We start from the raw sequence: 67,184 nt of genomic DNA, 5'->3' as shown, positions 1-67,184 counted from the left end.
TTGGGCCCATCATAAACTCCATTTCTCTGCCCCTAACTCAATTCCCCTTTCACTCACTGTTTTGGACATTGCAATTGCCATTCCAGTTGTCCTCAAGTTGACGCTTCCATCTCAAGGATTTGATTTTAAGAACACAGTAAATTTCCTCCCGGCTCACAAGGAACGAAATAAAATACTAAAATTTATCCTTCCCTTTGAGTCTCTCCCAATGGATTTGGCCTGGTAAAGGTGGTGTTGCAGCTCTCTCTGTGTAGATCTTAGATTAAAATTGCAAGTTTGGTGCCAGTTCCATTATTGGCTTATTTAATGTGAATACCACTGGCTTAGGGCAGATAGCTTTGCTGCCTGCAATTCATAGTTGCGGTCAGCAGAAATCGAATGGGTAGCTCACAGCTTCAACTGGATATGTCTCATCAAAATTATCATGGGATCCTGCATTCTTTCGGACTGACCTCTTGCATTGCATAGAACTGTCATGGTGCAGCAGGAATTTCTTCAGTTCATCATGTCTAGGAACACAGGATCAGAGGTAGTCCATCCAGTCCATTGAGCATGCTCTGCCATTCAACATGATAATGACGGATCAAATGTATCAATGCATTCCCATTACCCTGAATGTCACTTATAGTCAGAAATCTATCAATTTCTAATCAAACATAGTTAAAGACTGAACCTCCACAGACACCTGTAGAAGAGAATTTCAAAGATTCTCAAACTCTTGAATGAAAATACTTCTTCTCACTGTGGACCCAAGAAACAGGCTATTTATTTTTAAATTGTGCCCCCAATTCTAAATTGCCCCCACCAGGGAAACATCTTAACTGCATCTATCCTGTCCTTCATTCAAGTATTTTGTAACATTCAATGAGATCTATTCGCATTCTTCAAAACTCGAGAGAAAACAGACTCAAGTTTGCCAACCTCTCTTCATAGGTCAGTGCTGCCAGTCCAGGAGCAAGCCTGGTGACCCATTGTGATGCTCCCTCTGTGGTAATAATGTCTCTTCTGATATAAGGAATGTGAAAAATGCACACAGCACTTCATGTTCAGCTAAATCGCTCTCCTATACAATTGAAGCAAGATTTTATTGCTGTACTCAAAACCTGTTGTGATAAAGAGTAATGTTTTATTGGCCCTACTAATAGCTTGCTGCATTTTATTTTATTGATCCAGGGAAAACAGGCATTACTGGCTGGGCCAGCATTTATTGCCCATTCCTAACTGCCCCTGAAAAAGAGGTGGTGATGATGTAACTCGGCCTTCAGTGACTTAGTAACAAGGAGACCTAGGCCATTTTGTACATCTATATTTTCCAACCCCTTACCATTTAACAATACTCTGCACATCTGTTCCTCGTACCAAAGTGGATAACTTCACATCTTTCTAACATTATCGTATATCTGCTCATTCACTAAGTCTGTCCAAATCCTCCTGATACATGTTACATCTTGCTCATAACATATATTTCCACTTAACATATATTTCCACTTAACATTAGATCATCTATCAATTTGGAAATTTTACATTTGGACTCAACCTCCAAGTTATTGATATCAGCCAGGGCCAAGTTCTGATTCATGCAATTCACTACTAGTCACAACATGAAAATGCAAGGATTTTTACTCCACTTTGTTTTCTGTTCCCACAACGCTAGTTTCCACAACCTCTTGTCCCTGCGTCCTACTGGGAGGCCACACCATTAGTTTCCTGAGGTCTAAGATGGGAAATTCCCTCCCTGAACATTTGTATCCCTGCTCTTATCCTCTCTTTTATAACAATGCATAAAATCTAATTCTTTGTCAAAGTGTTTTGTCCTAATACTGTTCTGTGTGACTTGGTCAGTGAAATGTTGTCATTTTTGTGAAGTCCTCTGGGATGTTTTACAATCTCACACAGGCACCATAATAAACCAATGGTAATAAGCTTACAGCTGAAGAGGGATCTCGGCCCAAAACGTCAGTTTTCCTGCTCCTCTGATGCTGCTTGGCTTGCTGCGTTCATCCAACTCTACACCTTGTTATCTCACATTCTCCAGTATCGGCAGTTCCTACTATCTCTGTAATAAACTTAACTTTTTTTAATACCATCCCTAAATAAGAAAGGTCGTACAAACCATTTTTCATGAAAACCCTTTCAGTTACTTATCCTCTTATGGTAATACTGGGTTACTTTGAGTAAAAAAAATCAAGCAAGCCCCTCTTAGATAATAAAGTGTGAAGCTGGATGAACACAGCAGGCCAAGCAGCATCTCAGGATCACAAAAGCTGATGTTTCGGGCCTAGACCCTTCATCAGAGCCTCTGTTGAAGGGCCTAGGCCCGAAACGTCAGCTTTTGTGCTCCTGAGATGCTGCTTGGCCTGCTGTGTTCATCCAGCTCCATACTTTATTATTTTGGATTCTCCAGCATCTGCAGTTCCCATTATCTCTGAAGCAAGCCACTCTTCTATGTTCTGAATATATCATAGGATGAAATTTTAACCCTAACTAAGATGGGAAATATTGTACTGAATTAAGCTTTTTTGATCATTCTTGAATTTATTTGTTTAAATTATCATTGATCCTAGGCTGGTATTAGCAAATCTTAGCTGTATAAATAAACTTGTTCATTATAATCCAAAGTAACCTACCCAATGGAATTGTGAAGCTCTGTTGCTGGTACTCATCTGCAACCTCCTGCATTTATTTCCTTGAATAATAAATTCTTTGCTCTCTGTTGTTCATTTTTCAGCAATTGGTACACATTGGTTATTAAATATTATGCACTTTCTACTTCTAAATAAATATGAAATACGCACCATATACATTGGTCTTCTCTTTACTGAAGGTGTTTATCTGTGTTGCATAAAACAGTGGGGCCCCTAACCCTTCTGCGAGTTAATAGGCCAGAAATGCGTGATAGTTGGCAGGTTATTCATCTGTAAGTACATTACAGTGGAGACTGGCCCAATGCTCACCCAATAGTCAAAAGTACAACAAAATACAACTCAAAGGCATTGGCTTGTTCAGGAAAGGAGAACCACAAGACATTTCAAGAAGGCATATAAATGTGAAAGTTGCAAAGAATTGTATAGTAACATATTGTGAGGATGGGAAAACATAATCAAATGAAAGATTCTAAGAGTGATTTTGAGTACCACATCTCATTTGAATTTGGCAGGTGAGCTATAAGTACAAAACATGCTTCTAGATGTAGCTTATTGTCCTTCAGAGGAGGATTATGAACTTGATGGGGCACCTAGTGGGGAACAGAGAGAGGTGATGGAGCCTGGTACCGAGAAGCACAGTACCAAATTATTCCTGCAATTTTGGGATGCTGGAAACAGATTGAATATATTTTCTGCTTGTTTCCTAATCAGAACATGTACAATCTTCTTGTAAGACTGGAGCATGTAATTATAAAAAGGCATTGATATTTAAATAGGTAACAGGTCTGTAATGGAAGATTTTCAATGCCATTAAGATGAAGTCATCTAATTTGGAGCAGAATACAACAGATGAGTTCAGAATGACACAAATGATTAGTGACCACCTTACATCAGTGCATTTATATCTCACTTAGTGTCTTTGTCTTATTTCTATGCAGCTTCCAATTCTCATCTCTCATCAAGACAAAGGTGTCAATTCTTGACATGAAAGTCAGTCTCATTGCCTGTCAGCAGCAGCTGCTTGTTTGCTTCTCCAGGTCTCATCCAACTCTGTCCCTGCATGTTCTAGGCACACAGTCCCCTTCTATCCTTCATTCATGCAAGTCAGCATTGCCAAACCACCAGTCTCACGATACCACTAAGCCTGTTTTCAGGCCAGTCCATACACCATTTCAGCACTTTAGGACTTCATTTTAGAGTTCTGGGACCTATGACTTGCTTCTGTTAGGTCTTCGTGCACAGGAACAAACAGATAGGGATTAAAAAATAGAGGAATAGATACTACTTTCTGTGGCAAAGACAGAAAGTCCTGATAATAGATGTCTATCTGATGCCAATGTGCAGGATACCTCTTCAGAGCTGGAGAGGAATATGGAATGGGAAGGGCAGGATTGTTCTCTGTGGACATAACAAGCAGATTGATAAAAAGAATCTGGTAAATGTAATGATAATAAGATGTGAGGCTGGATGAACACAGCAGGTTTAGCAGCATCTCAGGAACACAAAAGCTGACGTTTCGGGCCTAGACTGAAGGGTCTAGGCCCAAAACGTCAGCTTTTGTGCTCCTGAGATGCTGCTGGGCCTGCTGTGTTCATCCAGCCTCACATTTTATTATCTTGGATTCTCCAGCATCTGCAGTTTCCATTATCACTGGTAGATGTAATGAGTTTGATTTCCAGAAGGCATTTAACAAAGTGCCAAGTAAAAAGATTTTTTTTCAAGGTCAGAGCTCATAGCAGTAAGACTGATGTGTTAGTAGTGTTTGCGATTTGGTTAACACACAGAAGACAGAATCGGGAGTAATGGGTCTTTTCTACAGATAGGTTGAACGGCTGGCAAAAACTTGGCAGACGGGGTTTAACATAGGTATATTGAACATAGAGCAGTATAGCACAGTACAGGCCCTTTGGCCCGCGATGTTGTGCTGTCCTATTATCCTGCTAAGATCAATCTAGCCTGCATACTCTACATTTTACTATCCTCCATGTGCCTATCCAAGAGCCACTTAAAAGCCCCTAAAGTATCTGACTCCACTACCACTGCTGGCAGCACATTCCACACGCCTCTCTCTGTGTAAAGAACCTACCTCTGACATCTCCCCTATGCCTTCCTCCAATCACCTTAAAATTATGTCCCCTCATGATAGTCATTTCCACTCTGGAAAAAAGTCTCCGACTCTCCACTCTATCTATGCCTCTCATCATCTTGTTCACCTCTATCAAGTCACCTGTCATCCTTCTTCACTCCAATGAAAAAGCCCTAGCTTCCTCAATCTTTCCTCATAAAACCTGTCCTCCAGCCCAGACAGCAGCCGGGTAAATCTCCTCTGCACCCTCTCTAAAGCTTCCACATCTTTCCCATAATGAGGTGAACAGGACTGAACACAATATTCCAAGTGTAGTCTTACCAGAGTTTTATAGAGCTGCAGCATAACCTCACAGCTCTTAAATTCAACTCCCCTCCTAATGAAAGCCAACACACCATACGCCTTCTTTACAACCCTATCAACTTGGATAGCAACTTTGATGGATCTATAAACGTGGACCCCAAGATCCCTCTGTTTTTCCACACTGCCGAGAATCCTGCCATTAACCCTGTATTCTACATTCAAATTTAACCTTCCAAGATGAATCATTGAACACTTTTCTGGGTTGAATTCCATTTGCCACTTCTTTGCCCAGTTCTGCATCCTGTCAATGTCCCGTAGCAACCTACAACAGCCCTCCACACTGTCCACAACTCCACCAACCTTCGTGTCATTGGCAAACTTACTAACCCACCCTTCTACTTCCTCATCCAAGTCATTTATAAGTGTGACTTAGGTAAGTGTGAAGTCATGTACTTTGATGGGAAGAATCAAAAGCTCTATTATTTAGTGGAGAGAAACTTCTACAGATGCACCATTGAAAGCATACTGAATGATGACCTGATATGGCAACTGCTCTGCCCAGGACCATAAATTTTATGCACAGCCGAGACCATCACAAAAGCCAACCTTCCATCCATGGACAGCTCGCTGCTATGGAAAGGCAGCCAACGTCATCAAAGACCCATTGCACCCTGGTAATGAACTCCTACAACGTCTTCTGGCAGGCAGAAGATACAGAAGCCTGAACTCTCACGCAAGCAGTTTCAGGAACAGCTTCTTTCCAGCTGTTATCAGACTGTTGAATGGACTGTAGCCTCAAATAATGTAACGTGTATGCTTCTAAGTTTTTTTTGATCTGTACACCTTTGTTTGCTATGATCTGCCTGTAGCACTCACAAAAAAAGCTTTTCACTATATTTCAGGACACATTAATAAAATTATTCAAATCAGTTAAAACTACAAGAAAATGCAGCACTAAGGGAGCTGGGTGTTTTTATGTACGAAGGACATAAAATTGGCATATTGGTCCAGCATGTAATTAAGAAGGTAAATTGACTTTTGACCTCTCTTGCTAGAGGTCGGAGTTTAAGGATAGGGAAGTCTTTTTACAACCATACACGATGTTGGTGATGACACACGTGAAGTATTACGTCGTCATATTTAGAAAGGAGATTCTGGCATTGAAAGCAGCTCAAAAAAAAGAATTGGCGGATTCCTGGGAAGAAGGGGTTGACTTATCAAGAAAGGCTGAAGAGATTAGTCCTTTAATCGTTGGAGTTTAGCAGAATGGGGTGTGATCTTATTGAAAAATACATGGATCTGAAGAGACTTGACAGGGTGGGCATTGAGGAGATGTTTGCAGTCGTGGGAAAGTTTCAAACTAAGGAATCGTTTCAAAACAAGAGGAAGCTCATTTAAAATAAGATGCAAAGTGATTTCTTCTCCTAGGGGGTAGTGAATGTTGAAAATTCTGTCCTGCAGATCAAGTGCGACAAATCCAAAGATTAAAAGGTGAGTCAGGTGCGGTACTGTGGAGACATGTTTGGGCAGTAATGTTCACAGGGCTTATTGGAGGATACTCCATGGAGTTTTTTGGAAAATTAGGAAGCTCCAGTCTTCAAAGTTGTAAAACCTCATTAAGCTGCAAGTGAACACATAGGGCTGATTCTTACTTTTATTAGCTGTGTGGGTTTTTTTGGAAATTTTTTTTTGCCACATGTCCTAGTGAGTTTTTTGATCATTTCTTATCAAATGTGACTCTTTAACTACTGACCCCTCCTTAATGGCGCCCTGTTCATCTGTCACCTTGTGCCATTTCCAGGAGAACACACAGGAACTAGCTAGAATTGACCAGCATCAGTGTCATCTTTAAAAGGCTATTGTGTACCCCAACATGTCAAGTACTGCCAGTTCAGAGCTGCCCTTCATAGTTCCTGACATTTGCACTGGATATGGTGGACAAAAAAAAACTCGGTACCCCATTTTGACGGCATGTGTCCAAAGGTGCTGAAGGATTGGGTTGTGCAGAGACAGGACTTCCTCTTCTCCCAGGGATCAGCAGAGGAGGCTATGATACCAGACCATGCTACCTTATGTGAGGTACCATTCAGGTCAGTGCTATATCAGCCACTGTGAATATGAAAAGTAGTGTAGAAAGAAAGTCAATGACCTCTGCACTCTGCTCGCATAACAAACAACATCACTCAATCTCACTGTAAGGCAAACTAGCCCATAACGATACTGAATTTGCTCAGGGCTCACTACAAGTATACAGGTACATATCTGGAAGCCATGGCAAGAACCACCCTTATCCAAATAAGTTGTAAAATGTCCATTTCCAGTTGCAATAATCTTTTTAACATAGAAACATAGAAGAGCAGGAGTGCTATATTTAGTCACTTCTTGAATACATTCAATGTTTTGTCATCAACTACTTCCTGTGGTCATGTTTCACAGGCTCACCATTCTTTGGGTGAAGAAATGTCTCCTCATCTCCATCCTAAATTGTCTACCTCAAATCCTCACACTGTGAACACTGGCTCTGAACACACCCACCATCAGGAATATCTTTCCTGCATCCCTGCATTTACCCTGTCCAGTGCTGTTAGAATTCTACATGTCTGTATAAGATCACCTTCATTCCTTTGAACTCCAGTGAAAACATTCCCATCTTAGTCAATCTCTCCTCATACGTCAGCCTTGCCTTTCCCAGAATCAGCCTGGTAAACCTTCGCTGCACTTCCTCGAGAGCAAGGGCATCCTTCCTCAGGAAAGGAGACCAAAACTGCGCACAAAATTTGAGGTGGGGCCTCACCAAGGTCCTGTATAACTGCAACAATATGTCCCTGCTCCTGTACTCAAAACCTCTCGCATTGAAGACCAACATACCATTTGCATTCTTTACCACCTGCTGCATCTGCATACCTACCTTCAGCGACTGGTCACAAGGACACCCAGGTCCTGCTGCACACTCCCTCTCCCAATTTACAGCCATTCAGGTAGTAATCTGCCTTCTTGTTTTTGCTTCCAAAGTGAACAGCCTTTATCCAAATTACATACTGCATCTACCATTGATTTGCCCATTCACCCAACCTGTTGAAATCACACTGAAGGATCTTTGCATCCTTGTCACAGTTCACACTCCCACCCAACTTGGTATCATTTGCAAACTTGGAGATGCTACATTTTGCTCCCTCATTCAAATCATCAATAAATATTGTGAATTACTGGGGTCCCAGTACTGATTCCTGTGGCACCCCACTAGTTACTGCCTGCCAATTTGAAAAGGACCCATTAATTCCTACTCTTTGTTTCCTTTCTGCCAACCTGTTTCCTTTCCATCTCAAAATACTTCTCCCAATCACATGTACTTCAGTTTTGCATGTCCTTGATAGCTACGCTAACACAGAAGCATATATACTGTTCTGCCACCCCATTGTCACTGGTCAGGTCACATCTACAGCAATTTTCATAGGAATAGAAGTTTTTTTTGTCCATAAGCTTTCTACTGACCTTACTGTATACCATGGAAAGGCCAATGTAGGTTAGAATTTGTAGGATTCAGTCATAAGGAACATTTCTTTTTATTTCATGTGATACGCGTATTGCTGGTTAGGCTGGCATTTATTGTTCATCCCTACTTGTCTTTGAGAAGGTCGTGATGAGCTGTCTTCTCAAACCATAGCAGTTGATTTGGTATAGATATACCCTCAAACCCATTAGGAAGGGAATTCCAACCAAGACTGGCCCAGTGATAGTGAAGAACAGTGATATCTTTCAAAGTCAGGATGGTGAGTGGCTTAGAGGTGAAACCTGCAGGTGGTTTTATTTCCATCTATCTGCTGCCTTTATCCCACTGGATGAAAGTGGTTGTGGGTATGGAAGGTGCTGTTAAAGCACCCTGGGTGAATTTCTACAATACATCATGTAAATGGTACACACTGCTGCTACTGAACAAGGGCAGAGGTTGACAGAGTGGAAGCTTGAGGATTTTGTGACAGTCAAGCAGGCTGCTTTGTCCTGGCATCAAGTTTCTTAAGTGTTGTTGGAGATTTAGTCATTGATGCAAGTGGGGAGTATTCCATCCCACTCCTGACTTATGCCTTGCAGATGGTGGACAGGCTTTGGGAAATGAGTTACTCACTTCGGGTTTTCGAGTCCCTGACTTAGTCTTTTAGCAACCATGTATATAAGGCTAGTCCAGTCAGTTTCTGGTAAATGGTCACTCCCATGATGTGCATAATGAGACAATTCAGTGATGATGATGATGATGATGATGATGCATGGTGATGATTGGATTTCCTTTTGTTGGAGATGGTCATTGCCTAGTATTTTTGGGGTGTAAATATTGCTTGTGACTTATCAACCAAGACTTGGTTACTATACAGGTTTTGCTGCATTTACAAATTGATTGCTTCACTGTCTGAGCAGATTCAAATGGTGCTGAGCTTCATGCAATCATCAATGAACATTGCAACTTTTGACCTTATGATGAAGGGTAGGTCACTGATGAAGTAGCTAACGATGATGGGCCTAGCACACTACGCCGAGGAAATCCTACAGAAATGTCCTGGAGCTGAGATGACTGACCTCCAGCAACCACAATCATCTTCCTTTGTGTCAGTAATGAATCCAACCAGAGGAGAATGTTCCCTCTGATTCCAATTCACTCCAGTTTTGCTAGGGCTTCAATCAAATTCGGCCTTGATGTCAAGAGGTATCACTCTCACCCGACCTCTGGAATTGAGCTCTTTTGTCCATGTTTGAACCAAGGCTGTAATGAGGTCAGGAGCTGAGCTACACTGGCGGAATGCAAACTGAGCATATCTGAACAGGTTATTGCTGAGCTGGTGCTGTTTGATGGCATTGTTGATGACAACTTCCATCATTTTATTGATGAGAATAATTGTTGGGGAAATAATTGAGCAGGTTGGAATTTCCTGCTTTTATGGTACAAGATATACCTGGGCAGTGTTCCACATTGTCAGGTAGATGTCAGTGTTGTAACTGTATTGGGACAGCTTGGCTAGGGGAGCAGCATGTTCTGGAGCACAAGTTGTCAGTACTATTACCAGAATGTTGTCAGGGCCTATAGCCTTTGCAGTAACAATGTCTATAAACATTTCGTGATAGCATGTGGAGTGAAACAAACTGGTTGAAGACTGGCATTTATGATGGTGGTGGCGACTGGAGGAGGCTGAGATGAATCATCCACTCAGCACTTCTTACTAAAGATTGATGGAAATGTTGCAGCCTGATCGTTTGCACTGATTAGCTAGGTTCCCCATCATTGAGGATGGAGATTTTTGTGGTGATTCCTATTCCTGTTAACTGTTTACGAGTCCATCACCATTCTTGACTGGATGTGGCAAGAATGCAAAGCTTAGATTTAATCTATTCTTTGTGAATTGCTGAACCTGTCGATCAATTGCTGTTTCTGCTGTTTTGCACATAAGTAGTTCCGTTTTATGACTTCACCAGTTTCATACTTCATGTTTTGGTATGCTTGGTGCTGCTGAGACATACCCTTCTGCAATTTTCATTGAATCAGGGTTAATCCGCTGCCTTGATGCCAATGGCAGATTCGAGGATATGCCAGGCCATGAGGCTGCAGATTGTCTTGGAATAGGTAATATATTTTGCATTCATCGATAGAGTAGTTAACAAGTGCCACAGGCAATCAACAAGGATTGAAATCTTGACCAGTTCTGCTTCTGAAAAGGTGGAAGTATGAGTGCATATACAAAAGTATATGTTGATCAGTTGATCCAACGATGGGGGTGTGTTACGGTGTTACAAGCACAAGGTGGTGCTATTATGTAGGAAGATATTGGGCAGAATGAGTTGAACGCAACGCTTAAGTGAAATGGGTTCTGCTTGTGGGAGTCAGTGATGTCATTGCATTGAAAATGTTTCAAATCTGAACTTGGAACCATTAGTAATCTAAAATATTGAAAAAGTAACATTGATGGTCCGCGGGGACAAGTTGGACCAAAGAGTCTGTTTCCGCTCTGTTTGATGCTATGCCTATGACTAATAGGCTTTGAAATTGTAAAATCCACTAATGAAATAAAACACCAAACTATAGAGGATTAGTCAGAATTAAACTGAAATATTTTTGCTCAAGTTGACCGCCACCACCATCAACTTGTACAGCGCTATGACCAATTCGGAAGTGTGCATTGATTCTTGAGTTCCACTACTCCACAGATTGTTGCAAAATTAATGACTTAATCTTAGCACTGTAAGCCCCTTTGTAGTGTCTGATGGAGTCAAATCACCAGATAACACCAATTAGGTTCTGTAACTAACTATCCATTAAAATATGTATGCTCTAGCACAGCTAAACATAACTATGAACTATCAGCATTTATAATTCTAACCCCTCCATTTTAAACCAACTACTCAGGCAGACAGTGACAAACAAAAAATCATTGACGTTATGAGTGGAGGAACTAAGTATCGTGGAAAACACAGTTCAGTAGCACCAGTCTACAGGACTGCAGACCTACATCAATAATGGGAGTTATCATTGCATGCATCAGCAACATCTATCACTGCACTCACAGTTCAGGTGTCGAGGGGATTAGTTCTGTACCTCAGAGTACTGTGTTGAAATCTTGCAGGAACCATGTTGGTTTTGGCTAGTATCTGTCACTTAAAGTCAGTGACAATATTATCTGCTTCACTGAGATCTCACTGAGCAATTTGCAAGGGCCAGTGACAGGGTGGACATTGTCTGTGACCAGCATTTGAACCTAACACTGTCATATTGTCAGTATTTCACATGCTCGGTGACATGGCTACAAATAAAGAGCGGCTGCATGATTGATGCCTTTGCCCCGTCATGGTCTTGCTATTCAGCAGAAGTGGATGGAGGCCATTTACTTCCCCCCCCTCAAACTGGCACTGGCTCTGCCCACATTGGGCATGAATTGAGGAATTTTTTTGGCCGTAGGTCACTTCCAGAAAACAGCAGGTGATGACAATGGATAAGCTGGTGGTGAAAATCCTCAACATCAAGGCCTACTCTCTAGACTGGAGTCAGGCACCCTTCCCGTCGTCCATCCGTGACCCATGACCATGGTCAAGCACCTGGGCGTGTGCAGATTCAACCCTTGACCAATAGTACAGTGTTCCACGGACTTACAGTAGCATAGCCACCAACACCCAGCCCCCTCATCCCACCCTATATGATTTGAATCCCGGTCATTTTGTTGAAAACCTTAGAGTTCATTTTCTGTGCAGGAAGCTGCAGCAAGCTGAAGGTGTGAACTGGGTATACCACAGTGTCATACAGTAGGATGTCCAGTGCCTGACTAGCATAACAATCAATCTAACTGCAAAAGTGCAAGACAATACAACAGTACAGTGAGCCTTTAGGCCATGGCTGAAGCACCAATGTGCTAAAAGTCAAAGTATGGCAAGGCAACGCAGGACTGCTGTGAGCTGGGGTCAAAGAGAGTGAAAATTGTGAGCTGTAGATTGGTCCTGTCCATGAGTGCAAGGTATCTTTGCAGCAGCATTACAAGGCTTGTTGCCAATGCTCCACGAAATGCAGCATTAAAATGCACGGTGTCCCATAAATGGGCCTGGAGTGGAGCCATGAGGGCTGGCAGGAGTTGCATGCCAGTGGCTATAGGTGTGTGCGTGAAACCAGTGCCCATGAAGTTGTTACCAGCTATCTAAACTGGTGGTCCAGAGAAATAAGTGGTGAGCTGGAGACACCAGGTACTTGCTTGCAATTTTCAGGTCGGGAATTGTCATCACCTGGTTTCCACGCAACAGGTGGTAGGTTAAGGTGTAGAAGATTTGGGTAAGAATGTTAGAAAACAATAATCCATGTTAATAGGCATCACTGGCCAGTGCACCCCACTGCTGTGCTTGGACCTCCCTGACCGATGATTCCCCTGATTGCCAGTGCTAGGCCTGACTGACAGCTGAACATTCTCTGGGGTAGATCCCTTGGCCATGAGTGTCTAAATGGGCAACCAACATGAAGAAGCCCCTGGATGTTGTGCAAACTGTGTCCATGTTTGACAGCAATGGGGACCCCCTGACAAACATAGGCCCCCTTCTCCCCTCCCCCAAATCAACTGTAGACTAACTTCTCCCCTCGCAGTTTCCAATATGGAGACTTGGTTGAAAAAAACTTGCATCAGAGATAATGGGAACTGCAGATGCTGGAGAATCCAAGATAACAAAGTATGAAGCTGGCTGAACACAGCAGGCAAAGCAGCATCTCAGGAGCACAAAAGCTGATGTTTTGGGCCTCGACCCATCATCAGAGAGGGGGATGGGGAGAGGGTTCTGGAATAAATAGGGAGAGAGGGGGAGGCGGACCGAAGATGGAGAGAAAAGAAGATAGGTGGAGAGGAGAGTATAGGTGGGGAGGTAGGGAGGGGATAGGTCTGTCCAGGGAAGACAGACACGTCAAGGAGGTGGGATGAGGTTAGTAGGTAGGAAATGGAGGTGCGGCTTGAGGTGGGAGGAAGGGATGGGTGAGAAGAAGAACAGGTTAGGGAAGCAGAGACAGGCTGGGCTGGTTTTGGGATGCGGTGGGGGAAGGGGAGATTTTGAAGCTTGTGAAGTCCATATTGATACCATTGGGCTGCAGGGTTCCCAAGCAGAATATGAGTTGCTGTTCCTGCAACCTTTGGGTGGCATCATTGTGGCACTGTAGGAGGCCCATGATGGACATGTTGTCTAAAGAATGGGAGGGGGAGTTGAAATGGTTCGCGACTGGGAGGTGCAGTTGTTTATTGCAAACCGAGCGGAGGTGTTCTGCAAAGCGGTCCCCAAGCCTCCGCTTGGTTTCCCCAATGTAGAGAAAGCCACACCGGGTACAATAGATACAGTATACCACATTGGCAGATGGGCAGGTGAACATCTGCTTAATATGGAAAGTCATCTTGGGGCCTGGGATGGGGGTGAGGGAGGAGGTGTGGGGGCAAGTGTAGCATTTCCTGCGGTTGCAGGGGGAGGTGCCAGGTGTGGTGGGGTTGGAGGGCAGTGTGGAGCGAACAAGGAAGTCACGGAGAGAGAGGTCTCTCCGGAAGGCAGACAAGGGTGGGGACGGAAAAATGTCTTGGGTGGTGGGGTCGGATTGTAGATGGCGGAAGTGTTGGAGGATGATGCGTTGTATCTGGAGGTTGGTGGGGTGGTGTGTGAGAACAAGGAGGTTCCTCTTGGGGCGGTTGTGGCGGGGTCGGGGTGTGGGGGATGTGTTGCGGGAAATGTTGGAGACGCGGTCAAAGGCGTTCTCGACCACTGTGTGGGGAAAGTTGCGGTTCCTGAAGAACTTGGACATCTGGGATGTGCAGCAGTGGAATGCCTCATCGTGGGAGCAGATGTGGTGGAGGCGGATGAATTGGGAATAGGGGATGGAATTTTTGCAGGAGGGTGGGTGGGAGGAGGTGTATTCTAGGTAGCTATGGGAGTCGGTGGGCTTGAAATGGACATCAGTTTCTAGCTGGTTACCTGAGATGGAGACTGAGAGGTCCAGGAAGGTGAGGGATGTGTTGGAGATGGTCCAGGTGAACTTGAGTTTGGGGTGGAAGGTGTTGGTGAAGTGGATGAACTGTTCGAGCTCCTCTGGGGAGCAAGAGGCAGCGCCGATACAGTCATCGATGTAACAGAGGGAGAGGTGGGGTTTGGGGCCTGTGTAGGTTCGGAAGAGGAACTGTTCCACGTAACCTACAAAGAGGCAGGCATAGCTTGGGCCCATGCAGGCACACATGGCCACCCCCTTTGTCTGGGAAAAAACAAAAGAGAAGTTGTTGAGGGTGAGGACGAGTTCAGCTAGGCGGATGAGGGTGTCGGTGGAGGGGACTGGTCGGGCCTGCGGGACAGGAAGAAGCGGAAGGCCTTGAGGCCATCTGCATGAGGAATACAGGTGTATAGGGAGGCCTGCGGGTCAGAAAGAAGCAGAGGGCCTTGAAGATGGCCTCAATGATGCCACCTGAAGGTTGCAGGAACAGCGACTCATATTCCGCTTGGGAACCCTGCAGCCCAATGGTATCAATATGGACTTCACAAGCTTCAAAATCTCCCCTTCCCGCACCGCATCCCAAAACCAGCAAAGAACTACATACTATAATTGTCGGCTCTTGCTGTTGCTGTCACAGCCCCATCTAGTCTTCTCGTCCCCTTCCCTTCTGTAAGTGCTATATGTCAGAATTCTTCCTTTAACATACTGAACTACAGCAGGTTACAGCCCTTTCCTACTACTCAGATCTGCCTGCCTATCATAGCCCTTCTCTTCCACTCAGAACTACGTAACATGTTCCTCTGTTTCCTCTTCCCCTCCAGCCCAGAACTGAGCTATTTACGTCAATCTTTTTTGTAGAATACCTTCTTGTTTAAATACATCTGTTTCAATTACTGGTAAAACGAACAAAATTCAATCAAAATGCTTTGTCATCGAAAATGCGCACTATATTTTGATGTAATTTTTCTTCTAGATATTTCAGGTAAGGATATTTGATTTTAGTACATTTTTAACTTTATGTATTCAGTTCTATGGGAATATTCTTAACTTTTGCAAATTATCAGCACATGGTACTGTTCAGTTGACCATTATACCAGCAGCCGATTTTCCTTTATATTGTAACCTGATGGACTGCCACTCTGACATCCATGGCTGAAAGCATTCATCAAAATATTAAATTATTCTTTATATATTATGTTTAAAAAATTCTGTTCTCATATCTTATGTCACACCTCCAGCATAGATGAGACTTGAATCCAGACCTTCTAGCCCTGAACCAGGGAAAATTCTTCCTAATACATTTAACTTGTAAATAAAATCTGGAAATTAGTGTTAATTTAATGAATTGTAAATTAGGTGTGCTGATTTTCTATTGTATTTGCTGCTGCTGCAAATATTGATAACATTTAGTCAAACATTTACTTTGTATCTTTTGATGTTATTGAATACTTTGTGGTATATTACATGTTGTGAGCGCACGTTCAAAAGCTAAAACTGCCAATATTCACAAAGATGTGCATGGGAAAATGACGCAGTTAATTATATCTTCCGGACATAAATTCTTTCACATTCAATATTTCATTCAAAATTTTAAATTATTTACTTCTATGAGATTATTACAATTGCAATTTTTACTTTTGGACCTAAATATCACTGATTCCTGATGAAAATATCACTGATGCAACAGTTTTGCCAACTTGTACTGCTTGGAACCAAGTCAATGCACTGTGGCAAGTCTAATGATATAATATCTGATCAAATGTAAGGAGACTTAACAGGATCCTAGCTACTTTTAATAATTCATCCTAAACGGATTAAACTGTTATAGCACCAGGTAATTTTCTCAATCAGTTGCAGGTAACCATTTAAGCTAACATCCTTAGTTCTGGCTGGGCAAGCAGTGTGAACTTGCCAGGGCTTTGAGCTCTCAGACTCTGAGATTTGGCTGGTCAAACTTGAACAGTAATTAATTCTGTGCACATGGTAGTTCTTTACGCCTTGCATCTGTCATTCTCTACAACAGCCTCTTGTACAGGTTATGTACCAATAAGTCTGCACTCATCTAAGGCTAACTGATATTCTTGAGTATTTTGGGTTAGACTCTCAAACTTGATGATGGGTTTACTTGCATGTCGGAGACCTGGTTGACTGAAAACAAATGAATTCATCTAAACAGTTTTATCCTTGAATCTACAGGTTTGTTTCTTGCAGAAAACAAGGATAAACCAATAGAAGTTTATGGAGAAATTGGGAAGTCGATATTTTTACATGTTAATTATCAAAACTCTAAAAATGACGAAATTAAATGGATGAAAGGAAATATAATAATTGCACGATACAAAGGTCAAATTTCTAAATCCTATGCGGCTCATAAAGATGGGTTAAAAGTTTATGCAAACGGAACTTTGACATTTAAAATCACGGATAGCTCAGAAGAAGGAACATATGAATATGAAATATACAATGGAGATGGAATACTGACAGATCGTAACAGCATTAAACTGCATTTACTTGGTGAGTGTGCTTCTTTTAATTAGAATGTAGCCTAAAGTTTTGAGTCAAATTTAGTGGGTAAAGATATGGAATTCTAAATCCTTTGAATAAAGAATCCACTTCAGATACTTAGAGTATTGTAAATTTCAGGAAATATTCTCTGAGTCATGATTAACATTTAGCAGTACTCTACAGAAGCTACAAATTCCTCTGAATTACGAAATATCATCTGTAACATGAGCTTGTCTACATGTTCTTGCACATAGAGTGCATGTTGTTAATTTTTTGCACTTTGCATCGTTTCACACTGTGGGCAGGAAGAGCGCAAAATAACTGCATTGGCACCATCTGAACATCGCCTGAATTAGTGGAATTGCAAATTGATGTGATATATAAATTTCACTGCCATTGTAATGTGAAAGCAATTTAAACGCAATTTTAACATAGAGTGCAAGTATCCTACTGATCTGGCATTGTCACACTTTGTTGCAATTCTGCTGTATGTTAGCACGGTTCTGGTAAGGGTAGGAACTTTGCACTCGCCACAGTGTGTTTGGTTGAGACATCCTGGAAAGGACTGTGAGTCGATACTTAATAGTAATAGGAGATGAACTTTATTGATTATAACAGAATTAATACTATAATAAAGATTATGCTACAAACTAACGATTAATACTATAAATCTGACAATTAACACTGTAAATCTAAACCAGTATCTTGTACTTTAAATTAACTTGGAATGATCAAACATCACTACGCTAGACCTTGACCTTGATCCAAGTGGTGATGGTTGTCTTGGTCTTCTGCTGTCGGTGGTCCCAGAGGTGGTTCTTACAGTGGTTTCTCGAGTTACCATTCCCAAGGGTGCTGTTGTAGTGATTCTTATCTTTGGTAGCTTCCACACCCCTTTGGGAGGACCTTCGATTCCCACCAATGGATCTATCAGGAATCGATCCCCCTGATTGACTGGACCCAATCAGGCAGTGCCATGCAGATGATGGGGTGGTCTTTGGTTCTCCTTTTCTGAAAGCGTCAGGGACACATACTTTGAGCAGGCTTCCCAGATAAGAGTGTGAGGTGTCCCTTTGTTTGAAAAATAGCTCAATGTTTCCTATTGTCCTGGTAAAAAGGCATAAGCAATTGTGTATTGTACTGTCTGCAGCTGCAGCTTGTTTGTCTGGGTCTGCAGCTTGTTCATTTCAGCGTCTTTTATCCGGATATTTTGGCCAGTGCTTGGCTCAATTTCCCAGCATGCTTCATTATCCAGTTCTGCCATTTTGAATGCCTCGTCTGGCTACAGCACAGCTATAGGTTTGAAAGAATATCACCCTTATACATGTGCTAGATTGGTCTTGCAACTGTTTTAGGACTGTTGTTATGTTTGTCCAGCAGATACTATCTGCTTATGACACTGTACTCAGGTGCTTTTGCTATTTTGGTTGGTGATGCCCCAGAGCTGAAACATTCCTGTTCAGTATGACAAGCAAAAAAAAGAGTCTATGCATAATTTGATCACAAAGTATGATGCAGATCTTTGTGATGTTTGTCATCACAATAAATCATAGGAAATTAAATCCTAAATAAGTACGCATTTGCTAGCTTCAAGGCGAAAAAGAATTAATTTTTTTTAAATGCTTGTCTCTTTAGAATGGGTTTGCACAAATTACAAGCAATTTAGAGTAATTACTGTAAACCAGGAATTAAATTCAAAGCAGTTGTCCCATAATGTACAACATAACTGGAAATCATGTAACTCCAATATCAGTCTAGGACACCTAATCTTAATCCATAAGGTAGTCTTTTCTACATTACGTTAGAGCACTGCTGCCTCACAGTGCCAGGGACCCTGATTCGATTCTAGTCTCGGGCGACTGTCTGTGTGGAGTTTTCACATTCTCCCCGTGTCTGTGTGGGTTTCCTCAGTGTGTTTCGGTTTCCTCCCACAGTCCAAAGATGTGCATGTTAGGTGGATTAGTCGTGCTAAATCGCCCGTAGTGCTCAGGGAGGTGTAGATTAGGTGGGTTATGGTGGGTCTGGGTGGGATGCTCTGAGGTTCAGTGTGGACTTGTTGGACCGAAGGGCCTGTTTCCACACTGTAAGGATTCTATGATTCTACGAAAATCTATGTGGTTTTTTTATTAGAACGTTTTTTCAGCAAATTTGACAAAGCTATTTCTTTCAATTTGCTGTAATTGAATAGGCATTTTTTGGATAATTAAAATAGCTAAATTTGAATTTATTTACGTTACCTCAAAAAAATACACACATGTTCAATCATTCTAGATATGACAATAATGGAGAAGTTGTGAATACTTTCAAAGATTTAAGTACATCATTCCCTCATTAGCAGCATTTCCAGAATGGTCAATAGAGTGTACAGCTTGCTTTTTTATAATTTTATATTAACTGACTTTGTCACTAGATTTTCTTCAAAGTTGTTTATTCCCCAAACGGTTCCTCAAATACTGGAGACTCGTGCTAGCTTTTTTATTTGGCAGATTTCATGTCACTGTGCAAATCTATTTGCCAAGATTGAAGAAATAAAGATGGGAGGAAATTTTCATGTTCCCTCCCACCCATGACACACCATCTTGTAGGCTATGGGTTGTTTAACAGGGAAACACAGCTGCGTTATTCTTTTCTAGTGCAACTAAAAAAAAGTACTGGGAATGCATACGACAAACCAAACTGTGAAAATCAACATTTGAAGGAAAATGATAACTGTCACTTGTTCCAGCAAAATGTCATTTTTGAAATTAAGCTTGGTCATTGTTCATCATTGGGATGTGAAATGGAGATACCTTGGATGCTTCCATTTTTTTTCAGATTTCACACAGTCTAAAACTGTAATTTATATGCAACATGGGTTTTTAAATTTCTGCCATATTTTATTCATTTGTTAACATATAAATCACAGAAGTATGCGCTACAGAGTTACAATTGTCCTAAAAATCCTCAATAAGTGATGAGAAGCAATTGACAAGGAATATATAGAGCTAAATCAGAAGAATCCATTCATGTTATTAGCTAGAATCAGAAAACTAAAGTAGTTAAACATAACAAAAATTAGTAGTGTGAAAGTAAGTTACTTCCTTAAGCTTATCCTCTGTTACTTGATCTTCTATGTCTTACATTCTGCAGTATAGGGTGTAGTTTATTTCCAGTGTTCCTTTTATATGAATTGATCACTGAGTACTGTTTAACTTCTTATTGTGGATAGGAGATGTAAAAATTTATTTGTCCACTAGTTCTTTTAAATTTTGCCTTTGCCTCACCAGATTATTAATAGTATAGTGTAAACTTTGAAACTTCATTACGAAAACCAATTAAAGTGTCAAATTTTCACTTCCAGCTGTAATAATACCTTGATTTTGAGGATGTTTTCCTTTACATTTTAGTTAGTTATTGCTTCTTCTTTTTGGAAGTTTTCTGATGTCACTGAAATATCGATGACAATATATTAGGAAGTTGGGGAGGGGGGAGGTTGACAAGACATATGTATCCTTGTACACCAGTAGATGAAAGTAAATGGGCAGGTGCAGAAGGCGATGAAAAGGCAAATGGAATGTTGTCCTTCGTGGTGAGAGAATTCATGTATAGGAGCAAAGATATCTTGCTGCAATTATATCGGGCCTTGGTGAGACCACACGTGGCGTTTTATGTGCAGTTTTGCTTGTTTCATCTGAGGAAGGATGATCTGGCTGTGGAGGAAATGCAACAAAGATTTACTAGACTGATTCCTGGGATGGCAGGACTGATGAAGGAAAACAAATTGGATGTTTAGGATTATGTTCATTGGACTTTAAATGAATAACAGGGATCTCATAGAAACCTCAGAAATTCTAATAGGATTAGGCAGGTCAAAAGTAGGAAGGTGTTCCCAATGACCAAGGAATCCAGAACCTAGGGTTACAGTTTAAAGATATGGGGTAGGCCATTTAGGACTGAGAGAAGGGGAAATGTCTTCACCCAGTCAGCTGTGTGTCTGTGAAATTCTCTGCCAAAGGAAGCACTTGAGGGCAAAACATTGAATGCTTTCAAGAATAAATTAGATATAGATCTTAGGGCTAAATGGATCAAACAGAATGGGGAAGAAATAGCAACAGGGTACTGAGTTGGAATGATCATCCATGATCTATCCATATGGAATGGCAGAGCAGAATTAAAGGACTGATGGCATACTACTGCTCCTATTTTCTATCTTCTATGATCCTTTCAAAGTAGCTTTAAGTAGAACAATACATGTCACTAAATATGATATTCGGACGGTGTATTGATTTGTTAACAAATACTTTTGAATGACTTCATGTTAGATTATAGAGAAATTCTGAGTGTGTAGCTTAAAACCTCCAAAATGTTCACTGTCCAATCAACTATAGATTTCAATCCTGTCTTCAAACTAACACTTCAAAACATTGACAAATACAATACAATTATTTTAGTTGTGAAATGATAAAATAAGTCAAGGTCATTCTTAGTTTCAGTTAAGGCACAAATGAAGAAAAATTATACTGGGAGCTTTCTGACAATATGTAGTTTCTATACATACAAGTGCATAATAGAATTTATTGTGCATGCAATGATGACTAGATTAAAGTTTATGATAAGATGTATGGCTATGTAGTTCAAATCAGTAAGACAATTACTAAGAATTATTATTACTTACAAAGACTAATCACAAGAAATATACAACAATACTTAAAATTACAAAGAAATTACTACAGGGAAACACACTTTTCAGTTCAATTAGTTTATTCTCCTAACAGACTCTAGACCCAATCTCATGCTCCCACATTGTTCCCATATCCCTTCATGCCCCGTTCTATATGCCTCTTACTAAATTTATTCTTAAGCATAAGTAACATGGTGTCTGCCCTGCCACTTCCATGAATCCCTTATTGGAAAGTTCTTCCAAACCCCACTGCTCTTATTAATCCTTCACCATTCTTCAATGCAGTTCTGACTGTAGGAGAGTAGAAAATCCTCTTGAATAAGTCCACAATAATTCACTGTGTATTTCAAAGGCCCATTGAAGACTTCATCGCTATTTCCTGATGCACAAGCACATGTATAATATCAATAGAATGTGGTATCTTGTGAGAAGAAACTTAACTCACAGTTATTAACGGAAAAGGAAACACATGAAGATTTCACATTTTTAGATGACAACTTTAATAATGACAAAAGTCAAAATCAGACAAATACGAATAACAAAACTATACTTTGTAAGCTTTATACTTTAAACTAACATTCTGAGCAGGACTCTTCCCTTTCTACTTTTAATTTCAACCGAGTATCTATTTTTGGCGATAGTTTTATGAGTAGTCATTCAATTCTCCTGGAATAAAACCAAAGTGTGTCATAATTTCTGGGAATTCACTTTGATTCTCTTATGTTTCAGCGCTATCTTCTGAGGTAAGGGGCATCCTCAGGATTCTATCTTTGGCATCTAGCCAGACTGTCCAGCCTTACTTCAGTAGCTCAGTGGTTAGCACTGCTGCTTCACAGAGCCAGGGGCACGGGTTCAATTCATCCTCGGGCAACTATCTGTGCAGAGTTAGCACATTTTCCCCGTGTCTGTGTGGGTTTCCTTCAGGTCCTCCAGTTTCCTCCCACAGTCCAAAGATGTGCAGGCTAGTTGGATTGGCCATGCTGAATTGCCCGCAGTGCTCAGGGATGCATAGATTAGGTGGGTTGTGGGGGATGGGTCCGGGTGGGATACTCTGAGTGTCAGTATGGACTTGTTGGGCTGAAGGGCCTGTTTCCACACTTAGGGATTCTATGAACTATTCAGTAGCTCATGGATGTGTATTTAAAGATGAGAAGTACTGGAGAAACTCAACAGATCCTGCAGTCTCATCCCTCTCGGTTCTGAAGAAGAGTCATATCAAACTCAAAATGTTAATTCCATTTCTCTGCCCTCAGTTGCTGCCAGACCTGTTGAATTTCTCCAACACTTTCTATTTTAATACCAGATTTCCAGCATTTGCAGTATTTAGCTTTTACATGAACTTGGACTACCCTTGGTCTGAGACTTGACATGGTATGTATCCCTGTGCAATGACTCCAGACAAGAAATAACTATGAACACTGAGATCTTCTGTGCTCCTTGTTCCAGCTACTAGCAGATGCTCTCTCTCCCCGCCTGTATCAAACTGCCCCACGTTGAGGCTGCCCTGTTATAGATGATCCCCGGCTAATATGTCACATGGCATGAAACCAGAGCTGTATTAAAAACAAAGGGAACCTATTATCCCCCCCACCATTCCTCAGCCCTGTAGTAAATTACGACATGACACACGGCCAGTTTCCAAATATAAAAATTAGCTGTAAGTACAAACTTTCTTTGAACTGTGGGACTTACATGAATAATAAGCCCTTTTCTCCTCAAGAGTTAGTAAATAAGATCCCATTATTTAACATTTAATATCTCATACCAGGGCTTTACTCACATAATGTGGAGCTCTCTTTGATCTGTAATTTCCCCAGGCCTGTGTGCCACTGTCTCAGGCCAGACATTCTTTAATTTATCATGCATGTAAAAATTATAATTTCCAACCTATAAGTAATCATATAACATACACACTTACAACAGCATCCAACATGGTCTTTCTTATTTCTTCCTAGTTATTTAGTTTCCACACTGTAGGGAATCTAATCTAATCTAATCTTATTCCCTCCAAATTAACCTTGCCAATCTCCTATCTGTTAGGTTCACCCTATTCCCTCTACATTCAGTGTTCTATCATCAGAACACAAGTAAATCATACAGTCCCTCAAACATGTTCCAAAATTCAATATGATCATATATATTCTGGAGATTTGATCTAGCTGCATAGTTCTTTAATTATTAGCCCAAACTAATGGGACACCAACAGATCAATGAAACTGCCCTTCACCAAATTCTTCTTCTGGAAAAATCTATTCATGTGCAAACAAAGCCTTGAAAAGAATGACATTATTGTGATCAATCATATAGCTACCATGTCTATCTAATTAATATATCCTCCACTCTTTCTCGCCACAGCTTCTGCATGAAGTGATTTGGATCTTTTTGTAAACTTCTCTCACTCTCCCGCTTCTAAATGCACTGGCTTTCCACCCACCAAGTACTTTCCCTTTCATGGAAACTCGTCACCCATAGTATGGCCAATTTCTGAACTGCACCATCTCTAGGGGCTGCTATTCTCCTGTGGTCTTGATCATGGACAAGAACAATTCTTTGCATGTGTTATCACACATATTCCCTTTTCAGTTTCTCCCCTCATCCATCCACATCTGAAAGTGAAAAATTATTCTCCACGTAACTTACAACTGGTGCTTCAAACTCCTCAATTTTGTGCCCGATTTTTAATAATGTTTCCGCATAGTTAGCAATTTGATTGACTTTTTTTGATGTCCTTACCTCAGCAGAACCTTTACATACTCCCACATGATGGTATTTACTTCAACCTCCCCAGACTCTAATCTATGCTTACTTTCAAAGCTACCACTCCTCATACCCTTTCCAAGATGATCATATCCACGAGGCACACTTCCTGCTCTCTATGGCAATTCTTATTAAACTGTGAACCACCCAGTTTCATTTTCTTGACCCTATTTTAAGGAACATTGTCTCCTCCCTTTGAAATAAGTAATAGTGCCTTGCTTCATCAAAAATAACCTTGCTCCTTCTGCTTTTGGAAACTACTGTTTCACTTTGCAACCTTACTTTCCTCCAAAGGATTCATGAATGTGTTGTCACCTCAATAATCTATGCCTATTTGTCACACTACTCAGCTTTCAGATTCTGTCACAACCCCCAGATCATCCTTAAGAAGGAATTGGCTGGTGACTGTAACTATGATGCATTTTTTCCCTTCATCAGCCTCTTCCTATTTACAGGCTTTCACAGTGTCAACCATAAAATCCTCTCCTTTACTCTGTTTACAGACCAATGTTGAAGAAGTTACAACATTGTGCCCCCAGTTAAATATTTGGAAGACTGAAAGCATTGTTCTCAAACCCTCTGACTAATCTTTGCAATAGATTTTAATTTGACTGATCATCTCAGGTTGATCCAGACCATTTGTAGCATTAGCATGATCATAGAATCCCTACAAGGTGGAAGCAGGCCATTCAGCCCATCGATTTCACACTGACCCCTCCAAAGAGCATCCCACCTAGACCTACTCCCTATGCTATCCCTGTAACCCTACATCATGACATCGCACTCAGCCATTGCATTCTCTCATCCTGTCACGTGTATAATTTTTAAATCAAATGGCTGCAATAATAAGCTCCATCTTAACAGCCCAGAATTTTTGTTCTTAAATTTTTCCAAAAATTTAATGGTTTATGATCAGTATATACAATTATCTCAGACAAATTACTGGCAATATAAATGTTGAAATGTTGCAACACCAAGCTCAAGATCTCCTTCTCAATCGTGAAATATTTATGTTGACGTTATTCAATTTTCTGGAAAAAAATACCCAACAGGTCTTTTTAACTTCTCGTTGTCTTCTTATAAGAGTACAGCTCCGATACCTGCATCATTCATATTGATAGCCAGCTTGAATGGTTTGCGAGTTAGATGTAGCTAACACTGTGATAGTAGTTAACACAGTTTTCAGGATGTCAAATGCCTTCTGAAATTCCTCCGCCCACTAAAACTTTCTGCACTTCTTCAGTGAATCAGTCAGTAGAGCAACCACACTGCTATAATTTGGTACAAACTTCCGAAAAAAGTCCCACTCAATCCTGGAAATTGAAGCACTTTCCTCTTCCTCGATGGTGTGGGAAACTCTCCAGTAGCCTTTGTTTTCATATTGCATGGGGCAAAATTTCCATGTCCAATAATATGGCCCAAGAATGTGACTTGGGCTTTTGCAAACTCGCTCTTAGCCAAGTTTATCACCAGGCTCGACTCCTGATGTTGACCAACTAATTCTGCCAGATGCTCCAAATGTTCCTTCCAAGTAATCCCAAAATAACTTTATTGCCTAATGTTTGAAATGTGGTTGACATGTTTTTCATACCAAATGGTATGACTTTGAGCTGATATAGTCCATTCAGTGTTACTAAAGCTGAAATTTCCTTCACTTTTTCGGATAAATGGACCTGGCAGTATCCTCTGAGTAAGTTGGACATTGAAGTATTAGTTGCTTATCCCTTCTTCTCAATGCAGTCTTCCAAACATGAAATAGGACATGGAAGATTTTGTAAATGCATTGACTTTGTAATAGTCCACAAATAATCGTTGGTTACCATCTGGTTTTGGCACCATTATGACAGGTGAATTCATGACAGTCACTACAACTCATTTTGCCTTTGGTCATGCCTTTAATCTCTTTTTGTACCTGTGTCAACTTTAGAATGTTAAGTCTATAAGGATGTTGCTTAATTGGAACAACATTTCCTATATTTACATCATGTATAATTAGATTAGTTCTTCCCAGCTTAAACCCGCATATATCCCCTCATGATTGTAATAATTCTTTCACACCATTGTGATTTTCCTCTGGAAAGTAACTTAATAATGTATCCCAGTTTTTGAGAACTTCTTCATTGTCCAATTTAGTTTGAGGAATGTCCAATTCAGAAACATCTGAACTTGGTTCTTCACTTTGTGTTGTAACCACCAACGAATTCTCCTTTTGCTTTCCTTCCCTATCAAAATATCTCTTGAGTATATTCACATGACACACTCTATGAGATTCCTTTCTATCTAGCATTCTTGTTAAATAGTTCACCTCACTCAATTTCCTTTCAATTTGTAATGGACCACTAAAGCTTGCCTTATAAGGTTCACTTACCACTGGAAGTAACACTTAAGACTTGAACCTCTCTAGTGAAATTGTAAGTTTTATTTTCTTGTCTGCATCCTCTTTCATCACATGTTGTGCTACTTTCAAATGCAGTCTAGCAAACTCATTGACTCTATTTAATCTTTCCCCAAAATTTGACGTATAGTCTGAATATATTGTCTCTGAAGTGACTCATCAATTTTTCCTTAATTAATTTCCTCTTACCTTATGTCCAAAAACTAACTCAAATAGAGTGAATTTAGTAAATTCACTAGGTGCATCCCTAATTGTAAATCGTACAAATGGAATTCCTTTATTCCAACCCTCTGAACAGTCTTGACAATAAACCCTCAACATGATCTTTAAAGTTTGATGCCACTGTTTCAATGTTCCCTGCGATTCTGGATGATACACAATGGATTTAAATTGTTTTATTCCTAAGATATTCATATTTTCCTTGAATCGTTTTGATGTAAAATTTGACCTTTGATCTGATTGTATTTCTTTGGGTAGTCCATGTCTAGTAAAATCATTTGGCTAACTCTTCTACAATATTTTCTCAATCATTTGATCAACATAGTTTCTGATACTTGAACTTCAAATTCCCTATCTTTATTCTTTGAATTCTCCTTCTGCTTCAACCCGTGGCTTTGTTATCATACAGTCAGGAAAATTCCCAGATACACTTCCTGTAACAGTTCAATTGCTTGATTTTTCTGGCAATACTCCTTCTGAATTAAGTATCTCCTCATATTCACCATCAAAGGTCGACTTGCTCCAGTATCTCTTAAAATTTTAATTTCTTTATCTGCTCCTCCTGACATATGTGAGTAAACCTTATTCTTGCAAGTAAATTCTTTAAGGAGATCTGGCACTTTCTCCTCAACCAACCCCTAACCAGGTTATATATTCTTCTGCAGCTTTTTAGCTTCCACTGTACTTTCCTTTACCACATCAACAAAAGTCACTTGCTTATCCTATTTCCCTATATCTACCTTCCCAGTGCTTTTTCTAAACCACCTACACTGTGACTTTGTTAGAGTGAAAACACTCAAACTTTTCGTACTTCTCTTTTTGGTCATCATGGGTTTTCTTTAGAAGCAGTGGTGAACTATCCTTACTATCTTCAGAGAGATGTCTTCATCCCTTACCACCCAAGGATTTTAATGTTCCCCAATTTCTAGCCTTCTCAGATTGAAATTGATGCCAGAAGCTGGCATCAATTGAAGCTTTGATTCATGGAACCAACTCATAATCATTTGCCATTTCAACTGCTAATCTTGCAGTCTTAACTCCACATGAGTTCTCATTACTTCTGAACCTCTACAAAGTAATCTCCTCTGACAGTGTATCAGAGATAATGGGAACTGCAGATGCTGGAGAATCCAAGATAATAAAGTGTGAAGCTGGATGAACACAGCAGGCCAAGCAGCATCTCAGGAGCACAAAAGCTGATGTTTCGGGCCTAGAACCTTCATCAGAGAGGGGGATGGGGTGAGGGTTCTGGAATAAATAGGGAGAGAGGGGGAGGCGGACCGAAGATGGAGAGAAAAGGAAATAGGTGGAGAGGAGAGTATAGGTGGGGAGGTAGGGAGGGGATAGGTCAATCCAGGGAAGATGGACAGATCAAGGAGGTGGGATGATGTTAGTAGGTAGGAAATGGAGGTGTGGCTTGGGGTGGGAGGAAGGGATGGGTGAGAGGAAGAACAGGTTAGGGAGGCAGAGACAGGCTGGGCTGGTTTTGGGATGCAGTGGGGGGAGGGGAGATTTTGAAGCTGGTGAAGTCCACATTGATACCATTGGGCTGCAGGGCTCCCAAGTGGAATATGAGGTGCTGTTCCTGCAACCTTTGGGTGGCATCATTGTGGCACTGCAGGAGGCCCATGATGGACATGTCATCTAAAGAATGGGAGGGGGAGTTGAAATGGTTTGCGACTGGGAGGTGCAGTTGTTTACTGCGAACCGAGTGGAGGTGTTCTGCAAAGCGGTCCCCAAGCCGCCGCATGGTTTCCCCAATGTAGAGGAAGCCACACCGGGTACAATGGATACAGTATACCACATTGGCAGATGTGTAGGTGAACCTCTGCTTAATATGGAAAGTCATCTTGGGGCCTGGGATAGGGGTGAGGGAGGAGGTGTGGGGGCAAGTGTAGCACTTCCTGCGGTTGCAGGGGAAGGTGCCGGGTGTGGTGGGGTTGGAGGGCAGTGTGGAGCGAACAAGGGAGTCATGGAGAGACTGGTCTCTCCAGACATCCCCACCCTTGTCTGCTTTCCAGAGAGACCACTCTCTCCGCGACTCCCTTGTCCGCTCCACACTCCCCTCTAACTCCACCACACCCAGCACCTTCCCCCTGCAACCGCAGGAAATGCTACACTTGCCCCCACACCTCCTCCCTCACCTCCATCCCAGGTCCCAAGATGACCTTACATATCAAGCAGAGGTTCACCTGCACATCTGCCAATGTGGTATATTGTATCCATTGCACCCGGTGTGGCTTTCTCTACATTGGGGAAACCAAGCGGAGGCTTGGGGACAGCTATGCAGAACACCTCCGCTCGGTTCACAATAAACAACTGCACCTCCCAGTCACGAGCCATTTCAACTCCCCCTCCGATTCTTTAGATGACATGTCCATCATGGGCCTCCCGCAGTGCCACAATGATGCCACCCGAAGATTGCAGAAACAGCAACTCATATTCCGCTTGGGAACCCTGAAGCCCAATGGTATCAATGTGGACGTCACCAGCTTCAAAATCTCCGCTTCCCCCACCGCATCTCTAAACCAGCCCAGTTCGTTCCCTCCACCCAAAGCATCACACAACCAGCCCAGCTCTTCCCCTCCACCCACTGCATCCCAAAACCAGCCCAGCCTGTCTCTGCCTCCCTAACCTGTTCTTCCTCTCACCCATCCCTTTCTCCCACCCCAAGCCGCACCTCCATCTCCTACCTACTAATCTCATCCCACCTCCTTGACCTGTCCGTCTTCCCTGGACTGACCTATCCCCTCCCTACCTCCCCACCTATACTGTCCTCTCTACCTATCTTCTTTTCTCTCCATCTTCGGTCCGCCTCCCCCTCTCTCCCTATTTATTCCAGAACCCTCACCCCATCCCCCTCTCTGATGAAGGGTCTAGGCCCGAAATGTCAGCGTTTGTGCTCCTGAGATGCTGCTGGGCCTGCTGTGTTCATCCAGCTTCACACCTTATTGCCTCTGACAGTGTCATATGTTTCATTTATTTCAATACCCTTATTCACCTATCATAATTACTTTGTTCGCTGCTTTCGAACTCAAAATACTTTTGACTAGATTCCCTTCTTAGATTCCTAAAACATTGTCTGTAGGCTTCTGGCACTAGCCCATATGCAGTTAAGATAACTTTTTTCACCTCATCATACTCCCCAGATTCATCCTCTAATAGTAATGCAAAACCTCACTAGCTCTACTTACCAAATGTGTTTGGATCAACAATACTCACACAGTCAACAGCCATTTCATCTGTATAGCTACTTTCTCGAATGAAATGAAAACAGCTTCTACATCCTTCTTGTCAAATTTAGGCATTGTTTGGTTTGGGCATATTTAAACAGGTCTCCAGCAGGCCTTTGGCTACAAAGGAATTGCTCTTCATCACTGTCCCCATCACTACTCCTACTTTTCGTTATTACCCCATCATTTTAAGTTGACTTTGAATTTTCATTTCCAACCTCTGAAGTTCAAACTCTCTCTCTTTCTCCCTTTGTTCTCTCTTTCTTCTGTTAGAGTCTTCCTTTCTTTTACTTCTTCCATTGCTTCTAATCATAATTCAAACTGTTTCATTTCCTTTTCATGTTCAAGCTGCTTTGTTTTCAATTGAATTTTAGCCATTTGCAAAGTTTCTGATGACATTCCTGGTGATTGTAAATGCTGCATAATTGCCACCATTATCTCCCCTTTCCTCACAGACACAGACAACCTCAACCCTAGCTTGTTTGCCAATTCCAAAAGCTTTTATTACACAAGGTGTATCCTGTTTAAACCAGCTGAATTCAAAACCCAAAATAAAAGATACTGACACTTACTACTCGCTGCCTTTGAGTCAAACAATCCTAAACCAACCTGGAATTCGAGATTTTTGATACTGGACAAACCCCCAGTTTGTTATAGAGCAGCCCAAACTCCCGCAAAATATGTTAAGAAGGGAGCCTCGATCCTAATAATAGATAATAAAATGTGAGGCTGGATGAACACAGCAGGCCCAGCAGCATCTCAAGAGCACAAAAGCTGACGTTTCGGGCCTAGACCCTTCATCAGAGAGGGGGATGGGGTGAGGGTTCTGGAATAAATAGGGAGAGAGGGGGAGGCGGACCGAAGATGGAGAGAAAAGAAGATAGGTGGAGATAGTATAGATGGGGAGGTAGGGAGGGGATAGGTCAGTCCAGGGAAGAAGGACAGGTCAAGGAGGTGGGATCAGGTTAGTAGGTAGGAGATGGAAGTGCGGCTTGGGGTGGGAGGAAGGGATGGGTGAGAGGAAGAACAGGTTAGGAAGGCAGAGACAGGTTGGACTGGTTTTGGGATGCAGTGGGTGGAGGGGAAGAGCTGGGCAGGTTGTGTGGTGCAGTGGGGGGAGGGGACGAACTGGGCTGGTTTAGGGATGCGGTGAGGGAAGGGGAGATTTTGAAGCTGGTGAAGTCCACATTGATACCATTAGGCTGCAGGGTTCCCAAGCGGAATATGAGTTGCTGTTCCTGCAACCTTCGGGTGGCATCATTGTGGCACTGCAGGAGGCCCATGATGGACATGTCACTACTCCCCCTCCCATTCTTTAGATGACATGTCCATCATGGGCCTCCTGCAGTGCCACAATGATGCCACCCGAAGGTTGCAGGAACAGCAACTCATATTCCGCTTGGGAACCCTGCAGCCTAATGGTATCAATGTGGACTTCACCAGCTTCAAAATCTCCCCTTCCCCCACCGCATCCCTAAACCAGCCCAGTTCGTCCCCTCCCCCCACTGCACCACACAACCAGCCCAGCTCTTACCCTCCACCCACTGCATCCCAAAACCAGTCCAACCTGTCTCTGCCTCCCTAACCTGTTCTTCCTCTCACCCATCCCTTCCTCCCACCCCAAGCCACACCTCCATCTCCTACCTACTAACCTCATCCCACCTCCTTGACCTGTCCGTCTTCCCTGGACTGATCTATCCCCTCCCTACCTCCCCACCTTACTCTCTCCACCTATCTTCTTTTCTCTCCATCTTCAGTCCGCCTCCCCCTCTCTCCCTATTTATTCCAGAACCCTCACCCCATCCCCCTCTCTGATGAAGGGTCTAGGCCCGAAACGTCAGCTTTTGTGCTCCTGAGATGCTGCTGGGCCTGCTGTGTTCATCCAGCCTCACATTTTATTATCTTGGATTCTCCAGCATCTGCAGTTCCCATTATCACTCAGCCTCGACCCTAATGTTTACTTATTTTAAAGGCACTACTTTCTAGATGCAACTCAACAGGCCAAACGACTAGATTTGAAGTAAAACACAACTTTTTCATGCACTACTGTTAAAATACAACAAAAGAAAGAAGAAATTGGAATAACTTATCCATATTGGAAAACTTAACAGGGTAATAGATTATTAACTACTAATTAAGTGTTCTAATTTAGTATCATCCCATAAACACTCCTTTGGTAAAATGCAAGTTTAAAAGAATAGATTACCACACAGGCAATTCTCCAGTCTATGAGGAAAAACATTAAGAGAAAACTCAGAAAGAGAGAGAGAGAGAGAGAGGGAAAGACTGTAGCAGGAAATGATGTACTGCAGCTTCCACCCAGCTTCAAGACCCAACTTCAACTGAAAACTAAAATCTAAAAATCCTGGTTCTGTGGGAGCTTGACCATACCCATTCATGCTATTTCTATCAATCCAACTATTAAAACAAAAGCCCAAGGTCTCATAAACTGTTTTGTTCTAATGTCTCTGAGTAAGCTGCTCGGCACTTTGGCCTTTTAACCTCTGTTTTAAAAAAAGGACAAATTAAACCTCCTAACGCCATTATAGCATCAAAACACAGTCACTCAAGGGTGGAATCTAACTCAGGCTCCTGACCCTGTAAGAAAGCAGCACTAACCACTGAGTCACCATGCAGCCCCCATCAGGTTCCAACCTGAGCTTCTGTCACCAGATCACATTTTTCCAAGTTCATGATTGTTTCCTCCATCCTTTCGATAACTTTATTGATGCTGAAACTTTCATCCTTGCCTTTGTCACCTCAATGATTCCATTTCACTCGTAAAGTGTATCTAGTGCACTCTAAGTAATCTTTGCTCACCTGAAACATTGCTTTCTGTATCCTTTTCTGCCCCTCTGAACTTGTATGCTTACAATGGATCCTGTTGCCCAACAACTGCATTTTATATTTCATAGTTTTCTGTTTAAATCTTTATATGTCCTTGTTCATGCTTGTTTTTGCATTAATTATTACAATTGTTTGATGCTACTCTGAGTTTTTGTTCCTCTGACTCTGGCCTTATATGGACTGATGCATCCCACTCACCCACCATTGATGTTGATACCGTCCATTGTCTAATTCCCTCAGCCATCGTATTTCCTTATCCTCCTCTAAAATTGTCCTTAAAACTGACCAAAGCTTTTGTCACTTCTTTTACTTAGTGCATGTTGACTTCTTATTCCTTCATTTGTTAACCGTATCTTTGTTCTATTATTGGTTCTGTGACCTTGTGTCAATTTCCTGTCTTGTCCCATGTCCTCGCATGCTATTTCTATCCAAATTATTATCCCGTGCCCTCATGAATGCCTCAATTGAACCAGCCTCCACCACATTTCCAGGCAGTGCATTCCACTTGTAGTGAAAAAGCTTTTTCTTGCATCACCCTTGTTTTCTTTGCAGATGATTTTATATCTATGCTCTGAAATTTTTCCTTTTTCTCCAGTCCTATAATCCTTTTCTATGCTGTAATAATTCCCCTCTATGCATCCTCTGAAATTTTTGCACTGGCTCAATTCTAGTCTCCTTTGAATCACTCCACTATTGTGAGGGGCATATACCCTCTAAATCTGTAACTTCTTCACCTCCTATAAGACACTTCAATAAACCGGTCTGAGTGAATAAGCAATAATCATCTAACCAAGTTTCTATTTACGTGCTCAGTGTCAATGTTTATTTAGAAATATTCCTGCAAAGAGCCTTTATATTCTACCGCATGATGTTGGCTATGTGAATGGTATTATTATTGTTCCCGTTGTAGGCTACTTGTTCAATGTGGAAATTTCTTTATTTATTTCAGAGAGCGTCTCAAAACCAGTTTTACATATTAAATGTAACTCTCAAAAGGAAGTCAATATAACCTGTAAAGTGGAGAATGGAACTAATTTCAACATGACCTTATTTGGCAACTCATTGAATGAAATGAGCAATGATCGATATTTGACTGTAGTACAACCCTTGAAGACTGAAAATGTGAAAATTTTTTGCAATGTGAGCAACAAAATTAGCAAAGCTGATACTTCAAGTGTGATTAACTGCTCAGGTAAATGTATCTTAATGTTTTAGAGTGATTGTAAGTTTCTTCTTGAATTGGTCTTTATGACTGTTTGATAATGGGAAACTGAGAGAACTAGTTTCTGTACTTTCAGCTTCAAATGATTATTATAGAATTTAAATTAATTTGGTTCCTGATCAGTAAATCAGGTAAAATTAATTTCACAAAACTTCCAATTAAGTAACTCTAGGTTGAATAGGAAATCTGATAGCATGTAATATCAGATCAAACTGATATTAAATGAAACTTATTAAATCTCTGTTAAATTGCACAGAAATTTTTAATCAATAAATCAGAGTAAATTTTCAATTTAATGCCTTTTTCTTAGATAAAGAAGTGTGGGGCTGGATGAACGCAGCAGGCCAAGAAGCATCTTAGGAGCACAAAAGCTTTTGTGCTCCTGAGATGCTGCTTGACCTGCTGTGTTCATCCAGCCCCACACTTTGTTATCTTGGATTCTCCAGCATCTGCAGTTCCCATTATCTCTACTGCCTTTTTCTTGTTTCCTTTAATGTGCTTGTCATCACTGTCTCAAGCTGGTTAAGAACCAGCAACAAACATGGACTTTCCTAAATTCCTCAAACTGAAATAAAAGCAGACATCAAACATGAAACATCAATCAAAATTCCATTTGAAATCTTCGGTTAAATAACTTATTGCCAGTGAAGAAGTTCATCATTCTCACACTGGCATTTGGTCATAATCACTTCGTGGAAGGCTCTTGGCAGCAATGTCAGTCTACATTAATTTAATATTGAAATAGAATGTATAATGTCATTAATTGATCTTACTTTTTCAGTTTCTCCTTGCTTTATCACACACATTCCTGGCACTAATTGAGAGGACATGGCCATTCCTTTTGATAAAATTGAGTACATATTCAGATTCTATCATCACTCACTGAGGCTAATTTTGACATTGGTGGTTGCCAACTGAAATAATTCCAGAGAGGCTGGTATCCCATCACAAGTCACCCTTTATTCAGGTATGGGGCCTCTTTGACACTGCTCCAGCTTTCTTAGAGCCAGCTGTCAGAGCAAACAGAACCTCTGACCCTGCTATTTTTATTTGTCAGCCAGTGCCGTTTGATTGGGCCAGATTAACATCCCCAATCAGGGAACTTATATGCTATGATATCCACCTGGCTGCTCTCATTACAATCACTACATGTAATTATCTGGCCCAGGCCTCATTTCAGTTTGGCAGGTGAGCCAGTGCCAACTATGATGCTTCCTGTTGCATCTTCTAGCTCAGAAGTGTTAAGCTATGTTTATCAAGGCCTCCAGGCTGTTGTGGTGAGTTGGGGGAGGGTGTGCATGATTTCAAAGTCAAGTGAGGATGACTGCTGTAACTTTTTGAAGTCCAAAGGAGAAACATTACTCTTTCTGGCTCTGCATAAAAAAGTGATTCTCATGAGAGTTTGTATGTGCCCTGTAAATTTGTAGTTATCTTTCTAACTACCTCACTAAGATCGAACTCCACAGATGAAGTATTTAATAAACTTATTGCTAGGGTAAACAGGAAATTGTTTAGGCCCATTATTGTTTTGCTAAGATTAGCTAGAAATTGAAGATTAAGTCAATCATACATTTTAATATTTTTATAACAAAAAAATTCCATATATACTTGTATATTACCTAAATAAAATGTTCCAGTATCATTTTATATTATAATCTTGTCGCAATTACAGTGTTATATTTCTGTCATGGGATGAGCACTGCTCCATATTACTATATGCCTGTAATGATCTTATTCATATTTCCCTTATTCCTTTTTACTTACAGAAAAAGAAGGCAAATCCATTAAGTATTATGAAATTATGATACTAGCAGGAGCAATAACACTGGCAACCATTGTTATAATCCTCGTGATCTACTGCAGTCTAAGATGTTGTCAACGGAGAAGGAAAGGTGGTAAGAGTGGTGAGAGTCTTTTTCTGAGGATGATGACTTCAGCCTGTACAAGGGGGCATAGCTACAAATTGAGGGGTGATAGATTTAAGACAGATGTCAGAGGCATGTTCTTTACTCAGAGAGTGGTAAGGGTGTGGAATGCCCTGCCTGCTAATGTAGCTAAATCAGCCACATTAGGGGCATTTAAACAGTCCTTGGATAAGCATATGGATAATGATGGGATAGTGTAGGGGGAGGAGCTTAGATTAGCTCATAGGTCAGTGCAACATCGAGGGCTGAAGGGCCTGTTCTGCACTGTATTGCTCTATGTTCTATGTAAGTAATTTTATGAACGTGTAAGACAAACAAATTTACAAGAAAACTGCAAAATATTGATTAACGTCTTCAAAACATGTACAAATTTCCTAAAAAAAGTCATAATTAACAATAAATGATCTTGATGATAACATGTCATCATCTAGGGAATGGATTAAAATGGGCCTGAAGTTCAACCCTACGTAGACAAGTATCTTGTCTGCTATCACATGCAAGACTTAAGATTTCAGTGAACTGGAGATGTCCAGTCAACTGTTTAATTGCCCACCACTATTCATGACAGGATTTAGAAGATCTGTAAACTATGTGATTTGATTGTTGATGGGATTGCTTCACTCAGATTAGTGCAAGCTCTTGATCATGCAGATGTTCCAGTTTTGCAGTTTCACAGGTTAACACCTAATTTTTCGGAACATATGTTGCTGCTCCTGGTACAATTTCTGAACTTATCATCAAAGCAGGGTTGATCCCATAGTTTAATCATAATGATAGAGTGAAGGATATTCAGGTCGTGATGTTACATATTTTCTTTGCAGGTCTTGTCTCTCCATAATGCAGAACATTGAGCTAGATGTGTTCAGAATCTCTGCCATTTAGAACATTAGTAGTCTCACACTATACGATGGAGCTTAACTTCAATATCAATATCAATATGGTAGATAAGGGGACAATGGTTGCTCACTTTTGCAGACAGAGACCTACAAGTCCTGCTAGATGGGTAGTGCAGGACTTCATCTTGCCTCAGGGGCAGTTTCCAGTGCCTGCGTCATTGTTGGATGGTACATCTGGTTTTGCACTTTGCCAATTTTTTTGGAGCCGTTAGAAATTACTTGCTAGAGGGGAAATATGAGTGAACCAAATTACTATAAATCTGGAGTCAGATGGGGGCCAGACCAGGTAAGGAGGGCAAATTTCTTTCCGGAAGAACATGAGCGAATCAAATGAGTTCTTATAAAAATGTATTAGTTTCATGGTTTTGATGCTGTTTTGTTTTATTCTTGTATTTCTGGGTCGTGCTCAGATCTAGGTAATTCTTTCTAACAATATCTTGGGTAGAATCTTCTGGGGGTCCAATCAATGTGGGCTGTGGCAGGATTTGTGACAGAATCAGTTGAGATGTCCAGCAAGGTCCATCTCGATATCTGGAGAATTTTGCATCTTCTTTTTACAAGCTGCATGAGGAGTTGGTCACTAAGCAGCAGTAAATTGCCAATTAAGTAGGATAGAAACTTGTTAAACACATCATTAATACTTAGCTACCCCAATGACCTGACCATCCTAGCTCAAGAAATCTCAACATGGAAATCAGATTGGGTACCTGCTGACTTCAGCTTGCAACTTGGTCCATGCTACATTCTGAACACTAATATCTCAGGGTGTGCTGCATGAGCACCAGCTATAAGCATCCCACATTCACAGACATTAGCATCCAAACTGTATCAGCTTCTAGGAACACTCTTGTCATATCTCTGATGCAGTCACATTATGCCCTGGCACTGTCAATTAAGAGCAGCCCCCAATACCAGTCCAGAGGCTTGACCCCAGACAGTCAGCCAGACACATGGGGAAGTCAGACCCAGAATGGGATGGAGCTGAATGTTAGACAGCAGTCTTGACTCTTTCTGCCCTATTTTCCTGCTGGGATAAGAGAAAGGGTGATATTATGGAGGTGAAATTGGTGGCACAGATGTTGCTTTCCATCTAGTTGAGGAGGTTTCCCATGCAAGTGAACATGCAGCACAAAGGATACACCAGGTTCATGGTGCCAGGGGCTTGAGAAGGTGACAATGAGTGAGACAAGATGTTGCAGACAAAAGTGACAGTGGCAGAATATAAGCCTTGGTGGGAGGTGGTCACAGGAGCAGAGATAGAGAAGTGTAATGTATTGGCGAAACATTGCGGTACATATGCTGTTAGAGTAGAGAAGGATATTGATCTTCAACCTACAGTGCTGGGAATTCCTCTGGACAACTGAGACTGCTTTAACTCAGGTGTCAACATGAGACAAGGCTGGGATGGTCTGGTGCCAGGCCTGTATTACTGGGCTCGGGGAAAGAAGAACTCCTGCCTTTGCATCCCCCTGTTCCAACAGGAGATGGATTTCCCCCATCTGTTATGTCCTGGGTAAATTTCAGGAACTGTGTAGGGAAACTCTGGATTGATAGTGCTGCTCTGGGTCTACAACAGGTGTTTAGATTTGGCACTGGCACAAGTAACTTTGCCAGTAACTTTGGAGATATCCCAACAGAAAATGGGTTGTTCTGGGAATGTCTCAGGATAAGATGGGAATGGAATCAGACATGAGGGACATCATTGGGAATGGGTAGGCCATTGATGAGGTGACTGGTGAGGTAGGGTGAGGAAAAATCAGTAGGCCTCACAAAGCGAAACCCACTAAAAAAACAGCCACAACTCCCACTCAGCCAAAAAAGGTTCAGCTTCTTGTCTCTAGCCTTGCCTCAGGCTTCGTCACCCCCAAAGTGAACTATTTCTTTATTTGCTTGTTGTCCTTCCAACCTCCATGCTCCATACACTTTAACTGATTCAAAAACCCTATCCATAGATAATTCGCATGTATTGAAATTTCGAATAATACCTATCCTGAAAGCAAATAGTGAGTGTACAGTAAGATATAAGAGATATTTGATTAGTTCATGTTTGGAGGAAAGTGCAGTTTCGGTCTCTTCATCTAATGGGATGTGGTCTCATTGAATTTTACAATGTACTTGAAGGGATAGGAAGATTGGCTACACCGAAGACATTTCCCCCGCCTGGGGTGTCTGACACAAGGGGTACAATTTAAAAATAAAGGGGATGCCATTTGTGAAAGAGTTGAGGGGAATGTTTCTTTTTACCCAGAGCATGGTGAATGCTTAGATGTTTCTAGCCCAGAGATCTGTGGAAGCTCAGTCTTTGAATAGAGATTGATAAATTTTTAGCAACACTTCACCTGCGCTTCCCAGAATCTAGTCTACTGCATTCATGGTTTGTAATGTGGTCTCCTCTACACTGGGGAAATGAAGTAAAGGCTGGGTGACCACTTCACAGAACGTGTACATTCCATGCGCAAAAAAGACCCTGAGCTTCCAGTTGCGGGCCACATTAACATACCACCCTGATCCCTGGCCAAAATCTCTGTCTTTGGTTTGCTACAATGTTCCAGTGAAGCTCAATGCAAGCTGGAAGAGCAACACCTCATTTTCCGCTAGGGGACCCTGCAGCCTTCCAGACTCAATATTAAGTTCAATAATTTTAGGGTTTAAACTGTCCCATGTCCCAGGCCCGTATCCCACACACCAGGCCTCATTACCACAAAGCCTGCCATTACACACTGCCTATTGTTAGTCAGTAACAATCCCCTTTAACAGCTACTTACCCTCCTAGTCAGATCATTATCAATTCCTTTGTCTATCCATCTGCTCTCCTCTATCTTCAGGCTCTATCCTTTGTCCTGTTGTTTATGCCCTACCACACCCCATCTCTATTTTCTGCATATAAACTGATGTTTATATACTACAATCAGTTTTGAGGAAAGGTCACTGGACTCGAAACGTTAACTCTTGATTTTTTTTCTTCCCAAATGCTGCCAGACCTGCTGAGCTTTTCCAGCAACTTCTGTTTTTGTTGTTGTTGATAAGTTTTTGTTTGCCAATTGTTACGCAGAAAATGAGAGTCAAGGCATTGTACTGAATGGCAGAGTAGGCTCAGCAGGCTGAATGGCTTACTTCTGTTTGTATCTTCCTATATTCTTAAATGGTGATATGTCAGTGATAAGAATCAGACTCCCGAAGAATACAGTGAATACTGACTGCAAATAGATGTCTTTTTTCAATTCATTCATGGGATAAGGGCATTGCTCACTAGGCCAGCATTCATAACCCAGATGCAGATAAGAGTCAACCACATTGTTGGAGTCACATGTAGGCCAGACCAGGTAAGGATGGCAGTTTCCTTTCCTCAAGGACATTAGTAAACTAGATGGGTTTTTCTGATTGTTGACAATGGTTTCACAGTCATCATTTAGACAGTTAATTCAAGATATCAACTGAATTCAAATCCCACCATCTGCCATGATGGGATTTGATCCCAGGTCTCTAGAACATGACCTGGGTCGCTGGATTAACAGTCTAGCGATAATAGCACTAGACCATTTTTTCCCCTTATCTCTCTTATTACCTTCTTCTCACCTCCAACCTGAATTATTGAAATTTTTTTAATCACCCTTTGCTTGCACCAACTATATTATTTTCTATTTTTCTTTTTAAGATCAGATGAAGCACAAGCAACTTCACAAATACAAAAATTTATTGAGAGGCAAAATAAGCTATTTAGAAACTGTTACAGATCTGCCCATATACCATAGTGCTGACCATTCATGTCATCTATGCTGAACATTATTTTAGCTATCATTTTAACCAGGCTCCACTTGATAGACATCCATGCACTGCATATCAAAAATAGACAGCTGTAAATTGTAAAGGGCACTGTTAATTCTGAGCATGTTAAGAAAGAATGTGCTATAGAGGTTTTAGTGTGTGCACACATCTGCTCAAGGTTGAGAGAAGAAACTGAAATAATCAGAGAACTCAGGCTCTTGTTCATCTCTAGACCACAAGGAGGTGATAAAATAATTGTGAGGGCTTATCTGTTACAATCCTTTGTAGCAGTTTAGCACAACTGAGGACTTGTTAGATCATTTCACAGGGCATTTATCTGTCAACCACTTTGCCATAACTCTAACTACATAGTATTCAACACCATTCAGTCTTCTCATTTACTTAAACAGTTCTAGTCCCATGGACAACAAGGCCATCATTTTTTTATGAAGAAGGGTCCAGACCACAAGCGTCAGCCTTCCTGCTCCTCTGATGCTGCTTGGCTTGCTCTGTTCATCCGGCTCTACACCTTCTTATCACAAGACCACCACAACATTTAGATTTGGGGTGATAAGTGACAAATAACATTCACACTATCCAAGTACCAGAAATAGCCATCTTCAACAAGAGAGAATCTAACTGCTTCCCTTTGACATTCAATGGTATTACCAATGCTGAATTGCCTACTTTCAAGATTCTGTAGTCAATGACCAGAAACTCAACTGGATCAGCCAGTCAAATGTTTTGGCTACAAGAGCAGATGAACACTAAGTATTGTGCAGTGAATAACTCCTGACTACCCAGCATTTGTCCACTATATACCACCCACAAGCCAAGATTGTGATGAAATGTCCCCACTTGCCTGGACTTACCATATTATTTTTTGATTTTCTGTTTTGAAGATCAGATGAAGCACAAGCAATTGCACAAACCAGCCAATTTATTGAGAAAAGCGCAGTATTTCTTTTTCTATTTGGGAAGCTATTTGTAAACCTGCCTACATGTCACAGTGCTAAGGGCAACTCCAATTACATTGAAGAATTTTGATACTATCCAGGACAAACAGTCCACTTGACTGGCACACCATTCATCACCTTAAACACTAATCTCCTCCACCACTGATGTTCAGTGACAGCAGTGTGCACCATGTACAAGATACGCTGCAGTAACTCACCAAAAATGGTCCTTTGATAGCATCTTCAAAACTTGTACTACTTTGAAGGGCAGGGCAGCAGATGCATGAGAACACCACCAACTGCAATTTCCACTTCAACCGACACAACATCCTGATTTGGATCTGTTGCCTGTATCTTACATTTTTTTGGCTCAGTCAATTTTGCGGAGTTTCATTGAGGATTTCTCTTTAAGAGGCCTAGTGATTTTCGTGCACTACTGTCCCAGGCTCACCGAGCCAGCCCTATTTCGCCCCTTGCCAATGTCAACCTGATTCTCTTACTTGCCATAGCTGAAAGAGCTTGCCACTGCCTGAAATTGCTGTGATGGTTTGGCATTTCTGTTGTTGGAAAAATATTTCAAAGACCTTTGTGCACCCAACAAGGACTGTCAGTCCGGAATAACAAAGAGTGGAGCTGGAGGACCACGGCAGGCCAGGCAGCATCAGAGGAACAGGAAAGCTGACATTTCATACTGGCCTGCTGTGTTCCTCTAGTTCCACACTGTTATCTCTGACTCCGGCATCTGCAGTTCTTGCTATCTCTTGTCAGTCTGGAGTTGCCCTGCACAGTTTGTGACTCTTGCCCCCGACATAGCAGAACTGGAACATTTGGAACTCTACTTTACAAACAGGCACCTGGAGGTCCTTGTACATGGACTGACACAGAGGAGGGCCATGTCCTCCCTGAGGACTGACATAGGGGGCTACAACATGTCACTTTGTCAGAGGTTCTGTTCACTTTGAGAGCTGGCTCTGTGGGGGCTGGATCAGGATCAGCAACTCTCCACATGTCACAAAGGGTGACTTGGTGATGGGATATCGGCCTCTGTGGAGTTATTTTAACCTTCTTCTTTAAAATCATACATTTGATACGCTGTTCCTTGTTTTACACATCTAGTCAGTTTTTGTACCTCCCTGAAGCATTTCCTGCCCATCCTACTATGGTGACTTTGTTCTAGTTCCGTCAGGTAAATATGCCAGCCTAGTGTAAATTTTCAGCAGTTTGTCTTCACGATGAATGTCCTCATCCTGATCTTCAATATCACTCGGTGCACTCTTAGTTAGACCAGCATCAATTCTATGTTGATTGAGAAATTCAACACAGTTTCTCCACACTATCCCTAGTCAAATGGAAAGGCTGAGATGACAGTAAAAATTACTAAAAGTATCATGAATAAATCAAGTAAATCCCACAAAGATGCAAGACAATCCCAAATTGAAAAATTCACAGTGAGAAGACATCAAAAGCACAAAGACTGATGCCACACTGTGCACACATTTCTCCTTCAATAGCAAAATAAGTTACTGAAGTAATAGGTGAGTGAAAAAAATTAAGCTGAAACTGCAGAAAGCCAAATGTCAACTCAACAAGCCTCTCAAACCATAAGAATTGGAGGTGCAGGTGTTGGTCTGGGTTGGACAAAGTCAAAAGTCAAACAACACTAGGTTATAGTCCAACAAGTTCATTTAGAATCACACAAGCCTTTGGAGCACAGCCCCTTCATCAGGTGCACTGCGCTCTGAAAGCTTGTGTGATGTGACTTCTGACTTAAAACATTGCCAAAACAGAGTATTAGACAGTCAGTCAGGATACAAAATATTCAACATGCTCAACATTAACAGAAATAGCCAGCCCAAGTAACAATGTGGGACCTGCACTAAGCAGTTCTCACCTCAATGTTATGCAATGGAAGTGAATGACAAGATGTAACATCACTATTGCAGTTACATCCTCCCGACTGCGGAAGCTCTTCCCCCAACTGCAAGGTGCAGATCAAGAAGAAATGAATGCAGTATTTACACACAATGCAAAGCCAATAGACTCTGAGGTTCACAGCGACGCAACAGAATTTGAGCAACATTGACAACAATAACAAATGATATAGAAATGTTGTCTCTGGCAAAACAACATCACCGGGATGAACAGCCAACAATAACAACTTGCAGACAACCAGGAAGAGACCAGCACAATTTAGGAATTATGTGTGCAATGCATACACAGAGATTAATGGGAGTATTGAACTGTGAGGGTATGAGAACTATAACAAATATGTAAATCTTTAGTATATCAGGGAATTAAGGGATATGGAGTGAAGGAGAAAAGTAGACCGGCTATGATGTTATTGAATGGTGGAACAGCCCCAGTAATGCGTAAGGTCCAATCCTAAATCTTATTCTTTGCCTGTGCAAAGTGCCAGAGACCTGAATGGTGTGAAGGAGCTGTCCCCAGAAAAATATGGTTCAGCAAAGTAGAGAAGGCAAGAGGAGATGTCTGTTGGCATAATACAAAAAGATTGTTGGAGCTCCTATGCTCTGAGTTGGGTGGGGGAGGGGTTGCGTGGTTATAGGTAGATGTACAAAAATGAACTGGTTGCTTGTTTCTGCTGAGAGGCACCCTTTGATTCTCTCTGCACGTGTCAACAGTATTTTTTATATAAAAACACACCTTTCCAAGCTTGAATCAAATCAATGACTTCACTCCAACTCAATTGGCTCTTGATAATCTACTTCTGTGCTCATTTTAGTGGATGTTGTCTTTCCAACACCTCAACATTTGAAGATAGTAGGAACTACCGATGCTGGAGTCTGAGATAACAAGGTGTAGAGCTGGATGAACGCTGCCCGCCAGGCAGCATCAGAGGAGCAGGAAGGCTGACGTTTTGGAGCGAGTTTTGAGAAGATTTGTAGCTCAGGTTGAGGTTCTGGATGTGAGTTTGCTCGCTGAGCTGGAAGGTTCGTTTTCAGACATTTCGTCACCATACTAGGTAACATCATCAGTGAGCCTCCGACGAAGCACTGGTGTTATGTCCCGCTTTCTAATTATCTGGTTAGGTTTCCTTGGGTTGGTGATGTCATTTCCTGCATTGGTGATGTCATTTCCTGTTCTTTTTCTCAGGAGATGGTAGATTGGCTCCAAATCAATGTGTTTGTTGATGGAGTTCCAGTTGGAATGCCATGCTTCTAGGAATTCTCGTGAGTGTCTCTGTTTGGCTTGTCCTAGGATGGATGCGTTGTCCCAATCAAAGTGGTGTCCTTCCTCATCTGTATGAAAGGGTACTAGAGATAGTGGGTCATGTTGTTTTGTGGCTAGTTGATGTTCATGTATCCTGGTGGCTAGCTTTCTGCCTGTTTGTCCAATGTAGTGTTTGTCACAGTTCTTGCAAGGTATTTTGTAGATGACGTTCGTTTTATTTGTTGTCTGTATAGGGTCTTTTAAGTTCATTAGCTGCTGTTTTAGTGTGTTGGTGGGTTTGTGGGCTACACTCATGCCAAGAGGTCCAAGTAGTCTGGCAGTCATTTCGGAAATGTCTTTGATGTAGGGGAGAGTTGTTATGGTTTCTGAGTCCGTTTTGTCTGTTTGTTTGGGTTTATTGCTGAGGAATCGGTGGACTGTGTTCATCGGGTACCCATTCTTTTTGAATACGATGTATAGGTGATTTTCCTCTGCTCTGCGTAGTTCCTCTGTGCTGCAGTGTGTGGTGGCTCGTTGGAATAATGTTCTAATACAGCTTCGTTTGTGGGTGTTGGGATGGTTGCTCCTGTAGTTCAGTATTTGGTCCATATGTGTTGTTTTCCTGTAGACGCTGGTTTGAAGTTCCCCATTGGCTGTTCGCTCTACTGTGACATCTAGGAATGGCAGTTTGTTGTTGTTTTCCTCCTCTTTTGTGAATGTTATGCCAGTAAAGGGTATTATTGATGGTCCTGAATGTTTCCTCTAATTTGTTTTGTTTAGTGATGACAAAGGTGTCATCCACATAGCGGACCCAAAGTTTGGGTTGGATGATTGGCAGAGCTGTTTGTTCGAGTCTCTGCATTACTGCCTCTGCTAAGAACCCTGATATCCCCCATGGGTGTACCGTTGGTTTGTCTGTAGGTTTTGTTATTGAAAGTGAAGTGGGTGGTAAGGCATAGGTCCACTAGCTTGATGTTGTCCTTGCTGATGAGGTTGGTGGTGTCTGGTGTATGTGTCTTCGGTTCTTCTAATAGTGTCATCAATGTTTCTTTGGCCAGGTTGATGTTGATGGATGTGAACAGGGCTGTTACATCAAAGGAGACCATTATTTCATCCTCTTCTATCTTGGTGTCTTTGGTGTTCAGGAATTCTTGGGTGGAGCGAATGGAGTGGTGTGAGTCTTCTACTAGGTGTTTTAGTCTTTGGTGTAGTTCCTTGGCTAATCTGTAGGTTGGTGTTCCAGGTAGCGACACTATGGGTCTGAGGGGGGCTCCTGGTTTGTGAATTTTTGGTAGTCTGTAGAAGCGTTTTGACGTTTTGGAACTGGACTCTTCTTTAGAAATGGGGGAGGGGAAGGGCGCTCTCAAATAAATAGAGAGAGGGGGAGGCATAGTGGATAGTGGAGCTGATAAATGGAGAGAAGACGACAGGTCAAGGAGGTGCGGATGAAAGTCAGTAAAGGTGAGTGGAGTTTGGGAGTTGGCATGGGGGTTGGTCAGTGAGGATGGAGGGGCAGGTAGGTGAGAGGGAAGGCAAGCAAGTCAAAGATGCGGGGATGAGGCTAGTAGATAGGAAGTGGGGGTGGGGGTTGGTCAGTGAGGTGGGAGGTGGAACGAGCAGATAGGTGGGAGAAAAGAAGGACTGTTCAAGGAGACAGGGACAAGAGGTGCTGGTCTTGGGATGAGGTCAGGGGTGGGGTGATTTTGAAGCTTGTAAAGTTTGCATTGAAACTGTTGGGCTGCTGGGCTCCCAGGTGGAATATGTGGTTCTGTTCCTTCAGCCTTCGGGTGGCATCATTGTGGCTTTGGAAGAGGCCAAGGATTGACATGTTGTCCAAGGAGTGGGAGGGGGAGTTGAAGTGGTCGCAGCTGGGAGGTGTAGTTGTTTGTCACGAACTGAGCGTAGATGCTCTACAAAGTGGTCTCCAAGCCTCCACTTGGTAGAGGAGGCAATATCAGGAACAGCAGATACAATATACCACATGAGCAGATGTGCAGGTAAAAATCTGTTTAATGTGCAAGGTTTTCTTAAGGCGAGGGATGGGGATGAGGGAGGAGGTGTAGGGGCAGGTGTAGCACTTCCTGCAGTTGCAGGGAACAGTCCGGGGGTGTTGGGGCTAGTGGGGAATATGAAGGGGACAATGGAGTCGCGGAGAGAGCAGTCCCTCTGGAAGGCAGATCCAGAGGTTGATGGGGTGATATGTGAGGTCAAGGGAATCCTGTCTTTGCTGATGTTGAGGGGAGGGGGTTGAGGTCTGAGGTACGGGAAATGCAAGAGATGCGGTCGAGGGCGTTTTCGACTACTGTGGAGGGGAAATTGTGGTCCTTGAAAAACAAGGACATCTGGGATGTCTGGGAGGGGAACGCCGCATCTCAGGAGCAGATGCGGTGGAGGCAAAGGAATTGGGAATAGGGGATATCATTCTTGCAGGAAGGTGGGTGAAAAGAGGGGTATTCTAGGTAGCTGTGGGAGTCGGGTGGGCTTGAAATAGGTATCAGTTTCCAGGTGATTACCAGAGAGGTCCAGGAAGGAGAGAGAGGTATTGGAGATGGTCGAGGTGAATTTAAGGTTGGGGAGGAAGGTGTTAGTAAAGTTGATGAACTGTTCAAGCTTCTTGTGGGAGCATGAGGTGGCGCCGATACAGTCATCGATGTAACAGAGGAAGAGGTGAGGGATGGTGTCAGTGTAGCTGCGGAAAAGAGATTGTTCCACAGAACCTACAAAGAGGCAGGCATAGCTTGGGCCCATGCACTTACTCATAGCCACCCCCTTTTGTCAGTGGGAAGTGGGAAGAGTTGAAGGAGAAGTTGTTAAGGGTGAGGACGAGTTTGCTTAGGTGAATAAGTGTGTCAGTGGAGGGGGACTGGTCAGGCCTGCAGGACAGGAAGAAGCAGAGGCCTTTAGGCCATCTACATGGGAAATGCAAGTATATAGGGACTGGATGTACATGGTGAAGATGAGGTTTTGAGGGCCAGGGAATAGGAAGTTTTGGAGGAGGTGGAAGGCATGCGTGGTGTCACGGACAGAGGTGGGGAGTTCCTGGGTCGGGGGGAGAAAATGGAGTCAAGATAAGTGGAGATAAGTTCGGTGGGGCAGGAGCAGGTGGAGTTGATGGGTTGACCAGGGCAATTAGGTTTATGGATTTTGGGAAGGAGATAGAAGTGGGCACTGCGAGTTTGGGGAATGATGAGGTTGTAAGCTGTGGGTGGGAGGTCACCTGAGGTGATGAGGTTGTGGATGGTCTGGCAGATGATGTTTTGGTGGTCGGGTGTGGGGCCATGACCAAGGAGGTGTCAGAGAGCTGGCATCTAGCCTTGGCGCTGTAGAGGTCAGTGCACCATACTACAACCGCGCCTTTCTTGTCCACAGGTTTTATAGTGAGGTTAGGTTTGGAGCGAACATTTGTAGCTGTTGAAACAGTTCTAAGTTTTGCCTGTAACTTTAGAATGAGGGGTTAATTACTTTTCTGTGAATGTAGAGCAAAAATTTGCTTTAATCTGTTCTCCAAATAACAAATAAATGCTTAAAACAAAGGTGTTGGAGGGTAAGGGCGTGGTAACCATACATTGTACTGATGGTAAATCTAACAGAAAAGGTTTTTGCTGACCTGAAGACAGTTTGGTGAATGGATTTTTCCATGTATCTTTTTTTTTGTCATTTTCCTTGTGTGTATAATTTGTAACATTGTTTTCTTGTTTCTATTCAGTAGTGGATACCTCGCTGGAAGTCCCCATGGAATTTAGAGCACAGATGAAACAGCCAAGGCAACCAATCCCAAACTCTGGACAACACAATGAAGAATACAGCTCACCAGGACCAAGGCCTGAACCCCAAAAACCCAGGGAGAGAAGGGAGCGAATGGATGGAGGAGAGAGAGCACAGAAAGCTGCAAGGGCTGAGAGGGCACAGAGAGCAGAGAGGGAAGAGAGGGCTGAGAGGGCACAGAGAGCAGATGAGACACAGAGGGCAGAGAGAGCGCATAGAGCACAGAGAGAACATAGAGCACAGAGAGAACAACAAGGAGAAAAAGGAGAGAAAGCACATAGAGAAGAGCGGAGACAGAGAGGAGAAAGGACACTGGAGGGAGATAGATTGCCAAAGACAGAACATAAAGAATTAAGAGCAAACAGAGGACCTGTACCTCTCCCACCACAACGTCACTGATTCTGACTGACAAAATTGCTTTTGGGAAATAGTTGTTTTTAAAATGGAATGATCTATAAAGAAAATCATTCCTAAAAATAGGAACATTATCTCCTTAAATATTGTAAAGCCATAGTTGGGCTTTTTGTTACTGTGATGGCATTTCAATTTCTACAGATGATTTATAACAATAATTTATTTGTACAACAGTTCAATAATCATTAGTATGCAAATTGTTTTAAAATCTTCTTAACTGCATTCATAAATTTTAAGAATTTCTTAGCAGGAAGAATAAACATTTATAAATAAATTGAGTTCACTTTTGCAGAATAGTATTCATCACAGTGCCAGCTAAAAATATTTGAATATTTGATAACTACTTCATTTTAATATTTTGTAACATGGAATAATACCTGGGTTTACTTTTTAAATAAAGAACTGCAGGCGCTGGAAAACTGAAACCAAAACAGACTGTGATCTAGTGTCATCAGTGCAAAGAAAGCAGGATTAATGTTTTGAGTCTAGTGAATTTTTCCAAGAAGAGTCCCTTTCTCCAGCAATTTCTGCTCTTGTACAACTTCTTTAAATCTTTATGCTATAGTGTTACAAACAAATAACAAACAACATTTGGCCATTTGGCCCTTCAAGCCTGCTTCACATTCAAGAAAATCATGGCCAATCTGATTTTAACCTCAACTCTACATTCCTGCTAATCCTTGATACCCTTTCATCCTCTTGATATCAAGAATCAATTTATCTCTGCCTTAAAAGCAATTGAAAATTCTGTATCCACTGCCTTTTGCGAAGGGAATTCCAAAGATGCATAGCCCACTGAGAGAACTTTTTTCTCATCTCTGTGTTGATTCGATGACCTCTTATTTTTAAACTAGGACTCTTGGTTCTTATTCTCAGATAAAAGGAAACACCCTTTCCATAACCACCCAGACATGTTCCCTCAGGATCTTATATGATTCAGTTAAGACACTTCTGACTCTTCCACACTCCAGAAGATACAGGCCGAGCCTACCTATCTTCTCTTCATAAGGGAATCAGCTCATTGCAGTATTAGTCTGGCAAACTTTCTCCGAACCGCTCCAAATACAGCAATGCCCTTCTGTAAATACGGTGACGAGTAAACAAGACTTCAGATGCAATCTCACCAATGTCCTGTATAACTGAAGCATATTTTCCCTACTGTTGCATTCAATTTATTCCCCTCACGATAAACTATTCTGTAAGCATTCTCAGGCACCAAAAGGTCCAGATTTCTCTATATCTCAGACCTCTCCAACCTCTCAGCATGTAGAGAATATTTGTTATTCTTTCTACCAATATTGGCAATTTCATATTTTTCCACATTCTGTCCCATTTCCCAGCTCTTTGCCTACTCACTACATTGCTTTGTAGGATTCTTACGTCCTCTTCACAACCCAATTTCCTACCTATCTTTGTGCCATCAGCATACTTAGCTGATATACTATCAATCCCTTCATGCAAACATTTTAATTTGTAAAGATTTGATGCCCCGGCCCTGACCCACTGTGACATAGTGCTCATAACATCCTGCCAGCCTGAAAAGGGTGCGTTCACTGTTAGTCTCTACTTCCTGCAAGACAGAAGTCAGGAAAGTGATGGAATACTCCCCTTTTGCCTGGATGAGTACAGGTCCAAAAGCACTCAAGAAGCTTGACACAATCCAGGTCAAAGCAGCCCACTTGATTGGCACCATAATGCACAAACTTTCCGTCCCTCTATCGCAGATGTTCTGTAGCAGCAGTGTGTACTGTACAGCACAAAATCATCAAGGTTCCTCAGACAGCATATTCCAAACCCACAACCACTTATATATCGAATGACAAGGACAGCAGATACTTGGGAACAGCATCTCTTACAAGATCCCTCCTTACCACAAATTATCCTGCTATTGCTTCAGTGTTTTTAGGTCAAAACTCTGGAATTCAATTCTTGATGTGTGGTTCTACCTATAGCATGTACACTGCGGTGATTCAAGGTGGCAACAAATTATCACCTTCTCAAGGGCAATTAGGGTTGTGCAATAAATGATGGCCAGTGATGTCAGCAACCTATGATGGAATAAAAGAAAGTTACTTGGTAAACATATCAGGGTATAAAAAGGGTGGATTTATGTAAATGAGGCTGGGGAAGCATCGGTGGAACATATCTGCCAGTGCAGACCAGTTAGGCCAAATGGCCTGTTTCTACACTGTATATTCTGTATCACTATTCTGCTCAATTGCTTTGGAATTAATGGGCATTGTCTTCCTGAACAAATGCTAAATAGTTTTATTTTTGTTTAGCATAATTAAAAGCTGCAGAATAAATATATTTTATTGAAATCCGAGATAATAGGAACTGCAGATGCTGGAGAATCTGAGATAATAAGGTATGGAGCTGGATGGACACAACAGGCCAAGCAGCATCTTAGGAGAAGGAAGGCTGATATTTCGTGCCTTCATCAAAAGGGTCTAGGTCCGAAACATCAGCTTTCCTGCTCCTAAGATGCTGCTTGGCCTGCTGTGTTCATCCAGCTCCACTCCCTATTTTACTGAAATGTTTGTGTACACAAGGAATTGATGTACTTTAATGTGATTTGCCTCAGTTACAAGTTTCTGACCTGCTGTAAATATTCTACTAACCCACACCTAATTATGCTTAAAGTTTAGGGGATTTAACAATGCATCTACTTTATTCTCTGAATGGGACACTAGACATTTTCGCTGCCATCCTGTGCATTTCTGTTATCTCCCAGATCAGAGGTCGATTAACATTTTAGTAAAATGAGGCGGAATATACGTTTGTATGATGCTGATATTGTACAGTCACCATTTAAATGTATGAATTAGCATTAAAAGCAAATCTTACTCTTCAAACTTAGCTTATGTCCCTCCTTGTAAGTTTAGCAGAAGTACACAACACTATCTTGCCCTAGTCATTAAACTAGATCTTCTTTTACACTCTTGGTGATGGTCAGCTATTCATTTCAGATAGTTTCCATTGTCTAGATTATAGGTCCTCTTTTTCACTTATTCTCTGTATCCCTGTAAGTAGTAAGACATGACAAAGCTCCTCCCTTGTTCAGTCCAGGGTACAGCAAGTGAAAATGTGACTGTGAAGACCCTTCTTCATAACTCTAATGTGAAAATGCCTTCACTGTATTTACCTTAGCTACACACACAGGGGAAATTCTTGCCTGTAGTTATAAATTAAACATGACAAGATATTTAATTTTACAACATTTTGTAAACTGGCATTTCACTTCAATAGCGAGGTGAGGTGATTCTTAAACACTTGCATTTCCTCAAAGCAGTTGTCGTGTGCAGATAAGTTTTGCCATACCGTGTTTTTCAACACTATATTTTTTATCCATTATAAACCTATCAAAACAATCAGATGAAAAATATACAGTTAATTCTAAGCACATCTGCAGTTCTTTAGAAGATTTGGGATGGAATTTTGCTTGGCATTTAGGGGCACTGTTTGGGTGGACTGGCAAAATTACGAAATGGATGTCAGGTCAGTAACTCAACATTTTTCCACGGGGTTCGACAATTAGTTCTTCATGTGGATGAAACATGCAATCCAGAAAAGTCATCAAAGAACCTATAAGGAGCCATTTTACAGGTGCATTTTCTCATCAATGGGTTGCACATTTTACAAGAGAGGTGAGAGCATAGTGGAAAGCCATTGACATAGCATTAGCCAATTTTACTGCATTTTAAAGATGAGGAGTGGAAATAAATTTCCCAGCTATTGAGTAAAGTTAGTACTAATGTGGTAAATTCTTAGAAAAAAGTACTGTGGACAGCTTGCATCAAGAGAACCTAACTGTAGCAATATAGACGTTAGATGGAGAGATAAAGGACATTATGAGTCATTAACAGCGTGCCCTTTTGTCTCATGTGTTGTGTATAATCTGAGTAGGGAGGACTACTGAGCAGAAACTGTGAAGTTGCCCAGTACAGCATCCACAGCAACAGGGCCAGTTCTCCATTCCATGAGCTGAGGGATTCAATACACGGAATGATGTTTGGATGGAGCAGAGGGAATGGCTGAAGGGTTTCACCCAGAAGAAGACATTGTCCTATGCATAGGATTGATAGGTCAAAGATTAACTTCACTAAGTTATCAGGGCAGCATTCTGTCCGAAGCCTGCAGATGCTACAAAAAACCAGGTCCCCTCAAAATATATTAAGGAAGCAGCCCAGACCCTAAAATTTTCTTATTTTAAAGGCAAATGTCAGATGTTGTGCTCCAGATACAATTTGATTGGTCAAACTACTCAATGTTAAGCAAAATACAACTTATTCAAACTCTATTAAGATATAATAAAAGAAAGAAAAACATGAATAACTTAACTCTGTTGGAAAACTTAACCGATAATAAATACAGTAAATATTACTAATTAACTCTTCCAACATAGTAACATCCCATAAATACACCCTTGGCAAAAGGTAAATTCAGAACATGGCTTTGTCTCACATTCAATCCGGCAATTTAGGAAGAGATCCCTCAGCTTTTGGCTGTAATTGAGAGTGGGAAAACAAGCTTCCACTTTTTCAAAACTCTAACAGCATCCACTGCTAAGAAAAATAAGAACTAAAAATCCTGGTTCTGTGGATGGGAGCTTGACCACACCCATTCAGGATCTTTCTATTGTTCCAGCTTTAAAAAAAAGATACCCAAATCTTCTTCTCCTAGGCTGCTCAGCACCTATCCCCTTTCTCTCTCTAAAAGAAGCCAGGCCCAAGCAGACCTCTTAAAGCTAAAACATCATCACATAGGCACTGTGCCCTGGTGAAGGATGATCTAATATCACTGAAAACAGGAAAATACCCATTGTCCATGGTGATTAAGTTAATTTTAACCTTGAAGATTTTTTGTGGAAGGTGCCAGAAGGCCATTCTGGTATATCCAGAATATTCAGAACTGCCCATGCTGTACATGGTGTAGGTTTGTAAGCCAGAGAAGCCCATAACATTTTTGGCCATCACTCATCAATTCTAGACAATGCATCCATTTTTGATCTGCAGACAGCTCTTGCCCTGGTTCTCACACATATCCTCACATGTCAGCATCTTTCTGCACATAGATATCTCCACTTTGATAATTGTCCTCCTACAATCTCATGGTATTCTCATTCTTGAATCATCCCGTTGTCATTGTGAGTTTGATAATGAGGTGATCCTTGATACAGATGAAGAAACAAGACTGAGATAACAAGGTGTAGAGCTGGATGAACACAGCAGGCCAAGCAGCATCAGAGGCACAGGAAAGCTAACATTTCGGGTCTAGACCCTTTGACAGTGAAGCTAGTTGAGATGTCCTAAGATCATGAAATATACAAGCAAATCTTTTTCTTCCTTTGAGAGAATAATCATTTTGTATCTGTACTATACTGTAAATTAATTTATTTACTGAGCTACACCCACGTATTTTCAACATGCTAGTGCATAAAGCTCATGAACTTATCACAACTTGTCTGCTTATTTTGCTAAATTTGACTTTAGGATGATCTGATGTGAAAATTTATAACAATCTCTATCAAGTTTCTTTTTCTCCCCAGTCACCAGGCAGGTGCAATGAGAAAATCACCCTAGATTCCAACAGGTGCACGATAACCCAGTTCACAGCTCCATCTGAGCTCAGTATACCCAACTGCTGCATTTACTTTTTATTGCAACTGATATGGAGTTTGGGTCCATACAATCACCAGCAACTTTATTCCTTCTGTCTTCAGGCATTTGGTCACTTATGAACAATGCAAAAACTGCTGCAGCCAAGAAAAAAAAAAGCTGCCATAAGATTTGGAAAGTCATTGTTAAAGGCATGAGCCAGTTATTCTACAAATTCCTCTTCCGTCTGCACAATTCCAAGGTTCTTACTCTGTAAGTGGATTAATAAAATGGTGAAAGTCCCTCAGATGATGATGAGTTCTATGCAAATCTTTTACCCAAAATGACAAAATTGAAATTGTCATGTGATATTGATATACTTCAGTACTGCCAAAGCACATGTTAAAACTATGCCTCACAAACCCATGAATAGCTTAACCTTTGTGCTCACCGCTTATTCTTTTATGAGAGATGTTCAAATCTTGTAAACTTGGAACCTGTACCGGATTAACCTCGAACTTCATGCACATCATCGATCAAACCAAAAACAAAGTGATTTCAGGTCATCACAGTCAAGATAATTTGCTGACAGATAACTCAATGTGATTTCATACTCTTCTTATCCTTGACACACTTATTCCAATTTGCAACATTCATAATAACCCTCAGAAACATAGATCATAAAATGCTGCCTAAGCTCCATTACCATCTTTCTTGAATTGATGGTTCTATATTAATGTCTGTCATCAATTCAATCTTAAAACCATTCAAGCTAATTTCCTACCAACATACAGTAGTTAAAGTGAAAAATATTATCCTGTTTGAATGGATCTCTGGTTCTATGATCTTCCTTATTATCTTGAATATGTGTTTCGTTTCGTATTATCAATCTCTAATCCTCTTCTGCATTGCTTTACCAAAACTCCTCCTTTATATTTCCATTTTGTTCCACCTCACCTTGCATTGAAATAGGCATTCGATTTCCTCAAATAATTCACCTTCCATGATTGGTATCTCACGGTTCTATCTTTGGTTCTTTATTCCTTTTTTCTATAAGATTTCCTTTAAAAACAATTTCCGCAAAGCTGTCAGCTTGTACACATATTCCAAAACTACAATGCTGTTGACCATGGCCATCAATTTCATATTAAATGTCAAGAATTGGCTGAGCTTTGCTATCTGAAATTCTTTGGCTCCAGCTTCACTAACTTTCCCACTTATCCATTTAGGCTTAGAAAACCCTGCAGTGTCTAGTGACAATACGAATCTCAAGAACAGCAGCCACTCCTATTTCCATGCCTAGCCTCTCCCATCTGAATGATGTGCTTCAGTAGCTCACTAGGACCTCTGCATAGTTCCTTGCAAATCTGCAATGTCCATCAAAAAGAAGGGTTAGGGTTAGCAGCAAATGCATCGGAAGTCACTACCTCCATGGTTTCCCCCCTCAGGCTCACCATTCTGACTTCAGAGTACATCTCCATTCTTTCATTGCTACCAAGCCAAAGTCCTGAAACTCCCAATTTATCAGTATAGTAGCTCACTACAACTTTCTCCATGGCATTTAGGAATGCACAATAAGTGCTGCTGCCTTTTGGATAAGATGTTAAGCTGAAGCCACTCTGACCCATGGCATAATTTCAGATAAAAGCAAGAGAATTCTTCCATTGTCCTGGTCAATATTCTGGCCTCAGCCAATATAGCAAAAACAACTTTTCTCATCATTATCATGTCGCTGTTTGTGAAAGTTTTCTGCGCTCTAATTGGCTGCCATATTTCCTACAGCAATAACTAAACCTTGTAATTGGAATTATACTTGGAAATGGACATACTAGCTGTACTAGGCCTCCATTTTGAAGTATACAAAGTGAATCAGGCCGGTATGTGCCATTCCCATGTTTTACTGTTTATTCTTCAACATCATGCTGTGATAAGTGGCAATGCATCAGCATCAGTCTTCCAGTTTTAAACTAGTTAAAATAAACAAAACACTTGATGGTTATGCGGGTGCTTGTGAGACTATTCATTGGATCTAACAAATACTTGATAATAAAGCCTTGGCCCACTCTATCTAAGATGTGAGCTGATCACATTATGTGAAAAACTCCTATTGGGCTGATCTTGGAAATCCCTAGAAAGCCTTTGGTTTCCATTAATAAAGACCTCAACATGTGTTGTAAGCAAATGCCACAGAACCAGAAAGCCATCAGATTGCTTCCCTAAATGCCAGTCAGTACAAGGGTTTGAGGAGAATCACTGCCACAATTACCTTTGCCCTCAAAATATAAAATCAAGTACAACCCAGCCTGTGAATTTCATAACATTCAGGGCTGATTTCGGGATGTTTGTTGCCATTTTCTGAACTTATTCCCATCTTTGTGTAACTACCTTCAGCGTACAGTGGTACTTATCTATTGTAGGTTTCTCGCACAGGCTGCCTCACAGCAAGATGGCATTTACATTGCTGAGTTACTGTTGTGAGTGGAGCTGGGGGGAGGTGGTGGTTCATTTCTTGCAATGCACAATGGGGAGAGATCCATGCTTAATGACAGTCTGATTGCTAACCTTTAATACATTCAGCTAATCTGGAGAAACTGGGGCGAAAGCAAATATGTTGGTAGAAGTAGGGTTTAATTGCCAAAAAGGAGGCTTCCTGTATAGCATGCTATAAAGCTGCAGAGCTTATCACTGTCACCATCTTAACCATGAAACCCCTGTTTGTATTTTGCCTCACAAGAAACATCCGTTTGAATGCTAAGGATGGCGGATGAAAAGGTAAAATTTAGATTTGAGTCACCAGACAGGAAATGTGCAGTCCGACGCACAGAGGTCTAGCGAAATGAGAAGGTCTGTACTTGAATCTACCTAACTGGTTGTTAGCTACATTAAGTGCTTTCTGTGGTTTGTCAGCAGAGTAGGTGAAAAAAAAACACGAAGACAGCTGCATTTGATGGGTATTGTTCACTGCCTGCGTATTTGCAAATAGTCTCTTTAGCATTGAAAATGTGATCAATATGCCACAGTATTCTGTTTCAAAATGCATGGAAAATTCCTATATGACTTGTCAACAGAAAATGAAACGAAGGGCCAGATCTTTCTGCAAGTTAGGATCTAATGGCATTTTCTGGAGTTAGACTTGCTCTTGACCCTTTACAGTCATAGTGTATCTCTTTAATCAATAGGACTAAATGATTGGTAAATAAATAAGAAAAGGCCTGAGCTGAAGGATAAATTAAAGAGGATGAAGTCAATGATACTTAGGTACTTAGCAAAAAAGAAAAGGAAATAAAAATAGGATTAAGCAAGAGAGAAAAGAGCAAGAAAACAAAAATAATATAAAAAACTAATTTAAAGCTTGAAACTTCTAAAATCTGAAACTATTCAGAATAGCATATGTGAGCCAGCACAATTAGAATTGTCAATATCTGGTGAGAATCAGGTTTATTGACAGTCAGAGACACATCATATCGTTTAAAGGGCATGTAAATTTGTAATGCCTCTGGTTAATTTAAGAAATCTAAACAGATGTTTAATGGATTAATTAATTGACTTGGTGTCGACAAAGATGGAACAAGAGACCTTATGTCACAATGATAATATCTTCTGGTTTAGTAGACCTAGGATCAAGTCCCATATATTCCAAAGTTGTGTCATAAGATGTCATAACCGATCAATTAGAAACACCTACAAAGCTGCAACTGATGCGTGGAAGAAGCGGTGAGATTGAGTAGTTAATAAAATCTATCTACAAAGGAAGGTATCTGTTTCTGTCTCAGTGGCCAGTTTGGATCCAATTTACTTTGGTAGCAGAGGATGGTCGCCCAAAGGTTAAGTTTCAAAACTTCCATTTTCAGTTAAAGTGTTTTTTGAGTGAAATTCATAACATCTGGTCTGCCATGGTCTGAGACGATTTTTCTCACACACTCTTCCATTTTTCGTCAACAATGCTCTACTCTGGCATACTTTTTTGGACAGTCTTCCACATCAATGTATGGTCATTATCTTTATCTTCGTCCTCAAAAGATTGCCCTCAATGCTCAAATTTTTCTGCATCCAGAACTTTCTCCCCTTGTTGGCTTAGCCGGCCACAATGAGGTGGGACAACCGTTTTGGGTGTTGATGCTAGACACTGCTAGAGTGGTCCAGGCATTGAAATCTCATCTTAAAGAGACCAATGTTCTGTTCTACTATGACCCTGGTGGAATTGTGAGCAGCACTGTATCCTCATTCTGCACCAGTCTGAGGGTTAGACCAAGATGACTGAGCCAGGATTGGAGGGGTTGCCCTTGTTTCCCAGCAGCCATCCCTGTATGGTTCAAGGAGCTTGGAAGGACACAACAATGTGAGTGCCCTCTAGCATATAAAGTTCATGGCAGGTTGCGGTATATTTGGAGCGTCTCTCTCAAGATTTGGCATCAATGGTCAAGCATAAGTTGAACATTCATGGAGTGGAAGCCTTTTCTGTTGTTGAACACAACAGGTCAGTGATAAGGTACTCGCAAAGCCGTGTTGGCACAGTCACACTGCTCTGACCCAGGGAGAAGCCAGCGATGGTGGATAAATCCACTGCCGATCTACTTGACTCTTCTAATCATGGAGGGGGTAATAGGAAGATCATTTACACTGTAGAGTTCACTATGTGTGGAGGACTCAGAAATGCCACATGGATCCTCAGTTACTATTTGAAACACAGGGCGGCTGTGGTCATAAAGTTATAGAGTTATACAGCATGGTGTGGGACCCTTGTCATTGGGAAGGAATGGTTGCCCAATCTTTTCGAGTGAACGAGCCCTTTGGCTGGAATTAGACCTAATTGGCACTCGATGTGACAGGTGTATACCACTCAGGGTTCTCTCCGACTCTCCAGCTGGTCTGATCCAGCACAGATTACATGAGTCCGAGGTGTTGAAGCACAGGCACTGATTCCATACACAGCCTTAAAATAGTCCCTGACGCCTGTTCCTTGATTCTCTGTGGGATATTGTAAAATGTCTGCTGGGGAATTTTTTCTTGGTTCCTTGCCAGATGGTTGATGCCTGTCAGAGTTGCATGGGTGTTGTTCATATTCTACACCAATTAGGGCAGGCAGATCCCTTCCACTTTCACCGAGTCTACTACAGCCATATGATTCACCTTGGCTTTGTGATTTGAGAAGAAGTCTAAGTGGTCACTTCTCAGTGCATCCAGCTTCTTAAAAGGGTCTACGAGATCTCAAGCTCTAACCTCTTTAAAATTCAGACAAGTGTTAAAGTGATCATGATCATGATCATCTCAAGAGTGTGGAAACAGGCCCTTCAGCCCAACAAATCCACACTGACCCTTGGAGCATCGCACCCAGACCCATCCCCTTATAACCCACCTAAGCTACACATCCCTGAACACTATGGGAAATTTAGCACGGCCAATCCACCTAGCCTGCACATCATTGGACTGTGGGAGGAAACCAGAGTGCCCAGAGGAAACCCACGCAGACACAGGGAGAATGTGCAATCTCCACACAGACCTGAGGGTGGAATTGAACCCAGGTCCCTGGGACTGTGGGGCAGCAGTGCTAACAAGGCTGTGGAAATCTTCGTAAACAAATCTGAATGTGAATTGTAAACTTAACTGTCAATTTGAGGTTAGCATGCACATTTCTCTACATTATCACATGAAACGATGAATAAAGAAGTGACATTTTGATATTCAAATGGAAACAAGAAGTGATTCTGCTTTCTGCAATGGAAATGGTAATTCTTGATGATGTTTCAAAAATCCCCAGAGCACAACAGAAAATATTGACAAAAATAATATCTGACACTGTACAGCATGGTTCTCCAAATGGGAGAGTGCAAAGAGGGTGCGGCACCATTCTTAGCTAGTGTTCATAATATATTCCAACAGGTTGGTTAAAGATAATTAAAATATATTATGATTTCCTTGTATCTCAGTTAGTGAGTATACTAATGGACTTATGCACCTAGTTGTTGTTGAGTTTGGTCTTTAGACAGTTAATTCATATCAATTGTGGTGGTTTGGCTCAAATTATTACAAATGGCCTAGTGTCTGATGTGTAGGAAGGTGGACAAGGCCATGATTGATCACTGCTGTTCCTGGGATATCCATAGCTCATTTGACCCCCAGTCTGCTCCCCTCACTGTCATTACACAGTGCCAGGAAAGTACAAAAACAAAGAACAAAAGAGAAGTACGGCACTGGAACAGGCCCTTCAGCCCTCCAAGCCCCCATCATCATGCCCTAACTAAACTAAAAAACAAACCTGCCCTTATTCGGTCTGTATCCCTCTATTCCCTCCCCTTATTCGGTCTGTATCCGTCTATTTCCTCCCTATTTGTGCAACCATCCAGATGTCTCTTAAATGTTGCCAATGTGCCTGCTCCCATCACCTCTTCTGGCAGTACATTCCAGACTATTACCACTCTCTGCACGAAAACCTTTCCTTGCACATCTCCCTTAAACTATTCCCCTCTCACCTTGAACCTGCATTCCCTTGTCATAGCTGGGTTCTGTGACAAGTGATCAAAGTAAAAACAGTTGCTTTGTCACAGGAAGTGGTGTTAACAATTCAAGTCTGCTAATGGTGTTAGAGAACTTAGTTACATTTTGAAACCCCACGTCCTTTTCCACAAGATGATACCAATGTTGTATGATCATGCTGTCTAGTATGAAAGAGGAGGACCACTGCCGGGTCTTACTGGACGTATCTCCTGTGACTAAAAAGATGTAATTTATTGTTCATTAGTAATTAATTACAGCTTACATTGGTTGGATAATTATTGTTACCCAGAGCCTTTGAGGAGGAGCAGATGTAAGGGCCCACTTGTACAGTTATTCTGAACTGTCCTCCCTGCGTATCTGCATCACAGTGGGTGATGTTTATAGCATCTCTCAATATTATCCATTGTAAACCTATGTACAACAGCTTGTGCAGAGATGAGGCTCCATCTGTTCTCAATGTGCTTTCTGGCCCCTTTAACTCTGTCTTGCATTTTCTGGATGGTGCAGCATTCAATCCAGCTGCCTTTTGAGGCTTCCTGCTAGTGGCAACTTCACTCAGCCATAACCCAGAGACATGAAGTTGGTGCAGAGCATTTTTTTTTCAAGAACAAGCACTACTGGACTTGAAGAGAACAAAGTGTGAAGCTGGATGAACACAGCAGGCCAAGCAGCATCTCAGGAGCACAAAAGCTGACGTTTCAGGCCTAGACCCTTCATCTGATGAAGGGTCTAGGCCCGAAACATCAGCTTTTGTGCTCCTGAGATGCTGCTTGGCCTAGTGTGTTCATCCAGCTTCACACTTTGTTATCTTGGATTCTCCAGCATCTGTAGTTCCCATTATCTCTGATCACTAGACTTAAAGTTTAAGTTTGAGGCTATGTAAAGTCAAAGAACAAATTAGACAGTTGATTGAAGTTCATATGGTATAAGAATAAAATCCCAAAGTACTAGGGAAATTGTTACAGTGAAAAAATGATTGGCAATGTAAATTCAGTCACAGCCTGACAAAGCAATATCACACATAAAGAGGTAATGGGAACTGCAGATGCTGGAGAATTCCAAGATAATAAAATGTGAGGCTGGATGAACACAGCAGGCATATAGAGAGTCAGAAAAACATTAGAGCGAGAACTGTAAGATGAAGAGAGCGCGAGAGGGCTGACTATCACCTCCACATCAGCCACCCTTAGCAGAATATTTGTGTTTTGGCCTTCAAAACAACATAAAACTGATTGTAACACTAGACTATGTGTGATAGAGGTCTGACATCCTAGTATGTGAACTAATGTTCTGAGAACAGCCATTTGAACACCTCTGCATCGCAGCTAAAGAAAAAAAAGTATCTCCCTTAGATGCACTGCTGCCAGTCACAACAGCCAATAAGAATCAAGACAAAAGAATTTCAATCAATGTACAACTCCAAAAATCTTGAAATGGATTGTTCAACTATAAGCAATAATGCCTAGCGGTAACATCCACTGCAACAGCTGCTATGATGACGTAGGACTGGGGTAGACAAGGTCAAAAGTCATACGACAGCAGGTTATATTCCAAGAGGTTTATTTTAAGACGTCAGCTTTCATAGCTCAGCTCCTTCCTCAGGTGTGGTGTGTGAGAGAGGGTGAAAGACATAGAATTTATAAGCAAAAAGGCAACAGCCCTAAAATTGGCCACCTCTGGTTGAACCTTTAATTAGTTAGGAAAGAGGCTACTGATTGAAATGCAAAATCCAGATTTCTTTCAAGTCATTGTCCCGAGATATGTAAAGGCTTTATTGGTATATGCAAGAATTGACATCCGAGGTCAGAAAATGCATTTTCGGTGTGAGGGCTTGCTTAGAATCTGTCTGTGTTTAAAACTGGGTCAGATTTTTTTTATTAAAACAGAATGTATCTGCAACTACATAAACATCTTGGATGAAATAATTCATGAGTGTGTGTGTGTCTGTGCATGCGCTTTTGTGTGTGTGTGTGTGTGTGTGTGTGTGTGGGGGTGTGGGGGTGTGTGTGTATGTGTGTGTGTGTGTGTGTGGGTGTATGTGTGTGTGTGGGTGTGTGTGTGTGGGTGTGTGTGTGTGTGCGTGTGTATGTGTGTGTGTGTGGGTGTGTGTGTGTGTGTGTGTGTGTGTGTGTGTGTGTGTGTATGCGCATGTATAGTGTAGTGGTGTCACCTGTAATGCAATATGAGCCCAAGGTCATGATTGAGGCTGTCTTCATGGGTATGGAACTTTGCTATCAGTCTCTGCTCTGCAATTTTGCGTTGCTGCGTATCTTGAAGTCCACCTTGGAGGACACTTACCCGAAGATTAGAGGCCGAATGTCCTTGACCCCTGAAGTGTTTCGGCAACTGGAGGGAACAGACAAGCACACAACCAAACAATCCCAACTGATTAAAGATTCAATCAGAGGAGGCCAGTTTTAGGGTCGTTACCTTTCAGATTATAAATTCTGTATCTTATTCCCTCCCTCTCACACTACACCTAAGGCAGGAGCTGAGCTACGAAAACTTGTGCCTACAAATAAACCTGTTGGATTATAACCTGGTGTCGTGCAGTTAATGAACAATTCAGATGCTGATCTGTTTATCTTCACTTTTTAGCCTTCTATGTCTTTGGACTGATCTCTTGTTTCTATTCTGCGTTGACAAGTGTTACATTCCAATTTCCTCTTGCATTTAGTTAGTAATAAACTCCCTTTTTTGTTAATTTAAGAAGGTCTTCTTTTAAAAAATAACATCCACAAAGAAAAGGTCCTTTAAAAATTAATCTTGTTGTATTTGAATAATTGTGAATAAACAAGTGGATCCAATTACTCCTCCTCATGCAGGAGCTTAGCAGTTTGAGGTATCCTGTCTGGAACCATAATAAATCAAACAATCTCACGGGGGGTCTGTACAGAAGGAAACAGGAGACAGGGATATGGACTCAGTGTTAATATGCTGGATTGGGATTACAGTTAATGCGGAGAAGAAACTCCAGCATGGAATACTTGGGTCAATTGACACTTTGCAATGTCATAATTATATATTTCTACAGCACAGTGGCAAATGGACAGAGATTTTAGTGGTATTTAAATCAATGACTACTTTTTGTAATATTCAGTTGGAGAAATTTTGATCATCTATTTCTTGATACATCATGCATTGAGGGCAGTGTTGGTATCATCAGCAGATATTTGGAAGCTGACCCTGTGCCAGTAGGTGATGTAATAAGAATTACCATGTTGCTAAGAAAGCAAGAAGAGGCCGATGATTGATTCCTGGGTGTGGGTGGGTGGTGAGTTGGTGTTGATTACTGAACAAATGAAGACTCAGGCACAGGGATATGCAAGTTTCAATCAGATCACAGGATGTGGTAGCAGCCTGGAGGAGGTTTACAGAATCTTCCATAAGGGAGCTAAATATATTGGATTAAGTAATGATAACTAGTGGAGCAGGGTTTATCGGTTAGAGAAGTCTTCATTCCAGACATCCTCAGGCATTTTTTAGAGTATTGAAATTTTGCTCAAGTTTTATGAAACACTTGAAACCTCTTAAATAAATTAATGCACTGCTCATTCACTCGCAACCAGAATTTACTGTGTTGACCATTTAACATTTCAACATTATCAATACAAAAAATAATCTCATTTCTAAAAATGTATTCTGCAGTTGTGATCATTTAGAATCCAGTTGTCAAGATAAGAAGGTGACAATAACTAAGAGCTGAAAATATATGTTATTATTCTTTTATGCATCGGAAATGTTTTGCACTAGATTTAATTCCTGCATGATAGTTCCCGCACATAGTACAACAGAACAAGCATACAGTATGGCTGTCCATTCCTGTTTCAGAAAGTATATGGAGCCAAACTTTCAAATCTAGCTCTCACTGAAAGATATGTAGGCTTTACTACCTGGTAATGTGGGCATATATACAAAAGGAAATTCTTTTCAGAAGAGTAATTGTGACTCTTTAAGTTCGGCTAAAATGTCAAAATTTTCTCATTCTTTTCATTCACATGTTTCAAAGAACTGCAACATGTTTCTGCAGAAACGTTATGTAATAGTTTTGTTACTTCCCAGCTTCTTATTAATGATTACTCAAAACAATATTACTACGTCTGGGTTGTATTCAAAAGATCAAAAAAATCTAAATACCAATCTGACATTTATCCTTCTTTAACAGATGTTGCTGACCTTGCACCATGTTTCCTGACTTATAAATTGACTTCAGATTTACAGCATTTGTAATATTTTGCTTTTTAATTTCACCTTCAAACATGCTCATAATTTTGGAGCCTTTGAATGAGTTGTAATATACAAGTGGAGTACCTCAGAACCAATGACCTAGGGACCCAGTCTATTCTGGACTTTGAATTGAGCTGTTTTTCAGAGGCAATGTGATAGTTAGCTTTAGTTTTATATATTGCCACACATCTGATTCAATGCAATCTTCCCTCCCTTATGAGGCTTATTTGACCCTGCAGTCTGAAGTTTCCCCCTATATTCTTGCTTCTTTTCAATCTAACTGTCAAAAAAGACATGATCTACATGGTGACCTGATTGACAATTTCACTTATTGCCATTCTCCTGGTAAACCTGCAGATTGTTTCTTTCAACAAGTAGTCTAACTCCCTTATTAGTGCCTCAATTGAACTTACTTTCAACATACTGTCAGGCAGTTCATTGCAGACCATCAAAATATTTAAGTGTGAGAGTTTCTTTAGGGCTCCTTGTTGATTTTCAAAACCATGAGGGGGCTGAGCTGAGTGGTTGGGGGGAAACTTTTCCCATTCATAACGAGATTTTTAAAAAGTTTAATTATTTGCAAAACAAACTAACATGATGTGCAAAAAAGCTTTTTTCACACAGGTACTTCAAATCTGGAATACAGTGTGTGGAAGTGTGGCAGAGGCAAGTTCAATCGAGGCACTGAAGAAGGCGTTAGATAATTGTTTGCATAGAAATGTGTTTGTAATTTTAGTGTCTTTCTATCCTAATTATGTTATAATGTACAAGTGGAGTACCTCAAAACCAGTGACCTTGCAACCCAATTGATTCAAATTTGGATTGATACAATTCTCAGAGGCAAGCTCACATGTAAGAGATTTGCACTGAGTTATAATTGTCATTTGGGGAGTTAGTCCAGATTTGATGGGCTGAATAGCCTACATCTGCAAGAGAATCATGCTTTGATTCTGTCTCTTGAGCAAGAGAATCTGTGACTGTGACCTGAGAGAGACAAAATCTGTATCAGGATGAGCAGCCCCTCCTGGTTTCTGTCTCACTCATGGATGTGGGTGAGAGAGGGAATTGGCCTCTCTCTGATTGGTCTAACCACTATTTTCCTGGTGTTTTGTGGGCTTTAGGAGATTATTTTGCCTGCACTGCAGAATTTTGTTCACACTGTTCCAGACTCTTAACTCCATAATACATGAAGAAAAATCTCTCTAATGTCACTATTGCCGATTTTCTAATTACTTCACAATTTCTTCTTGTTTCTGACCATTTCAGGAGTGGAGCAGTTTCTCGCTCTCTCTCCTCTGTCTAGGTCCCACATGACTTTATCAGATTGTAACAACATTGCTGTTTTCTGCCCAGATCCGCTGTCAGTGCGCAGACTCATGAGCATCTGCGACCAGTTCAAACTGACCTCTGGAGCCAAGGTAAATCGAGGCAAAAGTGAGGCCATGTTCTGTGGAAACTGGGCTGACCAATCCTACATTCTCTTCACCCATAAATACAGATTACATGAAGGGACTTTGGGTCTGGGGCTTGCACAAAATCTGGGCAGGAGTGCATCATCAAAGTGAAGCAGAAACTGGTCTTTTGGGAGCACTGCTCACTCTCCATGGTGGGTAAAAACCTGGTCATCAGGTG

At 41.4% G+C, this 67,184-nt stretch overlaps 1 protein-coding gene across 2 annotated transcripts; it reads left to right on the top strand.

Annotated features, from left to right (window-relative positions):
• The first annotated feature begins 15,377 nt into the window (after nt 1–15,377).
• On the top strand, nt 15,378–49,443 carry si:ch211-132g1.1 (hepatic and glial cell adhesion molecule). Of its 2 annotated transcripts, none has more exons than XM_048540773.2 (5): nt 15,378–15,485; nt 16,700–17,017; nt 34,069–34,311; nt 36,108–36,236; nt 48,761–49,443. In XM_048540773.2, the coding sequence occupies exons 1-5, from the start codon at nt 15,425–15,427 to the stop codon at nt 49,216–49,218; spliced, it is 1,209 nt and encodes a 402-aa protein (XP_048396730.2). In that variant the 5' UTR covers nt 15,378–15,424; the 3' UTR covers nt 49,219–49,443. The 2 variants fall into 2 exon arrangements, with proteins under 2 accessions (XP_048396730.2, XP_059506021.1); XM_059650038.1 differs by having other exon boundaries at nt 36,108–36,245.
• Nucleotides 49,444–67,184: the final 17,741 nt, after the last annotated feature.

This window comes from Stegostoma tigrinum, chromosome 12 (genome assembly GCF_030684315.1).
Source record: "Stegostoma tigrinum isolate sSteTig4 chromosome 12, sSteTig4.hap1, whole genome shotgun sequence".
Classification (NCBI taxonomy): Eukaryota; Metazoa; Chordata; class Chondrichthyes; order Orectolobiformes; family Stegostomatidae; genus Stegostoma; species Stegostoma tigrinum.
This window is presented reverse-complemented; position numbering and strand designations above follow the sequence as displayed.

Excerpts from the sequence above, each read along its gene's own strand:
- si:ch211-132g1.1 (XM_059650038.1), top strand. The coding sequence starts at position 15,425 with ATGCTTTGTCATCGAAAATGCGCACTATATTTTGATGTAATTTTTCTT. Across the intron at positions 15,486-16,699 it reads TTTTCTTCTAGATATTTCAG|GTTTGTTTCTTGCAGAAAAC; the intron begins GTAAGGATATTT and ends TTGAATCTACAG. Across the intron at positions 36,246-48,760 it reads AAGGAAAGGTGGTAAGAGTG|TAGTGGATACCTCGCTGGAA; the intron begins GTGAGAGTCTTT and ends GTTTCTATTCAG.